Source organism: Oreochromis aureus, linkage group 11 (genome assembly GCF_013358895.1).
Source record: "Oreochromis aureus strain Israel breed Guangdong linkage group 11, ZZ_aureus, whole genome shotgun sequence".
In the NCBI taxonomy this organism is placed as follows: domain Eukaryota; kingdom Metazoa; phylum Chordata; class Actinopteri; order Cichliformes; family Cichlidae; genus Oreochromis; species Oreochromis aureus.
The window spans coordinates 16181210-16253298 of NC_052952.1; the positions used below are offsets into that span (position 1 = coordinate 16181210).

The following is a 72089-nucleotide window of genomic DNA, read 5'->3' on the forward strand; positions in this document are numbered from 1 at the left end:
TACTTATCAAGTGAAACAGCTTCACTTGTGTCAACAGGGGGAGAAAACAATATTTGTATCTGAAGTTTATTGTTTATTACAGTCAGTGGCCAGTAGGTGGCACTGTGTCAATGTGCAGATGGGTTTCAGATTTACAAAGTCTGGCTTTGCCCACACCACACCAGCACATTCAGCCTTTTACTGAAAGCCTCAGAACAAGTATCACTTCATAAAGGATTGCTCAGCATTGTGTGCTTATTTCATTGATTGGCTTACCTTGGAAATGTGTTGCTTAAAAACTGATGTGCATTGCATCCCAAAGAAGTTTACCAGACAGAGCAGCAGCTGATGGAGCAGTTTAACATCTATTGCAAAAGCAAAAGGGAATATGCAACAGTCTTTGCTCACTTGGTTAAGGACAAGCTAAAATATATCTTCAAAACGTGCATCCTATATTAACATTTCAAGATAATTGGCAAAGTTCATTTATTTATTTCATTCATTTAATTATTTGCCATATTGTCATATTTATTTTTCACTTGGTCATTATGAAACCTTTAAGTTGCACAATTATTCTACCCTATCCCTAGCATTCAGGGGTGGCTGTACCTCAGGAGGTAGAGCAGGTCATATTGAAAGCACAACTATATCTACAGAGCGTATTAAAACACATACATAGACCGAGAAAAAGAAAGACAACTGAAGGTCTATCTATCTATCTATCTATCTATCTATCTATCTATCTATTACATTTACTTATTTTTTTTTTTTTTAAATCTTGGGACATTATTGGGGACTTTTATAGTTTATTACTGGGTTTCCTCTCTTAACATTCTGATAATATTAGTATCTGGGATTGTGAAAAAGTCTTCAGCCCTCTCTGAAGAGGGTATTTATGTTTTTGGTAACAAAGAATAAAATCCAGTCTGCCAGTCCAGACAGGCAGAGGTGTCAAAAGTACAGACATTCTGTACTTAAAAAATACTCCAGTAAAAGTTAAAGTACTGATTCAACCTCTTTACTCAAGTAAAAGTGTAAAAGTCCAGACAGTGAAATGTACTTAAAGTAACAAAGTAAAAGTAGCTTTTTGAGGGTGTTTATTTTAAATTCAATTATTTATATACTGTCAAATCACAACAACAGTTGCCTCAAGGTGCCAGCTGTTTTTGTGCAAAGGTAACTGAAACCATGTGCTTTATTAATGTAATAATAAAATAATAAGTAGAAGAGAATATGAACTTTATTGTTGTCTAAATTTAATTCTAATAAATGTACTCAGCTTGAATCAGTTAAGTAGAACATCAGCAGAGAAAAAGAAGGAAAATAAAAACTAGCCCTATTTTCTGTTGATCACATTGTAGAGGATGACTTTGCCTCTAAACAAGAAAACTCAATTCAATTCAATTTTTTTTATGTGTATGTATATGTGTGTGTGTGTATATGTATGTATATATATATATATATATATATATATATATGTTAAAAAAAAAAAAAAAAACACCCAGCACGCCCCTGCGGGCGGTTTATCCTTCAAGCTCGGGTCCTCTACCAGAGGCCTGGGAGCTTGAGGGTCCCATGCAGTATCTTAGCTGTTCCCAGAACTGCGCTCTTCTGGACAGAGATCTCCGATGTTGTTCCCGGGATCTGCTGGAGCCACTCGCGCCTAGCTTGGGAGTCACCGCACCTAGTGCTCCGATTACCACGGGGACCACCGTCACCTTCACCCTCCACATCCTCTCGAGCTCTTCTCTGAGCCCTTGGTATTTCTCCAGCTTCTCGTGTTCCTTCTTCCTGATATTGCTGTCATTCGGAACCGCTACATCGATCACTACAGCCGTCTTCTTCTGTTTGTCTACCACCACTATGTCCGGTTGGTTAGCCACCACCATTTTGTCCGTCTGCATCTGGAAGTCCCACAGGATCTTAGCTCGGTCATTCTCCACCACCCTTTGGGGCATCTCCCATTTTGACCTCGGGACTTGAGGTTATACTCGGCACAGATGTTCCTGTACACTATGCCGGCCACTTGGTTATGGCGCCCATGTATGCCTTGCCTGCTAGCATCTTGCACCCTGCTGTTATGTGCTGGATTGTCTCTGGGGCATCTTTACACAGCCTGCACCTGGGGTCTTGCCTGGTGTGATAGACCCCAGCCTCTATGGATCTTGTACTCAGAGCTTGTTCTTGTGCTGCCATGATTAGTGCCTCTGTGCTGTCTTTCAGTCCAGCTTTGTCCAGCCACTGGTAGGATTTCTGGATATCAGCCACCTCCTCTATCTGCCGGTGGTACATACCGTGCAGGGGCCTGTCCTTCCATGATGGTTCCTCGCCTTCCTCCTCTTTCTTGGGTTTCTGCTGCCTGAGGTATTCACTGAGCACGCTGTCAGTTGGGGCCATCTTCGTGATGTATTCGTGGATGTTTCTTGTCTCATCCTGGACTGTGGTGCTGACACTCACCAGTCCCCGGCCCCCTTCCTTCCGCTTAGCATACAGCCTCAGGGTGCTGGACTTGGGGTGAAACCCTCCATGCATGGTAAGGAGCTTTCTTGTCTTTATGTCAGTGGCTTCTATCTCCTCCTTTGGCCAGCCTATTACCCCAGCAGGGTACCTGATCACGGGCAGGGCGAGGTGTTGATGGCCCGGATCTTGTTCTTACCGCTCAGCTGACTCCTCAGGACTTGCCTGACCCTCTGCAGGTACTTGGTGGTTGCAGCTTTCCTAGCGCCCTCTTCATGGTTCCCATTCGCCATGGGATCCCCAGGTACTTGTAACTGTCCTCTATGTCTGCAATTTTGCCTTCTGGTAGTTCAATCCCCTCAGTTCTGACTACCTTCCCTCTCTTTGTTACCATCCGACTACACTTCTCCAGTCCGAACGACATTCCAATGTCATTGCTGTATAGCCTGGTAGTGTGTATCAGTGAATCGATGTCTCGTTCACTCTTGGCATACAGCTTGATGTCATCCATGTACAGGAGGTGGCTGACAACCACCCGTTTCGTAGTCGGTATCCGTAGCCAGTCTTGTTAATGATCTCACTGAAGGGGTTCAGGCCTATGCAGAACAGCAGTGGGGACAGAGCATCTCCTTGGTAGATCCCGCACTTGATGGTGACTTGTGCTATGGGCTTGAGTTGGCCTCTAGTGTTGTACGCCACATCCCCATTGAGTTCCTGATGAAGGCTCTTAGGGTCCTGTTGATCTTGTACAATTCTAGGCATTCCAGTATCCAGCTGTGGGGCATTGAGTCATAGACCTTCTTGTAATCAATCCAGGCTGTGCACAGGTTGGTCAGTCTGGTCTTGCAGTCTCGGCTGACCGTTCTGTCTACCAGTAGCTGGTGTTTTGCGCCTCTGGTATTCTTGCCAATCCCTTTCTGTGCCCCGCTCATGTATTGACCCATGTGCCTGTTCATCTTAGCCGATATGATGCCTGACAGGAGCTTCCATGTAGTACTGAGGCAGGTTATTGGTCGGTAGTTGGATGGGACCGGTCCCTTCTTGGGGTCCTTGGGGATCAGGACCGTCCGACCTTCGGTTAGCCATTCCGGTGTCTCTCGTTAACTAGCAGCTGGTTCATTTGTGCTGCCAGACGCCGTGGAGTGCAGTCAGCTTCTTCAGCCAGTAGGCGTGAACCATGTCGGGCCCTGGTGCTGTCCAACTCTTCATACTGGAGACCCTTTCTTGGATATCTGCCACTGTGATGGTTACTGGACCCTGTTCAGGAGGTCGCTATGGTCTGCCCTCAGATCCACTAGCCACTGAGCATTGCCGTTATGGGTTGCGTCCTTCTCCCATATGCTCTTCCAGTATTGCTCCGTCTCCAGCCTTGGTGGTGCTGTTCTCTTATTGTTCCCTTGCCACTGAGAGTACACCTTTGCTGGTTCTGTGAAGAACAGCTGGTTTATTCTCCTGCCTCTCTCTCTCTGGTGTACCTCCTCAAGCGGGTGGCCAAGGCTGTGAGTCTTTGCTTGGCAGTTTCAAGGCCTCAGGTATGGACAGCTTGCTGTATTTCTTATGCACCTTCTTTGTCGCACCTTTCTGCAACTCCGTTAGTTGGCTAACCTCCTCCGTGCTACTTTGATCTTGCCCTCTAGCCTCCTTCTCCATGGAGGGTATTGCCCCTTGTGGCTGTTCAACTTGTAGCCAAACATCTCACTGATCACTGCTGCCGTAGTGTAGATCAGCTTGTTAGTGTCGGTATCGTCGTGGTTGTAGGTATCATCCGTAGTGCTGCGTTAACATCATCTAGCAGACCTTCTGAGGGTACTTCACGTAATCTTGGTAACTGGCTACGGGGATCCAGGTTTCAAGCTTGGCCATGATCCTATCCTTCAGGTCAGTTCCTCTGGCACTCAACGATCCTTCTCTTATCGCACTTGGGGCTATGTACCCAATCTTGGGTGGGGGTGATGATATCTCCCCTGACCTGGCGCCCTGACTCCTCCTTGCCGTAGCATTTATGTTGTACCGTCAATCTCTAGCTGTGAGAGCAGTCCCTTCTTTCGAATGTTGGAACACTGAGCTACTAGTTGTTTCGCCGTCATTGTGGATGTTGGGTATCGAAGAATCCATAGGTCCCTCATCCTATTCATGTAACCCCTTCCGCCAGGGTTACTTGCGTAGTAGCATTCCAACAACGCCCTGTTTTCGTCTCTTGCCCACCGATGCCTTCTTGTTCCAGTAGCCCACTTGTCATCAGGGTGCCCTGGTTCCTCAACACCTGACGCGGACCTTGTTGATCCGGGCGACGTATATATATATATAATATATATATAACAACAATAAAGGCAACTGTTGTTGTTGTGAATGGGGGAGAGGTTATGGTGGGATTCAGCAGGTGGGGGAAACCCTAAAATAGGTTGAAATGGCTCAGCGTGGGGAAAAGAATCACAGCTCACAATAATTTCTCTTGAGAGCTCCAGTAGATTTTCTTAGTGTACTAATGAACCTTTATTAGGTTCATTAGCTAGTATTTAAGTGAACTGCTTGTGGAACTAGGCTGGTTCTAGACAGGCATATATTAAGGGGTGGACAGAAATGTAAATGGGGCTCATGGTGGCAGTGGAGACAGGAAAGGGGTAGGGTGCTCTGGATAACTGTTTTTGTCATGTAATTGTATTGCACTTTGTACAGTCACGTTTGTTTTTCACTTTTTGCTTAAACTGTACAAGAAATGAAGCTTTCTTTAAGAACCACCATACAACAAACTGACATTTAAAAAAGGCTGTTTGGGGAAAAAATATAACAACAGTACTTTCATCAATGGAATAAAACAACCTTACAGAGGATTCTGTCAAATATAGGAAAGAAAAATAAATAAAACATTTTAATAAAATTAAATGAAACGAATGGAATTAAAACTTAATTAATTCAGGTCTTCAAGCTAGTTTTAACAGAGTCCTTCAGCAATATTTATACTAAAAGAATAACACAGAAAAGATGTTATACTATTTTAATGATAGACGGTTCTAATATGTATTTAGTAATCTAAACCCAGAAAGTGCAGAGTTGTGGGATAAACTACATGGAGCCAAGAGGTCACATGATCTTGTGTTAAAGAAGTAAAATATGGATCTGTTATAATGTCCACAGGGAAAATTCTGTAGAATGTAATTCTACTAATAGACTAGTAATACTAGTACAGTATATTTGCACAAGAGTTTTGTACATGGATTTTGAGTCATTAAATTCAGTGGCCTATCCAAAAGCTAGTCAGTCATTGAAGGTAACCAAAAGGACTAAAGCATTAACTGTGCTTTAATCTTTCCAGCTTTCACAAGATCTCAGAACCATTTCTAAAAAGGGGCTTCTACCCCTTAAATAACAGTCTGTATTTGTAAATGTATTTACAGCTGTTATATGCTGTGCATATAACAAAGGCAGAATTAAGGAGTGGTCAGAGAGAGAAGACCCCTCCCCACAATGAGAATTACTTATAATCTAAACAGAAACTAAACTAAAATCCACTTCTATCTGACAATCACAAAAGATGTTTGTGCTGATCCTTGGGATAGTGCGGCTCCCTTAAGGCAAGTTTTTGTTTAGTCATCTGTTCCTTAACATTTTTAAGAAGGTAAGTTCTGTAATATTCAGTGAAACATTTTCTTATTCAATGCTTCTACAACATTAAAACCCAGTAAAGTCTATCTTCCACAAACAATTGTACTATTTGTTGTACTGTTAACTCTCTATGATTGAACCTATTTATTTTAGTTAATGTTTTGGAATTTGTCCATCCTTTGTAGACAAGAAAAAATGTTTTAACTCATCTTTATCTTTAAATATTTTCTGTTTTCTCAGTCTGTGCGTTGAAATGTTACGAATGCATACCATCTGGAAGCTGCAATGCGAGAACAAGAGATTGTCCTTCCAACACTCAGTGTGGTTCAGCCAGAACGATTTCAAATATGGGTAAAATGGTATTTTATAGTTCTTATTCTATTCTTTTCTGATCTAACCGAGTTTACAATGGTTCTTTTCTGATTTCAGGTGGTTCAGAATATAAATTTATAGGGAGAACTTGTGTTCCATCTGATCAGTGCTTCAGTGGCTCAGTCAACTTTGGATTTGTCCAAACTGTATTTAACACCATGTGTTGCACCTCTGATCTTTGCAACTCTCAAGATTCCCCTGGTAATTTACACCATGTTTCTTGGTATTTTGAAATGGTATTTCCTTTTGTGGTAAATAAGTCTGATTTTATTAATTATGTGGAAAAAGTTACAAAGTGAGGTTTAGGAAAATCATTTTTTTCTCAATCACCATGTTCACTTGTTGACCTGAGGACAAAGTAATCCATCTGTGAAAAGTTATTGAACTTCTCAGTAACACAGTAAAAACTGTGAAATGTTTATTTTTTCAAAATTATGATGTTAGAGGCAGACAGTTTTAATAACCTAAATGTACATTTTTTGAGTATCTGATGTTTTTGGCACTTGGATAAAATAAACAATAAAACAAATATTACGTATATCTGTGTGCTTCATAGATTGGAGCATCTCCTCTCCAAATGGGAAAAAGTGCTTCCAATGTGATGGAAACGACTGCACCAAAACTCTAACCTGCAATGGAAATGAGGACTACTGCATCTCAGCAGCAGGTAATGGGCCCACAGCATTAGGTTTCTGCATGTTTGTTCTTTTCTGCTCAGTTGAAGGTTCAGAGATTCCTTTGTTCAAAGTTGCAGCACAATAAAATCCTTCTTGTTTTCTCAGTGCCTTTAGGAGGACAAACTACTAAATTAAAGGGCTGCACCTCCAAGATGATTTGCTCAGGTATACAAACTGCGCAAATCTCAGGATTCATTGGAGAAGAAATCAGCTGCTGCCGGGGTGACCTCTGCAACAGTGCCAGCAGTACAACTGCCCACCATCTGCTTTTTGTGGCACCGCTGATCTCTTTGATCTTGTTCTCTTAGCTGATGGAAAAAAAAAAAAAAGAACCCATCACAGCCCAGTTTTTCTTCAAACCTTCACAATGCTTCCAGTCATTTCCCCAGAGCTCACTAGAGATAGAAAGTTTCAGTTTTGTTACAATTACAAGTTACAATTTTGTAAAATAAGTAAATGCTTAAAAAGTCATAAAGTACAAAGTGTGTATACTCATTATTGTTACTTGTACTCTCCCAGCAGCTAGCTGCTTTCCATGAGTGACACACAGATGTATAGCCAGTATTCTTTTGAGTGTGACAGCTTCAGTTTTCTTTTAGATCTTGGCAAAGTGGTGACACATCAGAATAACCTGTACTTACATACAATTGATTTAGCTGATCTGTAGAACCTTCAGCACCACTAATTAAAAGATGAGTCTATGTAGCTGTTTGAGCCTGTATAATTTCGTTGCTGTGTGTATTAGAGAAAATCTAAAATAATATTATATTTATGAAAGAGGAAAACGATCAACTGCAACTGGATCTGCAACGCCTGACAGAATTAATCTCTAGCTCCCCTGTACTAGCTCCACAGCATGCCACATCACGGTCTGCAATTTTTGAGGATGGAATGTCAACCACACCTGCACACACTAGTAAGCTGGTGCCAATCAGAGGTCAAAAGGGCACACATCAGCCTGAAAATGCTCCACAGGTGCCAATCGGGGATGAGTCTCAATGTCCAAAGAAGAGCCAGCATGGCCTGACTGAGGAGCTCACTCACAGTCTAAATGAAGCAGATCTTGAAAAGCAGCGCAGCGCACAGTCAAAATCAATTTAAGTTGAATCGTCCCCTGATTCTCAAGATGTCCTTCCATCCTTGCTGACTCATTCAGTAACAGTCCATTCCCATTTGCTGACACCATGAGAGCACTTACAGAAGTGTACGGGCAACCTCAACATCTGCCCTTAAAAAGGATCACCAAACTGATGGATGGACCCAACATTAGAAGTGGTGACATCCGAGCCTTTTGCACTCTAAGTCCGTGCACCAGTGGGTATTTCTGCTACATGAAATACCATTATGTGGTGGCCTCGCTGGATCCACTGTCCACCCGCCGTATCATGACCCTCCTCCAGGATCCCCCCACCCAAGGGAAATACACCGCTCTCAAGGCAATGCTGCGGTGGTGCTACTCCTGCTCTCTGATGCAGAGCGGGCCGAGCAACTCCTCTCTCTCGTGCCTGGGTGATGGTACTGCTGTCGAGCTCACGCAGAGCACGCTGTCCTTGCTAGGAACACCAGCACTCTGTAGTGGCCACGACCACTGACGATAAGGAAAGGCTGCTCTTCATAGAGAACTCACGCTCAGGGAGACGTTTTCTGGTTGACTCCGACTCCCAGAAGAGCCTCGGGAACTCTCTTGCTGTCTTTGCATACCTCCACAATGGTATATTATTTACAGTGGCTTGCAAAAGTATTCGGCCCCCTTGAACTTTTCCACATTTTGTCACATTACAGCTACAAACATGAATCAATTTTATTGGAATTCCACGTGAAAGACCAATACAAAGTGGTGTACACGTGAGAAGTGGAACGAAAATCATTCATTCATCATACATCATTGAGTGCAATGATGAGTGCAGTCAGTTGCCCATAGACATTCCCTGATGAGTGCTAATGACTAAATAGAGTGCACCTGTGTGTAATCTAATGTCAGTACAAATACAGCTGCTCTGTGACGGCCTCAGAGGTTGTCTAAGAGAATATTGGGAGCAACAACACCATGAAAGAACACACCAGACAGGTCAGGGATAAAGTTATTGAGAAATTTAAAGCAGGCTTAGGCTACAAAAAGATTTCCCAAGCCTTGAACATCCCACGGAGCACTGTTCAAGCCATCATTCAGAAATGGAAGGAGATTGGCACAACTGTAAACCTACCAAGACAAGGCCGTCCACCTAAACTCACAGGCCAAACAAGGAGAGCGCTGATCAGAAATGCAGCCAAGAGGCCCATGGTGACTCTGGACGAGCTGCAGAGATCTACAGCTCAGGTGGGGTAATCTGTCCATAGGACAACTATTAGTCGTGCACTGCACAAAGTTGGCCTTTATGGAAGAGTGGCAAGAAGAAAGCCATTGTTAACAGAAAACCATAAGAAGTCCTGTTTGCAGTTTGCCACAAGCCATGTGGGGGACACAGCAAACATGTGGAAGAAGGTGTTCTGGTCAGATGAGACCAAATGGAACTTTTGGCCAAAATGCAAAACGCTATGTGTGGCGGAAAACTAACACTGCACATCACTCTGAACACACCATCCCCACTGTCAAATATGGTGGTGGCAGCATCATGCTCTGGGGGTGCTTCTCTTCAGCAGGGACAGGGAAGCTGGTCAGAGTTGATGGGACGATGGATGGAGCCAAATACAGGGCAATCTTGGAAGAAAACCTCTTGGAGTCTGCAAAAGACTTGAGACTGGGCCGGAGGTTCACCTTCCAGCAGGACAACGACCCTAAACATAAAGCCAGGGCAACAATGGAATGATTTACAACAAAACATATCCATGTGTTAGAATGGCCCAGTCAAAGTCCAGATCTAAATCCAATTGAGAATCTGTGGCAAGATCTGAAAACTGCTGTTCACAAACGCTGTCCATCTAATCTGACTGAGCTGGAGCTGTTTTGCAAAGAAGAATGGGAAAGAATTTCAGTCTCTAGATGTGCAAAGCTGGTAGAGACATACCCTAAAAGACTGGCAGTTGGAATTGCAGCAAAAGGTGGTTCTACAAAGTATTGACTCAGGGGGCTGAATAATTACACACACCCCACTTTTCAGTTATTGATTCATGCTTGTGGCTGTAATGTGACAAAATGTGGGAAAGTTCAAGGGGGCCGAATACTTTTGCAAGCCACTGTAATCTTAAAAATCTTTGAGATTTCCCACGTACCACCAGAGAGAGCCCAAGGACCACTCATAGTCCTCGTACCACAGTTTGAGAACCACTGTTTTAAGTCATTAAACATATATGCTGTGCAATCATTTCATTCTAGAAAAAGATACAATCAGCAAGATAATTAAAAGGCTCCAAACATCATCTGGTTACAGTTGCAGATATATATCACAGTTAAAGTGTGCTTAAACTCTACTAAAGTTTACTTTGAGAACCACTGTGCAAATAGTCTGCATAGTTAAAGCATACTCTGCTGAAATTTAAAAAAAAAAAAAAATACAGATCATAAAAATAAACAGATAAATAAATGGCCTGTATTTGTATAGCGCTTTTCTAGTCCCTAAGGACCCCAAAGCACTTTACACAACCAGTCATCCACCCATTCACACACTGGTGATGGCAAGCTACATTGTAGCCACAGCCTCCCTGGGGCGCACTGAAAGAGGCAAGGCTGCCGGACACTGGCGCCACCGGGCCCTCTGACCACCACCAGTAGGCAACGGGTGAAGTGTCTTGCCCAAGGACACAACGACCGAGACTATCCAAGCCGGGGCTCGAACCGGCAACCTTCCGATTACAAAGTGAACTCCCAACTCTTGAGCCTCCCAACTTTTGCAGCCTAATAAAACTTCACCAATGGAATAAAACAACCTTAAAGAGGATTCTGTAAACGAACTGATTCAAAAATAAAAAGAAAGTAACCATTTTAATAAAACTGAAATATCAATCAAATGAACTCAATTAAAACTACAACAAGTCAGGTCCTCAAAGTAGTTTTAACAGGGTCCCTCAGCAGCATCAGGATTAAAAAAATAATACAATATAGTTATAATTCTACATTAATGGTGGAGATTTCCCAATATTTCGAATTAATATGTATTTAATTATCTAGACACAGAAAGCATTATGGTCCCTTAGCCTTTCTTTGGCCAGTTGGTTGTTTATCTTTGCAAACAACAGATAAAAAACTACATTGCTACATTGAGCGCAGAGGTCACATTATGAGTGGTTTTGTCTTAAACAAGTAAAATAGAGATAATGTCCACATGAAGAATTTTGTAGAAAGCAATTCTTGTCATAGTAGTAGGCAAATATTTGTTTTTCTAGCTCATTAAATTTGGTTAGTGACTTGTCACTAACTCAGTCATTCAAGTTAACCAAATCATATTCAAAATATGCAAAGTTTTATTGGCGACCTATGCTTCGGTCTTACCAGCTTCCGCAGGCTCTCAAAGAAGCATTGCAGAGATGCACACAGACAGAAAAATCCCCCGAAGCACTTCTAATAACCTGAGTGTTGCCAAGATGACTTATCTACAAAGTTAGCAATAACTGCTGTTGCTCTCTTTAGGAGTTTTTCCCCATCTAACATGGTCCCCTTTGGTGGCATCTGGTGACCAAAAAAATGACGAGCAGCTTGAATCTGCAACTTGAAATGAACTGCTTCAATATGATTCCTGAGGTGACAGATTCTGTCTAATATTATTTCACAATTATGTGTCATATCAGGATACTTTTGTTGTGTTTTAGATATGTATGTTTTGGGGTGACAAAATAATGTTTGTTTTTCTGTTTGATTAATAAATAATTTTGTGAGGTTATGCCTCCACATGCTTATGTGAAACTAGTTGACAGGTACGTTTCTGTATAATATACACTACCAGTAAAAGTTTGGACACGCATTCTCATTTGATTGTTTTTTCTTTATTCTCATGACTATTTACATTGTAGTTCAAAACTATTAATAAACACATATGGAATTATGTATTAAATAAAAAAGTGTGAAATAACTCAAAATGTGTTTTATATTTTAGATTCTTCAAAACAGCCACCCTTTGCTTTGATTATTGTTTTTGCACACTCTTGGCATTCTCATTTCAGGTGACTACATCGTGAAACTCACTGAGAGAAAGCCAAGGGTTTGCAGTGATGTCAACAAAGCAAAGGGTGGCTACTTTGAGGAATTTAAACTATAAGACAGATTTAGACTCATTTATCATTTTATTTCTTAGCTACATAATTCCATGTATGCTCATTCATAGATTTGATGCCTTAATTGAAAATCTACAATGAAAATAGTCATAAAAATAAAGAAAAGCCATTAAGTGAGAAGGTGTGTCTGTTAGTGTCATATGTTATGTGTGGCAGGGAGGAATGGAGGACCCAAAATGCAAACTCACTGACAGGACTTAACTCAAAGCTCAGCTTTATTGCTGGACTCCAGAAGAACAAAGCAAACTGAAAAACACATGAACTAAACAGGCAACACCTTAGAAATAAGGATAACCAAAGCCAAGAATAACAATTAATCAAAGAGTATTAAATGAAAACCCAAACACTAAAATATTTTCTATAACAATTTTTTATTTTCACAGTTCTTTTATTGGAGGATGAAACCATCTGGGAGGAGTGCCAGATAAGTTTTGTATGCTGGAAAAACTCTGAAACAGTGGAAAGATTTTTAAAATATCTAAAAGAAACAGCCGGATATGAGTCAATTTTACTATAAATCTTACATGTCTGAAGCCACAGAGCAATGCTGTGTTGAAACCAAAATGTATACTCTGCACTGACCTCACAGGCTGAGTCCTGAAAAACTAAAAAGTTCAGTTAGACTAAAGGTTTGGCACTAAGCAATGTCCTTCAGGAGAACAACAGAATCAGGTTGGTCCTGATGTATGCACACATACATGTTTCAGATGGACTCTGGCTTAACACTGAACTTATTATTATGAAAGAAAAAAAGTTTTGCTGTGACAGCTTTCCAGGTATTTCACAGGAGTCAATCTGAGATTTATTAAGATCCCAAATACATTGATCTCTTTGTAGGAAATTATTAAACAAGCATATTAAACAGTATTATTGCACAGTTTTAGGAGTCAGGCCTTTTCTAAAGATTTTTATATTTCAGACATTATGATCAAGTACTACTGCTGACAACAACAACATCAATGGCAAAACTTTAGCGTAATAAGCAACTAGTCTCAGTCTGTCCCCATGCCTACAGCAGTCATTTTCAGAGGTGTAGGTGTGGAGAAAGGATAACACCTTTTATTTTCACAGCTACAACATGGACTCAAGTCTAACATTCATGGACATTTCTGGCTGTTGGCAAAATCTTATATTCAAAATAAATTAACTTTACAAATACATGGGCAATTATAAACCTCCAAGAGTCTCAAATGCAGGTCGATTATAATATTTCCTCTGCCAGATATTAGAAGAACTTTTATATTTGAAAGGTTTTTTACTTTTTTGCATCCTCTTACCAGACATTCATTCCTGATAGGCAATTATACTAAAAGGTCCTTAAGATCTGAAAGTACAGAAGCATGAACAAAAGAATAGAGAACCTGAAAATATTAATGGCCTATATACTATATGTAGCCCTGATACTCTATGATTATAGTTAAAATATCATAAATAAATAGACCAATTATCAGAAGAAGAAACAATGAGCCTTCAGATATCAAAAATACCAAAAGAAAGACCAAAAGAATCACAAGCCTTTAGCAAATGGTTCATCAAGGATTCCAGTTTTTCCTGAGCATGGGTTAGTGGAGCTGATTGATCTATAAACAGCAAGTCTCTGAGCAGAAAGTTACAATTTTCTGGATAATTGAAGAAGATACCAAAGACAGTAGGAGCTTGAAGACAGCCTTATTTGACACCACCGTTCAGAAGAAAAGCTGTTGAACTGGGCAGTCCCATTTATATCAGTGTGGATGGTTTCCAGTGTACTCTACAGCTGTGGTGGACAGCCAGTCTTTGGGATGTCTGTTTACTTTTCCCACTTTGACATTAGCCTACTCACTTTGTGCTCTGTGTGCACTGTGTTCAATAAAGAGATAAAAAGTAGAACTTGACTGTTTGCATAAACCTGCCACCTATGAGCGATTAAAATTTTAGCAGTCAAACTGCTGCATTGCTTATGCTATTTGTTTAACTATTCACACTGTTACACTTTACAATGGAATTACTTGTTGGCAAATGCAACTGGTTCTTACTGTGTTGTTTTAAAGTTGATTAGTAATAATGTTGGATATGTATTGAAAAGGCTTTGCACACTTCACAAGCAGGTATCCCACTAGCTAAGTGGCAATTTTCATATTAGAAGCATTGTTGGTGATAACCACCAGATTTTTGTCGACAATCCCCCATTCCTGTGCTGCATTTTGCAGGAGCTCGGCAATGTTCGCTCCGGTGTGACTTTTATGTAATGTTCGAGTTTGTAGAACGTAAGACAGCAGTCGCCAGTCCGCTGTGAGATAATGAGCTGTTATAGTCACATATGAATCCACAGCCCGTGAGGTCCATGCGTCGCAAGTTAATGCAACCCTTTCTGATGTGCTCAAACTTTCCTCAACTTTACGCTTCACATCTATGTAGAGATTGGGTATGGCTGTGTCCGCGAAAAAACGTTGTGATGGTATTACATACCTGGGTTCCAGCGTCTTGAGCATGTAAGAAAAGCCCTCTTTTTCCACAATGATATAAGGACGCAGGTCTTTGCAGATGAAGTATGTGATAGATTGTGTTATTTTCTTAGCTCGCTCTGAATTGGCAGATAGCTTTGTTAAGCTAAGAGTATCCAGCGTTGGCTGATTTTTCAGTTGAGCTGATTTAGAGCTAGCTTTGCCGTCCTTGATTAATGCTATTTTTGGATGGTGCCATGTAAGATGGGCCCTCATGTTCGTAGTATTCCCAGAGTACTTTATTTTCACACGACACACCTTGCAAATCCCATGTGTCATATCCATCTCATTTGTACCATCCTTGTTAAAAAAAATCCAAAATACATCCAGCTCAACCGCAGTTTATTTTCAGGAGGGGTAGATGTTATCAGAGTGAGAGTGTAATCAGCTGTTTGTGTGGATGGTTCAAAGTTGTTATAGCAGTGGCAAAACTTTGGTTCTGTCCTCAAGTGTTTACAGGAGGGCCCCACTTATTGTTCCTTATTGACAGTAACACTCTTTAATGAAACAGAACAGAATTTAACTGAAATTAGCTTCTTGTCCTTGGCACACTGAGCAACTTCAGCTTTATACTGTACAGGTCAGCTGTTCAACAATAAAAATCAGGTTCATATAATCAAATAGTTTGTGATCATGCAGCTCTCCTAATCCTTGAAACCCTTTGTACAGTGCTCGGCACTTTCTATCAGATGAGTTAATCCTTATATCAAAAGCATTTTGATTTTTATTCATCCTCTTCTCTTTCATCTTAATTGCCTTACAGTTTTTAGAGATAAACACTTCCATACACTTCATTATGTTGGTTAGCACACCTGCAGTGCTCTCCCTCACATTCCCTCCTCTTGATTTTTGACCCACTAATTCACATTCTCTCAGCTGATGGCTGGTTTTTAAAGAAGTGAACCTGTTGCATCTTTGTATATAAATTACAGTGCAGTTAGTAGATCACCCTGTGATTGTGACATCACATTAATTTGCCTCAGTAAATCTGTCGAATACTATATAAGACAGACATACTTTCAACATTTAAGTTTATGCTTTAAACTTCCCTTTTTGATACAGTTTATGGTTAAAGCTGGAACAGATAGCCATTAATACTCCCTTAACTAAGCTTCAAAAAGTCTAGGGTGCTGGTGGCTTCACACAAAGCACTGAGCACTTCTTCACTCACCTCTTTTCATTCTGTGTTTATGCACCACTTTGTATGTAATCATTAGTTATTAACTTCTAGCTTTCCTCCAGTGTGTCTTTTGTTCTTTCTACCTCCCCTCATGAGCAACCTGTTGTGAGAGATGGCTACCCCTCCTTGAGTCTGGTTCTGCTGGAGGCTTCTTCCTACCCAATGTCACCAAGTGCCTTAAGGGGACTGTTGTTGTCATTTGGTGCTCCATAATGTTAATGTTCGAATTGAATTGAATGTACCTAACAAACTGGCCAGTGAGTGCGTAAAAGTAATTTTCTGTTTCTGTTCTCTTGTTTTACTGAACACAACAGTTAGGGAGTGACATGACAGGAATCCAGATATATAGGGTGTTTAAGTAATACATGTTCTACAGAGCATACACAGGAATGTTGTTTTGTTGCCGGATGTTTCCTTAGAACTAAGAAAAGCTGTTGTATTGTGGTATTCATCAACCTGAAACAAACTGACTACCTCAAAATGTCTTGCTTCATTCACATCACACTGGTTGAGAACCACTGGTCCAACAAAGAAAAAAGCTTAATGCTACTGGCAGTTAGCGTTAGCTTTCTGCTTAAATTGTGATGGATACAAATTATTGCTTGGAATAACTTTCAGTTACAAATGCCAGGAAAAAAAAATGTAAAAACAGTAGAGTGAAAGGGCAAGAGAACAGTATAGCATCTTAAACCGGTATTTCTGATTTTCAGTGATACTGTATACTGTACCTTATTCATACACGTGATGATATTTTCTGCAACAACAAAACGTAATTATAATTTGTGTGTGCAGTAACTTTCATTACTCCTAAACCACAGTAAGTTTTAGTTTTTACTTTGTGCTTAACTGGGCAGCAACTTTTAATTATCTAGACTCAGAAAGCAGTGTTACAGGTCCTATGAAGTGTTTCTAATGTGAATGAATGAAGCCCTTATTTGTCGCTTGCAGTTGCCTGCAGCGAAATTGGACCCATTCCAACTGTACATACATTACACAAATGTCACATAGGGGAGACAGATCAGAACAGGTAGTGTAAAGAAAAACAATAAAATGTACAATACAAAAGTGCAGTGGAGGAGGAAAAAAAGAAACTCTACTCAGACTGAGCTCCTGATAGGGGATCAGTGTGAGAACAGAAAACAAAAACTCCTCAGCACAAAAGTTAATGAATCTTCAACGCCATGAAAACACATGGCAAGCAACAGGGTTCGATAAAGCGGTTAGTTAGAGTGTGTGCGTGTGTATGTGTGTCCTGTGTTCAGCCTGAGAGAGTGTCCTTTTACTCAGTTAAGCCAAAGTCAACAGTCCGCAGCCTACGCAGGTGGCCTTGAAGGATCTGGGCAAGAGAGTCAAACAGTCTTCGTTATCAAGGAGAATTTTGTTGTTCTCGTCAGCGTTGGCACTTAATCAGAAAAGTAACAAAAAACATCCAAAACAAACAAAACTACAGATATCAAATCACTCAGTCAACTCTTTAAATGTTAATTTAAAATTCAGCCATAGTGGAAAACCAAAAACAACAATATTCAATAAATAAAACCAGACCGCGGCTCTGCATTTTCATTAATTGTAACAAAACAAACAAAGCAAATAAGTCACGGTTGAGTGGATCGAGAGAGGGTATAAAGTTGAATGAATCAGCCGGATTATTGCACGCTGTCAATCGATATCCGTAATTTGTCAATATCTGACAAGCACATCAACCACAGGGATAGCAGCAGCCATAGGAGGAGGGGACATGCAGCTGATTGACCCGGAACTTATACAGAGTTCATTCCTGCCAACGGGATTCCCCTCCCCATCTCCAGCTGCCTCCCTCTTCCTGCTTCACCACAATCACCCACACATGCAGGGCCTTGGGGTGAATGTTGTATCTGTGTGTGCCCGTTTCTCTGTCTGTATGTCAGATCGGGTATTAGACGCCACCTCTCTTGGGACATCTCAGGCCCTCCAAGGTATGGAGGCCTATCTCCCCCCACCACTCCCCTTGCCAGTGGCTGACGCCCTCAGACATCAGTGCATTGGTGGTTCGTGGTGTCTGGGGCTGCGTGCTCAGGTATGCACCGGCTCATTCCCGGTGGCTGCTTGTCAGGGCCTAGCGCCTGTGGCTCGGTCGTGCCCCTTTTGGGGGGTGGGGTGCCTTCGGCCTCTGGGCCTGGGGCTTGGTCCACTCTGGCACAGCTGGCTGCCGGCGGAGCTCACGGGCACGTCACTGCAACCCCCTCTGGCTTCTGCTCTGCGGCTGCTGGGTGACCCATTATCTGGGGCTCTCCTCAGCTCTTTCTGGGAGAGTGGCACGGTTGCCCCTCCGTTGGTCTTCCTTGGTCTCTTGTGCCCTGAGGGTCTTCCCAGTACAACTGGTCTACTATATGAGCTCAGTTTGTGTCACATCTTGCACATTATCTGGAGAGGTATTTTCATTTCTGTCTGACAATTTTCATTAGATTCTCAGTGTTCCTCACATCTCTCTGCTTCTCTCTGCATCTGTCTGCTTTCTTGGACGTGTCCTGTCTCTCCCTGTCTTACGGTGTGGTAGAGTATTGTGTGAATTAATAAAAAAATCCATACATATGTTTATGATCAAAAGTTGGCCTTGTACTTCTAAGTGCGTTTAGCATACACAGGATATGTCAATGGAAAATTGTACTTAGTAGTCAGTATAAGCTTTTAATGATATAAGTTTCCATATATGCTTAGAGGTGTATAATCGATTGTGTAGTGTTAGGATGTGTGATCTGTAGAAGGCTGCAAGGACTTTTATGTGCATTCCAGAGTGTTCTGGTTTTCACACCCACATTTTGGGAGCATGGGAGAGGTCGTACCTTGTCTTATTGTTTTATGGTAGGATAAACGTATCTATGTCTGTTTTAGGCTAAGTGCCTTTTGTGTAGATGAACTGTTGGACTTCCAGACCAGCAGGTTTAGGGAAGTCGTTTATGGGGACACACACACACACACACACACACACGCACACACCTAAACATCCACATTCCAATGTAAGGAACAAACACCCACTGATGTATAAATAAAGACCAGGGCAGTCTCAGAGCGCGTGTCACAGAGCCCTGCTCTGTGCTGCCCTTGTATACAAGTAAAACTGTGTTTCTCCTCTCTGATTCTCAACTGAAGAAGTGTTTTAGAATAAATCTCCTGACAGGATAGTTTAGCCTTCCCCTTCATGTTCACATCAAAGCATCAGACCAACTACAATTATGGATAAGCGTATTGGTAGCAGATATTGAAAAAAATGAAAATATTAAACACACAGTATAGACTGAAAGTAACACAGCTGCAGACAAATCAGCAGTGTGAGTGCATGTGAGGAAAAACAGTGTAGGCCTACAGTAGTTCAGAATAAATGATGCTCTGTAAATGCACTAGCACTTCAGGTGCTTTGGTCAGTAAAGCAGTATTTGAGAAAATTGAAGGATTTTAAGTGTGCCTTATAGTGCAGAAAATCTGGTATACTTTCTGCATCCATAAGTCTGCTAGGGTCTGCTTGGTTCCCAGCAACGTCAGTTTTGACAGATGGTTAGCATGAGGTTATATGAGAACGTCTACACACCTACTTCTTTTTTTGTGACTGTCTACAGAGAATTTACATTACGATACGCCAACTACGCATGTTCTGTATCTGGCAGACCTGAAATGGATCTTAACAAAGTATAGTTAAAAGTGCAGAAGTGGTGAATGTGAACTGAAAGAGAGAATATCTCAATACATGTCCAATAAAAATGTATATTGACAAGCTGTCCGTGACTGTATTTCAGTTTTTATGTTCTGATAGCTTGTTTTATGGGATGAAAATAAAGACTGCTGTCTTTTTATGACCTTTGTACAAAGAGTTTAGTCAAAGTGTAAGTGAAAAGTATAGCAGCTTAAACCAGTATTTCTGGTTTGAAATGACATACTGTACCTATTTCAAACATATAGAATGTGTGGAACAACAAAACACAAGTCTAACTTGTGTGGCCAGTAACTTTCATTTCTCCTAAACCACAGCAAGCTTTGCTTTTGCTATTACTTTCTGCTTGACTGGGCAAGAAAAGAAACTTTCTTTGAGAACCACCACACAGTATGTTGGAATGGAATAAAACAACCTTATGGAGGTTTCTGTCTACTGTCTTATACAAAAATGAACAAAACATCGAGCACAGTCACATTATGATTGACTTTGTGTTAATCAGGTTAAATATGCATGTGTTATAATGTCAACATTATAACACATGCATAGAATTCAGTAAATTGAAATTTTTGTTATATTAGTACAGTTTATTTGCATGCCAGTTTTTGTACCGGATTTTAACTCATGAAATATCACTGCTCCAAAAACTAGTCAACCAACTTTTATTGTTGGACTAGCATGCTCTTTAAATTAAGATTGAGGCAACTATGCCAGCTTTCCAGGATCTCAGAAAAAGCATTACTGAGAAGCCCAAAGTCTAAAAAAGCACTTCTAATGACCTGTGTGTGTGTTCATAACTAAGATGATTTATTTACAAATGGCACCAGAAATCACTGTTACCACCCCAAATGCCGAATTGAGATGGAGGTTAAGTCATTATTAAATTTTAACTTTATTCTAATTCAGCCTTTTGGAAACTCTGAAAATGTGCAATTAAATAAATGGATAAATAAAGGAAATAGAGACAATTAAATTTAGTTTCAGAGGCTTTCTCTAAAGTCAGGTTTTATCACTGCCAAATGCAGAATAAAGGAGTGGTCTGAAAGAGAAGATCACTCCCCTCAAGTACTGCCATGTTCTCATGAGAACTACTTATTACCTGAACAGAAACTAAACTAAAATTCAGTTGTTTCTGACCATCACGCAATGCATATCCTTGTGTTGATCCTTGGCACTGTGCTGCTTCCTGCAGGCAAGTTTTTAGTTCAGTTATTTCTTGTTTAGCCTTTTCTTTTCAAAGAAAGCACATACTAATTTTCACTTACAGATTTTCCTTTTTAATGCTTTTACAATGTGTTGTTACACACCAGTACACATTTGCCTACATTTACAAATTCATGTACTATTTCTTATACTGTTGTCTTTCTTTAAAAAAAATCTTTTTTATTTATTCCATTGAATGTTTTAGAATTTGGCCATGCAGTGCTGGCAAGAAAAGTCTATTTAACTTATCTTTGTTTTGTCAGCCTATGCATTGAAATGTTACGAATGCATACCAGCATTATCTGGAAGCTGCACTGAGACAACAAAAGATTGTCCTTCCAATACTCAGTGTGGTTCACTGAGAACCATTACATCATATACAGGTAACATGGTACTTAGTTCTTAGTTCTTACTTTATTCTTTTTTGAACTGTTCTGTTTTCAATGGTTCCTCTTTGGTTGCAGATGGTTCAAAATCTGATGTTAAAATCAAAACGTGTGCTGGGGCTGAACAATGCTTCAATGGCTCAATCAACCTTGGATATCTCCAAACTGTAATTACCACCAAGTGTTGCACCTCTGATCTTTGCAACTCCCAAGATGCTCCCGGTAATTTGTATAATGTTTCTTGGTATTTTGAAATTGTACTTGGTTTTGTGGAAACTAAAATTTTGTATGATGAGCAAAAACTTAAGAAATTAAGTCAAATTTTACTGATTATGTGGAGAAATTTCTGGAGTGAGTCAGGAGGAAAATGTATTTTCCCTTAATCACTATGTTGATCTGAGGGTCTGAGGGTACAGTGACCCCATCTGTGTGAACTTTGTTAAAGAGTGTCTCATTGTCACAGACAGCAAAAGCAGTAAAACCTTTAAATATTTTAAAATGATCTCAATAAGTACAGAGAATAAGCATATTAATACCATAAATATATACTTTTTGTATATCTGATTTTTTTGGCACTTAGCTGCAATAAGCAGTGAAAAAAATATCACAAATATTTCTGTATTTAACAGCTGGAAGCATATCTTCTCCAAATGGGAAAAAGTGCTTCCAATGTGAAGGAAACAACTGCAATAAAACTCTATCCTGCAATGGAAATGAGGACTACTGCATCTCAGTAGCAGGTAACAGGCCTACTGTGTTTAGTGTCTGCATGTTTGTTCTTTCCTGCTCATAAGAACATTCAGTGATTCCTTGGTTCAAATTTGCAGCACAGTAAAATAATTTTTGTTTTCTCAGTTACTTCAGGAGATGTAACTCTTAAAGTAAAGGGCTGCGCCTCCAAGCTGATTTGCTCAAACACACAAAATCCAGAGATCACAGGAATCACTGGAGCAAAAATCAGCTGCTGCCAGGGTGACCTCTGCAACAGCTCCAGCAGTACAACTGCCAGTCTTCTGCTTTTTGTGACATCGCTGATCTTGTTGGTCTTGTTCTCTTAGCTGATGGAAACAACAGCATCATAGCCCAATTGTTCTTCTCTCCTTCAAAATGCTTTCACCCATTTATCACAAAGCTCTGAGAAAATAAAAATGTAAGGATTAAATCTAATTTTCACTTTTGAAACATAAATGAATAAATTTCTTAAAATTCTGTCTGTATTTTTGATTTTTGATAATTTCTAAAACTTTTTTGCACTGAATGAATTTGGAAAAGAATATCAACAAAATGCCTACATAGCACAGAGTTAGTGAAGGAAAATGTACTCATTATTCTTGTCTTGCAAACACATCTCATCAGAAGGTAACAGGCATACAGCGTTAAGTCAATCAGGTTCTGCAGGTTTGTTCAGTGATTCCTTTGTAAAAACTTACAGGTTCTCACCTTACAAATATGCCATAGAGACAATTTTATATAATCTTATTTTTTCACATAGGGACAGGACTGTGATTCAACTAATCTACACTTGGCTGACTTTTATCATAGGAATTAGATGCTGATTTATTGCTTTAGAGTATAGATCATTCTGTCCCTTAGACCTCATTCTGTTTATTTCGAGACAATTCTGAAGATATTATCTGAATCTCTAATGGACACATTTTGGTATACATGTCAGTTTAGACATAGATGTAGACTTTATTTATCCCACACTGGGGAAATTCAGAAATTCACGTTACAGCATCACAAATGTCAGGAAGAAAGAGTGATTCAAAGATATCTTAGAAAAAATAAAAATAGAAAAACAAATGAAAAATGGGAGTACTGGAAATTGTGCAGTGGGAGTGATAGAATATACGTGCGTATTTTAGCAGGTATCTATTGTATGTGTTTGTTATACAGTCTAATATGATCCTCCACATGCAGGTGATGAGTTTGAGTGTTGTCCATGATGGACATTTGCTTGGCTAACACCCTCCTCTCATTAACCTCCTCTATGGGGTCTAAGGGACTGGCCATGAGAGAGCTGGCCCCCTACAACAATTAAGTCGTTTCCTGTCCCTCTCTGTGCTGCTTCCAGCAGAAAATCGCAAACTCATATCAGCAGAGTTGTGATGATTGAATAAACTGCTAACCAGAGATGGGCAGTAACGCGTTACTTGTAATGCGTTACTGTAATCCGATTACTTTTTTCAAGTAACGAGTAATGTAAGGGATTACCATTACAAAAACGGTAATTAGATTACCGTTACTTTCCCGTAGGAACGCTGCGTTACTGCGTTACTAAAACCGTGAGTTTTTTGCGAGAATGTCTCATGATAGTGACGTAAGCGACTGCGACGTTCGTGACAACAGCTGTTCACAGATCAACAATGGATAATATATCGAGTGCGGGAGAGAGTATGAGCGTGCAGCGTTTAAAGCGTGGAAGTACTGACCTTATTTTGAGTTTGATTCCATAAAAAGTGACAAAAACATTAGCGTCCGTTGTGCGTGGGAAGAAAACTTCTTTTTACAGCGAAAAAAACCCATAAACTTCCAAGCAAGCACCGAGTGTACTACGACTGCAATGGGAAATTGACAGAGAAACTCGCGGAGTCTTCAACTGACCGCTGCGGCACACCTGCACCAGGGCAAACCTCCGCCTACCCCAGTCCTGCTTTACAGGTGAAAATAGAGCAACTAACCTTTGACTTTATTTATTTTCTGCTGTGTTTTACTTGCATCTATTTGAAAGAGTTAGTGTAAACACACAAAAAATTTTATTTTATGTGCTGGAATGTGCAGAAAATAGGTTTAAATGTTAAACAAATTTCTTCCAGTCAGAGAATGTTGCATATAATTTAATTTTTGCTTGATGCATAAAGTTAAAAGATTAAAACTAATAAAACAAGTTTTAAAAAGAGACTTTTCCATTTGATTACATTTTGTATGATGGATTACGCAGAAAAAGTAGAATTGGGCTGAAAGATCTATCGCTTTATCACCTATTCAGGTTGTAAATCGAGTTTTTAAAAAGTGACTAAGTAACTAAGTAATTAATTACTTTTGAAAATAAGTAATCAGTAAAGTAACGGGATTACTTTTTTGGGGAAGTAATCAGTAATTAGTTACTGATTACTTTTTTCAAGTAACTTGACCAACACTGCTGCTAACATCCAGAGTGGCTGCATTAACAACAGAACAAAGGCATGCAAGTTTAATGCAATTCAAACCTGTCAGCCAGACATCATATCCATGTCACAAGTGTCATCCACAGCAGTATAGATTACAAATAAAGTTTAGGAAAGGTTCTTTGTCTGCCACTGAGCAACTTGTGAAGTTTCTACCTCTAACAGCCAGCGTATAGAACAAACCTAATGACATTCACATAAAGCTTCAGTCAAGCAATTCTTTGAGGGTTGCAAAACTGGGCAGGTAACCTGCATAAAATGAAGCTGACTCAGTCCCCAATACAACTGAAAACCTGTGTGTTTATCACAACAACATAGCAGTGTTTGCTCAATATACTTTACGATTTGGCTTAGTGTGCATTCCAATAATTAACTCAGCAAGTGAAACAGCCTCACATGTGTTAACAGAGGGAGAAAATACTATTTTCTGAAGCACATTGTTTATTACAGTCAGTGGCCAGTAGGCGTCACTGTGGTGATCGGTTTAGGATTTCCAGTACAAGATTTCCAGGCTCTGAATAAACATGTGCATGATCACCTCACATAGTGAATCTGCACAGTTCCAGTGAAATCTGGAGCTGATGTGATCTGGGCTTGTTGCTTTTCTGGTCTTGAGCTTCTCCAGCTCCTTCCTCACATGATCAGGAGTCAAGGAGAGGATGGTATAAGGTGACAAAGGGGAAAGGCAATAATTAAAGCACAGAAAGATGAGAAGTGGAAGTGAGATATGGAATGATCAGGTTGAAGGTGGAGTGGTGTGACTGGTCATGGGGGCTATATGACGCAGATTCAAGTGGTGTGTAGAGGGTACATATTGACAGATGTGGTTGGGGGAGGGAGTGTTCTTTCATTATACACACTTTTTCAGTGTGCCAGTATAAAGATGGGAAGAAAAAAGAGAAGAACAGTGTGGGAGAATTAAATTCAGCTGATTTACTATAAAAAAAAATTCTCAAGAAAAGACTAAATGTAGCGTTTTACTTGTTACCCTACCTCTGGCCTGGATGGATGGATTGAGTTTTAGTGATTCTGTTAACAAATCAGTACTTCCATAGTGCTTCAACAGGTGGGCCACACGTTTAATCATCCAATGACATGTGATTTGTCTTCAGCAACATCATCCATGCTCAACTGCAGTATCTTCCCAGGCCAGAGACAGGACTATCCGGGAACCAAGGTCAACATGTTCCTGCTTTCTGTGCAGGAAAATGAGGTGGAGGATATATGTAAAGTTTATCCTCCACATAAAAGTTAACTTTAAATTAAAGAAGGGAATACAGTCAATACTCCCTCTGCAAAATCTGATGCACTCAGTAGTTATTTTGTGTTAATATTGGACATTTCTAACTAATCTATACATGACCCAGATAACACTGAGTTAAGTCAATCCAAGTCATTCAAGTTGTGAGAATGAATCAGACTCAAAGCATTCAAAGTTTTATTGTTGACCTAACCTGCTTTTTGAAAGAAAGATTGTTTTGATGTCCATTATACTTCGGTTTTATCAGCTTTCACAGAATCACAGAAGAAGCACTCCAGAGATGCACAAAACTAGAAAAATCCACAAAAGCATTTCTAATAGCGTGAGTATTCATCACTAAGACAAACTAAATATTGCTATCTGTAGCATCAACTGCTGCTGCTCTCTTTGGGAGTGGACATCCTGCAAAGATCACTCTTGACAACCCAATGATGCAATAATGAAAGATGGTTAAATAATTTTAAAACTTTACCACAAACTCTTCTTACAAATGTATTGAAACTTTAAACATTTGAAAATATTATAGAATAGAAAATTTAAATAACTTGACTTTGTTTTATAATTATTATTTGTCACTGTCAAACACAGAAGGAAGGAGTGCTCTGAAAAAAGAAGACAACCTTTTGTCACCAGAACTGCTTATAACCTAAACAGAAACTAAACTGAAACTCACTTGTATCCGACCATCACACATATACGCATATTTGCTGATCCCTGGGACTGTGCTGCTCCCCAATGTCAAGTTTTTTGTTCAGTTATCTGTTCTTTAACTTTTACATTTCTAAAAAAGTAAGTACTGTAATTTCCAGTTATTCATTTTTATTTTTTAATGCGTACATGCCGTATTGAACTGTTAGTTTTTTGTGTAAAGGTTTTAGAATGTGTCCATGCATTGCAGACAAGAAAAAATGATTTAACTTATCTTTACCTTGTAATATTTCTTGTTTTATCAGCCTGTGCATTGAAATGTTATGAATGCATAATGGGACCCTCTCTGGGAAGCTGGACTGAAACTGAAACTGTTTTAGATCCATTACACTCACAGAGCACTCTACAGGCTGCTAACATGGAAACTTTAAATAAAAACAGCAGCATGTTTCATAGACCTATCATTTGCTCTTTTGATTATCCACATTATTATCAACAGCTTCATCCATCCTGGGCGAAAACTGGTGAGAGAGACCATGCTGGGTTTCGTCGTTCCAGAGGTTTGGAGAAACTTGTTCCCTTTCTTTCATCACAGAAAGGTGTCACATGTTCTGTTAACCCACTGAGAGATGCACCATTTCAGAAACATCAGGAAGACTGAAGTTCATTGCAAGGATGAAGGAGGACTGATGATGTTCACCACCAGGTCTCTTACAGGGAAATCTTCTGAACAACACGATAGGCTTGCCCCAGAAGATGGATAAACCCAGCATTTCATGAACACTGTGATGGAGGCCGTTGCTTTGTGTAATGTTATAAATAGTTGGAAAATCCTCAGAGGCTCTGGACTTTTACATAAAGATATTATATTCAGTTCTGTAAAAAGTATATTTAAAAATATATGATCCTCTCTGGTTACTCTGGTATGAATGACTCTGAATCACTTTATGGTAAATAACACAGTATTGACAAAAAACGGTGAAAGATTTCCAGATTACTAATTTTTAGTTCAACATACAAGTGATGACCTTTGACCTTCATCAGGTTTTATTTAATTGTGTCAGAGAGAATCTCATGTGCTCTTCATGCAGCTGAGTACATCAAGTGTTTAAAACAGAAGCTGTACAGGGCCCTGTTTCAGAAAGCGGGTTTAGAAAACTCAGAGTTAAAAATGATACTCAGGGTTGAGTAACCCCGAACTGTCCAACTCGGAATATTCGGTTTCAGAAAGGCTGATAACAATTAGTTCAATCAACGCGGAGTTGCTTTAACCCCAAGTTAAGCGCGCGCACGAGGATACATAAAGCCCTGGGGCCTGTTCTTCGTACCTCGCTAAGTAAGTTAGCCGGATTTGAATGTTGACGATTTCGCGTGATCTTGGATCGTTCGGTTCTCCGAAGCTCATCTGGGACTTGCTGTCATAGCAACAGATCCGTAAGCGTAAACCTGCTCGGGAGCAGGTTTACTTTATGTAAACAGGATTAGATCGCGGCCACTCAGGTATGTCCGCTGCAGTTATATGAAAGCAACAGCGATATTTCGCCACTGTTTTACCATAAATAAATATTATCAATGTAACTAAAGATAATGCAGCATTTGATGCTTTTATTGATGTCATACAGATACATACAGGTCATTTCCGAAAAAAAGGGAAATGTACTATTAATCATTCTATTACATGTAGTAGATCATGTCAGATGTAATTCATATTTTAGAGTAGTAATAGTAAATTACTACGTGCAATCAAGATGAGAGACCACGGCTATAAAAGCGAAGGTGGATTTGGGAAGTCTGTCGCAGCCATGTCCTGTCCGTTTGTACGCGAGCAAGGAAGGTGCAAGATTGATAAGGAGAGTTTACAGAATTTAGCGTATATTGCGGGATAGACAGGATCCTTTAGCTCAGCGCGACGGTGTGCTCATAGAGAGATATCGATTCTCCCGTGAGGGTATTATTTACTTTCTTCTCTCTCTCTCTCTCTCTCTCTCTCTCTCTCTCTCTCTCTCTCTCTCTCTCTATATATATATATATATATATATATATATATATATATATATATATATATACTTACTGTACTGTATATACTTACTCCCGACTTACTGTGCATGCTTCAGTCACCCCTTGCATGGGAACAGGTAAAAGTGATGGAGTGTTATGTCAAACTACACACAAAAAAACCCACAATGTCAATAAATGTCACAGTACAAAAAGGGGTGTGACGAGTGGGTGCAGGACCACCACCTGTCTTTATTTGCTCTGCCCTTTTCTTGGTTGCTGTTATACACAAACAAACAGATTATTCCAGGGTCTCTTGTCATAGACTAAAAGCAATATAAGTGATAAATATTACCATTCTGTGGAATATTCTTATATTTCACTTTTACTTTTTCCCATGTTCTAGTGGGTCCTGTTGTGGCTCTAATGTCAAAGAGGATATGATGTGATATAATATAATATGGTATAATATAATATCACATGATATAATGTAATATCATGGATCACTTACGAGTTTAATTTGTCAGCAACTTTCTGCCAGCCCTCTCTCCTTGCTTTTGCAGCCTTTGCAGTGTTCCCTTGCGTTTTAATTAAACTCTGAAACTCCTGATATCCCTCAATCAAGAGTTCTTGGTCTGCTGCCGTGAAATACTGAGCGCGCTCCTTCGACATCTTCGCCGACCAATCACAGGGTTGCCGATCAATGTTTCTACTATCGATGCGTAGCCCCTTTTAAGCCACCCAGTGATCTCAGATTACTTCATCCAGCTATACTAATCGTCAACAACAGGTGTGTTCGGAGAACCGGATTAGCGAGCTTGGATGTGTCATTTGATCTTGGATGTAGTAAGCGAGGTACGAAGAACAGGCCCCTGATTAGTGGAGCACAGATTAAGCGAGGCACCATGGAGATGGAGGGAAAGAAGGCGCGGTCAATGTATTTTACAGCGCTTGAGGCCGAAATTCTGATGGCAGCATATGCCGATAACATGCATATTTTGCGGAAAAAAAGTAACACAGCCTCAGCTGCAAAAGAAAGGGAGCATGCATGGCAAAACATAGCCGACAGAGTCAATGCGTGAGTGTTAATTTAAACATTGATCTAGGGATTTCCACCCATGTAACACGTTATTGCATTATATTTCATTTTATTTTTTATTTTATACATTTTATTTTGTGATGTGATGTGAGCGCAGGTGCAACCCAACAGGCCCCAAATGTTCCTGGCAGCAAGTAAAAATTAAATATAAAAATATAGTCCAAACAGGTAAGGTGTAATTGTATTATGAGCCATAGTGCTTGGTCTGTTTGTCCTATGTAAATCAATTGCAGTTAGAGGCTACATTAATTTCCTTTCTGTAAGCACTTATTGAACTTATCTGAGCACAGTACAAGTACATATTTGCTTACTCTGTATGCTCAAATGTGACCCGTTATAGCCAACAGAAAAAAAGCAGAGGCCTGAAAAACAGGTGGGGGTCCTCCACCACCACCACTCACAGAGGCTGAGCAGTTGGCCCTCAGCCAAAACAGTGGGCGCCCTGTGGCTGAAGGCATCTCTGCGGGGACATCCTCTGAGTCAATAACCCCGCAAGACACAAGTGCCTACATAAGAGGTAAATTCAAAATAATACATGATGTGCATACATCCTTTCTTCACAGTCACCTTTGCAGTGCTACTCATTCATTTGATAAACTCTTTACCATAATGAATTATTTTGTAGTGAAGTTATTTTCCTACTGATTTTGCCTTCCCTCAGTCTTGGTTGTCTTTGAGAGCACAATGACAATGAAGTGTAAGGTGATTGGTATATGTTTGTTAATTGCCATTTGGTCCCTTGTAAGTTATAAGTGACCTGTGGAAACCTCATATTCCATCAGTTGATGGTGATGGTGTACTGCATCTGGTGCAGCCTCCTGTTGAGCCAGACCAACATGCAGTTGTGAGTACTCTTAATACTCCACAGATTATATGAGTTTACAGTAGAACAGCAATGTTGTTAATTTCATTACTACAGGAAATTGAAGAAATATTGACAGCTGTTACAGAGGAGGAAGCAACAGAGACACTTTATGAGGTTTACATCTTACAATGGAAAATATAACAATTGAATAAAATGTGGTACTATAATAAAACCATGGACTTTCTATGTCTCTAACAGAGTGATGATGGAAATGAAGAGGAAGAGGGTCCAGCCACTTCTCCAACAAACCTTTCCTCAGTAAGATGTTCAGCACTGATTTACAACCAACCTAAGTAGGCATGTACTATGAATGTCAATGCTATTTCCTGTGTTTCCATAGCTCCCTGTAAAGCAGCTGTATAAGAAATATTTGATCAAGAAAATAAAGAAATGCGACTTGGAAATGGAACACTTCAAGCAGCAGATCCAAAAGACCAAGATTGAGATTTTACTGCTGGAACATCAGTTAAGGGTGGGTGAAGTTGTCAGAGATGGACGAATTATTTCAGTGTTCGAACAACATAATAATATACTTATTAATACTTTGTGTACAGGAAATACAGGCGACCAATAAAGCCAGTTGAACAGAAAATCTGTTTATTCTTCTTTCAACATGTTGAGGTGATGGGTCAAAGGAAATGATTGTGACATATGGTGTCTCTGACTGCTCTTCCATCTTGTATGTCCGTGGGAGGGTCAGGATGTTCATGGTTTGGATCACTGCTGATGTTTGGTTCAGAAGGACAGTGTTCTCCTCTAATTGTGGCAATGTTGTGAAGAATCACACATGCCACAATAATGTCACATGCCCTTTCTGGGGTGACCCTGAGTCTTTGAAGGCACTGGAACCGGGGCTTAAGCATTCCGATAGTCATTTCAACTCTGGCTTTTGTCCTGCAATGAGCCAGATTATATCGCTGCTGTGGGCCCAGTTCAGGGTCAGGGTAAGGGTAAGCAAATAGGGTAAACATGGATACCCCTATCACCAAGCAAGTAGCCAGTGAACTCTCCTAAGACAGAAGGATACACTTCAGTTCAAATGTCCCTGTAGCAATTGGTCTTTATATATTTTAAAGTATTTTCAACTCACCATGTCCAAATTTTGTGCTCAGTGTACATTCACGAAAAATTCGTGAGTCATGAACAGAGCCTGGCCACTTGGCTTCCACATTTGTGATAATGTTGGCAGCATGACATATGATCTTCACAGTGCAGAGAACACAAATTAGCATCCATTACCATAATGAAATAATGTGTTAGTTTGAAATGCTACAGGGAACTATGTACCTGTACATTAATGCTGTGGAAAGACTTCCTGTTCACATAGTCTCCTTCATTTACTGAGGGAGCAATGATTGGCATGTGAGTGCCATCTATACAGCCAATCACGCCTGGGAACCCTGAAAATAAATGTAAAATTTAAGTAGTAGTTCAAGTATCACCACATCATGAATTAGGTTTTGTTCATCCTGATACCTGCAATTTTGTGGAATCCCTCTTTGATAAATCTTGTGGGTCTATGACCGGGGAACACCACAAACGAGTACAGGAGACGTTTCAGTGCAACTGTAACATTCCTGACTGCCCGACAGACGGTAGCCTTGGAAACGTGCTCAGCGTCACCAATATTATACAGAAAGCTCCCGTTTGCAAAAAAACGAAGTGCAATACACATAATATGTACAGAACTGAGAGAATGTCCGCGATGTGTCACATGAGCAATATAAGGCCTGAGGATGTTATTCAAATATATTATAGATTGTGCTGAAAAACGGTAACGTTCACACAGAAAATCATCAGGACATGATAAAATGTCCAAACGCGCTCTGATCACTCTCTCCCGGCGGAGAGCTCTGCGGAGAATTTGGGCTTCAACATCTACTGGCTCTTCAAGGAAGGGGCACGCCATGTCTGACACTTCCTACAGTCAGGTTTCCGACAAAGAGGCGGAGAAGGTCAGGGTTAGTTGAAGTAAACCTGCTAGGGGGCAGGTTAGCTTCACGGAGTGTGTCGTCATAGTAACTCACTCAGAATTAATCTAAACTCGCTTTGTGAAACCGAAAACCCAGAGTTTTCGTTAACTCAGGGTATACTTACTCAGAGTTTGCACTAAACCGGCTTTCTGAAACAGGGCCCAGGGGCCCGTTCTTCGTACCTCGCTTACTACATCCAAGATCAAATGACACATCCAAGATCAAATCATCGCGCTAACTTTGAGCTCGCTAATCCGGTTCTCCGAACACACCTGTTGTTGACGATTAGTATAGCTGGATGAAGTAATCTGAGATCACTGGGTGGCTTAAAAGGGGCTACGCATCGATAGTAGAAACATTGATCGGCAACCCTGTGATTGGTCGGCGAAGATGTCGAAGGAGCGCGCTCAGTATTTCACGGCAGCAGACCAAGAACTCTTGATTGAGGGATATCAGGAGTTTCAGAGTTTAATTAAAACGCAGGGGAACACTGCAAAGGCTGCAAAAGCAAGGAGAGAGGGCTGGCAGAAAGTTGCTGGGACAAATTAAACTCGTAAGTGATCCATGATATTACATTATATCATGTGATATTATATTATACCATATTATATTATATCACATCATATCCTCTTTCACATTAGAGCCACAACAGGACCCACTAGAACATGGGAAAAAGTAAAAGTGAAATATAAGAATATTCCACAGAATGGTAATATTTATCACTTATATTGCTTTTAGTCTATGACAAGAGACCCTGGAATAATCTGTTTGTTTGTGTATAACAGCAACCAAGAAAAGGGCAGAGCAAATAAAGACAGGTGGTGGTCCTGCACCCCTCGTCACACACCCTTTTGTACTGTGACATTTATTGACATTGTGGGTTTTTTTGTGTGTAGTTTGACATAACACTCCATCACTTTTACCTGTTCCCATGCAAGGGGTGACTGAAGCATGCACAGTAAGTCGGGAGTAAGTATATACAGTACAGTAAGTATATATATATATCTATATATATATATATATATATATATATACAGTTAAGCCCATAATTATTCATACCCCTGGCAAATTTTGACTTAAAGTTACTTTTATTCAACTAGCAAGTTATTTTTTGACTGGAAATGACACAGGCGTCTCACAAAAGATAATAAGATGATGTACAAGACGCATCATTGTGGAAAAAAATATTTCTCAGCTTTTATTTACATTTGAGCAAAAAGTATCATGTCCAGAATTATTCATACCCTTTACAAACTGTCACAGTCTCTGGGAAAATCCAAAGTTCCATACCATTCCAAATAGTCAAAGCTGTTCTAAAGCATCCTAATTACCCTGATTAATTGGAAATAGCTGTTTTGATCAACTCAACAGGTGAAAAACAGCAGCTCTCTGCAGGTGGTCTGTGGACATTCATGGCTAAGACAAAGGAACTCAGTGAGGACCTGCAGCTGTGCATTGTGGCTGCTCACAAGTGAGGAATGGGCTACAAGGCCATATCCAAATGTTTTCAAGTTCCAGTGGCTACAGTGCAAAGTATTATTAAAAATACAAGATGTTCCGCACTGTGGAAAATCTCAGAGGATGTTGTCGGAAGCCAAAAGTGAAACCTGTGCTGGCCAGGAGAATAGTGAGAGAGGTGAAAAAGAATCCAAGGATCACCACCAAGGCCATTCTGGTGAATCTGGGCTCTGCTGGTGGCAATGTCTCAAGGCAGACAGTCCAACGGACACTGTTGGGTTCCACGGATGCAGACCAAGGAAAACGCCACTTCTCCAGGCACTTCTAAGGCATGCAAAAGCTCATTTGGCCTTTGCAAATGCTCATCTGGACAAAGAAGAAGATCTCTGGTCTTCAGTATTATGGTCAGATGAAACAAAAATTGAATTATTTGGTCATAATGATGTTGCCTTCATTTGGCACAAAAATGGAGAAGCCTTCAACCCAAAGAACACCATCCCCACTGTCAAACATGGTGGTGGGAACCTAATGCTTTGGGGGTGTTTTTAGCCAATGGACCAGGGAACCTAATCACAGTAAACAGCACCATGAAAAAGAGCAATACATGAAAATTCTCAACAACAACATCAGGCAGTCTGCAGAAAAACTTGGCCTTGGGAACCAGTGGACATTTTAGCACGACAATAACCCAAAACATACAGCAAACGTGGTGAAGAAATGGTTAGCAGACAACAACATTAACGTTTTGCAGTGGCCTAGCCAGAGTCCTGACTTGAATCCAATTGAGAATCTGTGGAGGGAGCTAAAGATCAGGGTGATGGCAAGAAGACCCTCCAACCTGAAAGATTTGGAGCTCATTGCTAAAGATGAATGGGCAAAATGCCTGTGGAGACATGCAAAAGCTGGTCTGCAATTATAGGAAGCGTTTGATTGCTGTAATAGCCAATAAAGGCTTTTTTTCTATTGATTATTGAGAAGGGTATGAATAATTCTGGACATGATACTTTTTGCTAAAATATAAATAAAACCTGAGAAATATTTTTTTCCACAATGATGCCTCTTGTACATCGTCTTATTATCTTTGGGGAGACACCTGTGTCATTTCTGCTCAAAAAAGAACTTGCTTGTTGAACAAAAGTAACTTTAAGTCAAAATTCGGCAGGGGTATGAATAATTATGGGCTTAACTGTATATATGTAGAGAGAGAGAGAGAGAGAGAAAGTAAATAATACCCTCACGGGAGAATCGATATCTCTCTATGAGCACACCGTCGCGCTGAGCTAAAGGATCCTGTCTATCCCGCAATATACGCTAAATTCTGTAAACTCTCCTTATCAATCTTGCACCTTCCTTGCTCGCGTACAAACGGACAGGACATGGCTGCGACAGACTTCCCAAATCCACCTTCGCTTTTATAGCCGTGGTCTCATCTTGATTGCACGTAGTAATTTACTATTACTACTCTAAAATATGAATTACATCTGACATGATCTACTACATGTAATAGAATGATTAATAGTACATTTCCCTTTTTTTCGGAAATGACCTGTATGTATCTGTATGAAATCAATACAAGAATCAAATGCTGCATTATCTTTAGTTACATTGATAATATTTATTTATGGTAAAACAGTGGAGAAATATCGCTGTTGCTTTCATATAACTGCAGCGGACATACCTGAGTGGCCGCGATCTAATCCTGTTTACATAAAGTAAACCTGCTCCCGAGCAGGTTTACGCTTACGGATCTGTTGCTATGACAGCAAGTCCCAGATGAGCTTCGGAGAACCGAACGATCCAAGATCACGCGAAATCGTCAACATTCAAATCCGGCTAACTTACTTAGCGAGGTACGAAGAACGGGCCCCAGGTCTGAGATCAGCAGCTTTCTGAAACATCAAACTGAGGTCCTGTTAATGCTGTTACTGTTAATCCCTGTTACTACTGTTAATTCCTTTGACTTTTGTCTTTAACTTTATCAATAAAACAGCTGCAGCTTTCACTGACAGCACATGTGGTACTTTAACCTTTTTACTGCAGTTAACATGTGAATATGTTGGATGATCTGTCTGTTGTCACTGGGTGGTGCTGAGGTCCGAATCTGAGGGCAGCTCCTGTAATCACAAAGAGAACAGAATCATCACAAACTGAAATATAAAGTTTTTCTCTCAAATATGAAATATTTGAGAGAAATATATAAAGCTGATCCATCTCTATCCTCACACACTCAGTATCTGAAGTTCTGCTCTTACATTTTTTCAGTTCTACAGTTCTGCTGACAGCTGACATCTGAGCTGTTTATTAAAAAAAGGCCAAAGCCTTATATACTAACATGGAGGAGGCGGGGTTTATGACCTATACTGCAGCCAGATACCAGGGGGCAATCGAGATGTTTTAACTTCATTTTTGGGGAGCTATTAGGTGGTCGGTATTTTATACAGGCATTGGTGTTGTCTTGTCTCCTCCTCTTGTCTCCCCAGCGTAATGGTAGTTTGTATAACAAAAGCTACCCGCAGGGGGTGCAAGGGGATTAAAAAAGATCACAGAGGAAGACAGGGCAAGTCTACAAATAAAAAGCTAGCTGAAGCTAGCACAAAGAGCAATTCTTCATGTTTATTCATAAAGAATAACATTATTAAACCTAGTCCATCTAGTTCCCATGTGCATTCCTTCCCCCCACCTCCTAGGTCAAGCTGCACGAATTAGTCTGCATCTTAGTGTTTCCTGTTTTACACTGACAATTTCACATCCTGTGTTCAGTGTTAGTTTATTCATCCCAGCTGTGTGCCCATGTGTTTCCACTCTCCCCAATCATCATCTTGTGCATATATTGTGTCTGTTTCCCTTTATCTTTTGTCAGGTTGTGTGCATCTCACTCCATGGTCCAAGTTCCTCGTCCAGGTCTCATGTTCTGTCTTCTCTGTGCTCAGGTTTAAGTTTTAGTTTTAGTTTGCCAGGCTTAGTTTGCAAGTTCTTGTTTTGCCTTTCATTTTTAAGTTCTTCCAGCCTTTAATAAATGGCTTACCTTTTGTTTAAAACTACTCTCGCCTTTACGCGTCTGGATTTGGGTCCACCTCTCACGTTACGTTACGATCTGCCATCTCAGATCATGACAGATAATCTCTCAACTTGTTTTAAGAGATGAAAATACAGACTGCTGTCTTTTTATTTCCCTGTAAAAAAGAAAAAGAAAAAAAAGAGTAGAGTGCAAGTGAGCAGTATAGCAGTTTAAACAGCTGTTTTTACCGGTTTATGGTTTTCAATGATGTACTGTACCTCATTCATACGCGTGATGATATCATGTGTGCAGCAATTAAACAGGAGTATAATCTGTGTGGGCAATAAGCACACAAATTGAAAAAAAAAACAAGTCTGCTCCTGGAAACAATTATTTGCAATCTAAAAGTCCTTCAGCAATGGAATAAAACAACCTTACAGAAGTTTCTATCTACTATCCGAAATAAAAAGAAATAAAGCATTTTAATAAAACTGACATTTAGAGCAAATAAGCACACTTGAAACTAAAACAATTCCCAAACAAGTTCCTCAGTAAATTCAGGACTAAAAAAATAACACAGCATAGATGTTAATACAATTTAATGACAAAGACTTAATTATCTAGACTCAAGAAAGCACTGAGTCACAGGTCCTATGAAGCCTTTTCCCTGTTGGTTGCTTTAACTTTGAATAGAAAAAACTACATCAAGCACAAAGGTCACATTATGAGAAACTTTGTGTTAAACAGAGACACATGGATATGGATATGTTATAATGTGCACATGAAGACGTTATTTAAAAAAGGCTATTTTTACCATATTAGTACAGTATATTTGCAAGACAGATTCTGTACTTTTTTAACTAGTTAAATCTGGTCAGTCTGGTCACCTGTCTAAAAACTAGTCAGTCATTCAAGTTAACCAAATGAAATTGAAAGTACGCAGAGTTTAACTATTTGAGATTGAAACTGAAAGGCTGACCGCAATTATGATTACCTGCTTTCATAGGATCTCAGAAAAAGCATTACAGAGAAGCACAATGCTTAAAAAAGCACTTCTAATGACCTGCGTGTTCATCACTGAGACAATTTATTTACAAATGGAGCAAAAGATCACTGTTACCACCCCAAAATCGTGTTAAGTCATTTTTAAACTTTAACTTTATTCTTCTTCAGCCATTTGGAAACTCTAAAAATGTGCTAATAAATAAATGGATACATAAAGTATAAAGCAAAGAAAGGAAAAAGAGAAACTTACATTTCGTCAACTTTTATCACTTCTGAAAGCAGAAGGAAGGAGTGGTTTGAAGGAGAAGATCAACCCCTCAAGTCCCGCCCCTTCTTATCAGGACTACTTGTAACCTGAGTAGAAACCAAACTAAAACTCATTGGTTTCTGACCATCACACAATGCATATCCTTGCGTTGATCCTTGGTACTGTGCTGCTTCCTGCAGGCGAGTTTTTTGTTCCGGTTTTTGTTCTTTAGTTTTTTGTTTCTAAGAAAGTACATATTAATTTTCTGTTCCATTTTTATTCTTAATGCTTTTACAATGCGTTGTTACACTCTTGTAAACACCAGTCTACATCTTACAAATAAATGTACTACTTCTATATAGTACATTTATTTGTGAACATAGAAAAAAAACTTTTAAAATTCATTTCAGTGAATGTATTAGAATTTGTCCATGCTTTGTAGACAAAAAAAGTTGATTTAACTTTTCTTTATCTTTGAATATTTCTTGTTTAATCAGCCTGTGCATTGCAGTGTTATGAATGCATACCAGGACTATCTCTAAACTGCACTGAGACAACAAAAGAATGTCCTTCCAATACTCAGTGTGGTTCATTCAGAATAATTTCATATGCAGGTATGATATTTTATAGTTACTTATTTTATTCTGTTTTGAACTTGTTCAGTTTTCAATGTTCCTCTTCAATGGTTACAGGTGGTACAGCTCTCGCTGATGTTAAAATGAAAATGTGCGCTCTGGCTGAAGAGTGCAGTGAGGCCTCAGTCAACCTTGGAGTTGCCCAAGCTGTAATTACTAGCAAGTGCTGCACCTCTGATCTTTGCAACACTCAAGATGCCCCTGGTAATTTACACCATGATTCTTGGTATTTTAAAATGGTACTTGATGTTGTTGAAACTCAAATTTTGTTTTATGAGCAAAAACTGTAAAAAAAAAAACATTTAACATGATTTTACTGATTTTAGTGATTATGTGAATTAAGTTCTTGAGTGAGTCAGTTTTAGGAAATATATTTTCCCTCAATCAACGTATACACTCGAGGGGCTGAGGGCACAGTGACCCCATCTGTGAAAATTTGTTATTGAGCGACTCATCGTCACAGTAAAAACAGTAAAAACTTTTAATCTTGTATCTCATTAAATACAGGAAATAAACATACCAATAACATAAATATACACTTTTTGTATATCTGAGTTTTGGAACTTAGCTAAAATGAGCAGGGAGACAAATATTAGAAATATTTCTGTTTTTAACAGGTGGCACCATACCCTCTCCAAATGGGAAAAAGTGCTACCAATGCGATGGAATCGATTGCACCAAAACTCTAACCTGCAATGGAAATGAGGACCACTGCATCTCAGTAGCAGGTAACAGGCGTTGAGTTTGTTCTTTCCTGCTCAGAGCAACGTTCAGTGATTCATTTGTTCAAACTTGCAGCACAGTAAAATCATTTTTGTTTCCTCAATGAATGCAGAAGGGGAAACTACTAAAGTAAAGGGCTGCACCTCCAAGATGATTTGCTCAAACACACAAATTGCACAGATCTCAGCAATCATTGGAGCAGAAATCAGCTGCTGTCAGGGTGACCTCTGCAACAGTCCCAGCACTGCTGTAACAACAACATCACAGCCCAGCAGTACAACTGCTAGCACTACAACAAGCCTCATGATGCTGCTCTTTGTGACACTGCTGATTTCTTTGGTCTTATTCTCTTAGCCAATGGAAACAACAGTATCATAGCCCAATTGTTCTTCTCACCTTCACAATGCTTTCACCCATTTATCTCAGAGCTCAGAGAAATAAAATTGTAAAATAAAATTGGCTGTATTTTTGTTTTCTTTCTCATTTCTCAAACATTTTGCTCTCAGTAGATTTTGACATATAAAATGTCTGCATAGAATAGCACAGAGTTAGTGAAGGGGTACATAAACTACTAATTGTACTCATTATTCTTGTCTTGTAAACTTAGACACTAATTGCCTACATTTGGCTCATAAAACTCCATAGTTCCCAGAAAGAATTGACTTCCTATCATAGGTGTTAGAGTCTGATTTATTTAGAGCATAGATCATTCTGTCCCCATATTTAACTTTGCATTTGTTAGTCACTGCCACCCCTATGAAAAAATTCTGGAGGCACCACTGTCGGGAGGTAATGTGCATAAAATGAAACCAGCTCAGCCCCCAAACAGCTGAAAACCTGTATGTTTATCAAACCAAAGATAGCAGAGTTTGCTCTGTATAATAATTTGGTTTAATGTGCACTGCACTGAATTACTCTGCTGAGGAAAAACTCAATAATTGTCCTCTTGTGCATTTTGTGAAAAGTAAATGAATCTTTGCGTGCTGTTTACGGTCAGGATTATTTACCACTATTAAAAACTGTGTACACTGTGACAAATTATTAAAAATTTAAATTGATTTGGTTACAAAAATTGTCATAAACATCTTTAGTGACTCTTCAAGATCCCACAGAAGTTGCTTCTCGTCCCTGTGGCTCAAGTGCAAAATTTCTATTGGAGAGCAAGGGCTCTTTCTGCTCCCCTGTGCTTTCATAAAGTTCAGTGACAGCAGTGACCGCAACCTGTTACCTACAAGAGCGAATGAAGAGAACAATAAGAATAAGAAACATTCTCTGCTACACTTGATGTAACCTAACTATGACCATGAGCATCACTTTCTTTCTCTCTCAGTGAGGTTCGGTATCTCTCTTTTCTCTCCCTGTAAAATACAGTAGCTGGAGCTTTAGCTTGTAACCCACTATGTGACAAACTGCACACAAAGAGTTTGTGTGTTTGCTTATGTTAGCTAAACGCTATAAATGAAACTAAAGCACTGAGTCTGTTTTGAAAATGTAATTAGGGGAAGTGCAGATATTTGTGTTAAAATGTAGGGAGTGAAAGTAAAAAGGTATCACAGAAATAAACACTCACGTAAACTACAAACACTTGAAAATTCTACATCGTTATTGTTAGAATTTGTTTTTTTTTCTCTAATGCTCATATACCCCCTTTATTTTATACTACACAATTACCTCTTAATTTGTATCACACATTTATGTTTTATTCTTTATTGCACACAGATACATATTGTAGAATAGTTTAGGATTTAGATTGTTACACCCAGATTCTGACAGACATAAACAGAGAGAAGCCTTCTTTTCTGAGTAATGTGTGAGGGGAATAGTCTCTCTGGATGAGTGATGGCATCAGAAGGTACAAAACTTTAAAGCTGACTCTCCTAGAGAAAAACAGGGCTATAAATTGTGGTGTTAGGGAATGTTATCTTTCCCCCTGCTCTACGTCAACTGGCTGGACACCAACCTGGGATGGTTCCCATGGTAATGTCAGAAGCAACGTCTCCAAATAGGGAGATGTCCAAAAGGTGTAGAAGATGAAATGTGAGCTGAATAGTGGATTCAAGCCAAATAAAAGGAAACTGTGGCTTTCCCCTAACTTTTGACCAGTCATGTTAACATTCTGTTTTTACCACATGCAATTAAAGTGTTTACTGCCTGGGTGCAGCAGCCCTTGTCTCTCAAAGCTGTGTGGAAAGACATAGGTCCATGGCCCCATGTAAAACTAATTTGAAATTCTAATCGTTTGATAATAAATTGTGAGAATGTATAATCTGAGCATATTTTTCTTCTGTCATAAAAAACAAAAAACAAAAAAGACTTCGACATTACCTCTCACCACTGGTTGTTTTTACAGGTTTCACTACGCCTTTACATTTACTGCTGGGGTGTGGCGCTCTTTTGTTCATTTGGGTCTCGTGAGTGAGGAAAGAGACACGGCAGCAGTTTTTACCTTGAACCTTAAACTTGAACCTACCTATTTAAAAAACGTTTAAAAAAGTTGAGTAATAAGAGAAATCGATCATGATAATAATAACAAGTTAAAGATGAAGTTTAAATAAATAACAAAAACTTAAAAGCAGGAAATGAATCCATAAACTATACAATAAAAAGGTTTAATTAGATAGGACACATTTAAAAAATAAAAGCAGAGATTTTGAACTACAAGAGTGAAACATAAGTAAGAAATGGCAACGCCCATCTTTGCACCGTTTAAAGAAGAAGAACCAGCACCTTCCAGCATTATGAGATAGCTCAAAGATTTTCTAAAGAACTTTTGCCTTGATTTTTAAAAAATCAAGGCAAAAGGTAAATGGATGCACATAACTTTGTTGTTTGCAAAACTTGTGCATAGGATTTTAAAATTGACAATTTATATTTGCGTTTAAAGTTATGAAATATGATTCATTAAACATGTTTGTGGTTGTTACAGTAAAAAAAAATAACTTTTTCTACTCTGATTTTATGTTTTTTGTCTGATTTTAGATCAATTGTGTTAATACAGTATATCAAAATAAAAACATAACTGTAAATTCAGACACGTGAGGTTGTGCCGAAAAGGATGATACCAAACAAGGCAAAGTAAATAGTTTTTAAAGGTAAAATGTAGAGGGAAAATCAAAAGTAGTTAAAAATGGCCAATTATACCCTGGACCCCAGAGGTTTAAACGTTTTTTAAAAGTAACGCAATAGTTACTTTTCAAGTAATTAATTACTTTTAGAATATTGTAACTCAGTTACTAACTCAGTTACTTTTTTGAAGAAGTAACTAGTAAATATAATTAATTACTTTTTCAAAGTAACTTGCCCAACACTGATCAGCACTAAGAGAGTAGCTTTGTGATTCCTTGGAATTCATACGGACAGCAAGGCATGAACAAAAATGGAAAGATTTAAAAACCACACTGACAACTCGCCCAGTGCTTGCATATTATGATCCAACAAAAGTTTGAAAATCTCAACAGATGCCTCAAAGGATGGGCTTGGAGCTGTCTTACTTCAAGCTGAGGAGGGGAGCTGAAAACCAGTTGCTTATGCTTCTAGATCCATGACTTAGGCTGGGTTCACACTCAGTTCGGATTGTTTGATCAAATCCGATTTTTTTGTCTGCTTGTTCACACTACAAATAAAATGTGACAGCAAACGCGCTCTAGTGTGAACCCTCAAAGCGGCCCGCATGTGCAAAAGAAGACGTCACACACAACGCGCTCTGTTTAGATTCAGACCAAACAGTATTGTTTGACTGATGGCCTTAATATAAAGACTTGTTTCGGACTTTGTTTCCCAATTTTGCTTTAAGTTATAAAGATATTTTGTTATTTACAAATGGCCAAATAATTATCCTTATTGCTGTTTTAGAGAGGAGCGGTGCTTCAAAGGATAGTTGCAGATTTCCGTCAGATTATAAGGTACAAATAAAATGTTCACGTTTCTCCAATGTTGTCTTCCAAACAGTTACACTGGACGGCCAGGAAGCTTTCACGATGTCTTATCGGGTGCTTCTCCAGTGCTGATAATTGGCGTCTGTCTTGTGTCAGTGACGTAAAAGACGGATTTAATGGGACATGACCGTTCAAACAGCAGTCGCTTTCTAAAACATCAGATATGTATCGGATTCAGTACCACATACAAAAGTGACCCAGATCGGATTTGAAAATATCGGATTTGTGCCGTTCACACTGTCATAGCATGATCGGATATGGGTTGCATAGGGTCAAAAAAGTCGGATTTGATGCGCTTTCGCCTGCAGTGTGAACGTAGCCTAAGGCTCAAACCAAATATGCTCAGATTGAGAAAGAATGTCTTGAGCTGGCATACAGACTGGATATTTTTCACCACTGTGTTTATGGTCTTCCTACCTTTACAGTTGGCACAGGTCATTGTCCTCTTGTGTCAATCATTAAAAACATTTGAATGAGATGTCCCCGAGGATTCAGCGTCTCATCATGAAACTGCAGAGGTATAGTTTTGACTTGATATACACACCAGGCAAGCATTTAGCTCCGCTGAAAGATTTCAATTTCAGTTTCAGTTTTATTCATTTATACAGAGCCAAATCACAACAGCAGTCACCTCAAGGTGCTTTGAATTGTAAGGCAGACCCTATAATAATACATACAGAGAAAAACCCAACAATCATATGACACCCTATGAGCAAGCACTTTGGTGACAGTGGGAAGGAAAAACTCCCTTTTAGCAGGAAGAAACCTCCGGCAGAACCAGGCTCAGGGAGGGGTGGCCATCTGCTGCAACTGGTTGGCATGAGAGAAGGATAAAAAGACATGCTGTGGAAGAGAGACAGAGAGCAGGATTTTGAATTCAATTCTGAATTTAACAGGGAGCCAATGAAGGGAAGCATATATAGGAGAAACATGCCCTCTCGCTCTAGACCTTGTCAGTACTCTTGCGGCAGCATTTTGGATTAACTGAAGGTTTTTCAGGGAGTTTTTAGGACTTCTCGATAATAATGAATTACAGTAGTCCAGCCTAAAAGTAATAAATGCATGAACTACCGTATTTTTCAGACCATAACGTGCACCGGATCATAAGGCAGATTAAGCGAAACCAAACAGTCAGATAAGTCAAACTTTACTCAACTGTGCTGTGATGAGCTCTGAAACCTGACTGAAAATCTTCAAATAAGTCATTCCTCTGCAGATAATCTGTTAGCTGTTTGACAACTACTCTTTCAAGACTTTTTCATATGAAAGGAATTTTAGAGATTGGCATATAATTAGAAGTAGATGATCATGTTAATATTATAGTGAAGTCTCTGCCAGTGTCTGATGCAAAGATAAAACAGAGTATGCTGCATCTAAAGTATCTGAGGAGGCAGCTGCAAACAAGGAGCTACAAACAGTGATGGAACATATGCAAGGAGACTGGCCCAAAGGGTCCTGTTCAAAGTATTATCATGTTAGATCAGAACTTAGTGTGGCAAATGGACTGCTGTTTGAGAGCCAATGGCTTTGTGATATCACGTAGTCTGAGACAGGTGATACTATAAAGGATAAATGAGGGGCACCCGGGAATAGAAAAGTGTAAAAGAAGGGCTAGAGACACTGTGTGCTGCCCTGGTATAAATAGGGATATGGACAACAAGATAGGAAAGTGTGAAACATGTAAGAAGTTTCAGCACAGACACGCAAGGGAACCCATGACGATTCCTGAACTTCCTACAGAACCATGGAGGAAAGTAGTGACAGATTTGTTTCATTCTAATTGGAAGGACTATCTCTTGGTAATAGATTATTATTCCAACTTTCCTGAGATTGCTGTGCTTACAAGTACAACTACTAATAATCTAATCACACATGTGAAGTCCCTTTGCCAGGCATGGAATATCAGAAACAGTCCTTGCTGCCAGTCCTTGCTATAACTGCAAGGAATGGCCCCACTTTGCAAGAGAATATGGTTAAGTCCTCAACATCCAAAGGCAAATGGCAAGGGTGAAAAAGGAGTGCATATCATCAAGCAGCTTCTGAAGAAGACTACAGACAGTCAGTCAGATGCTTATTTAGCTCTGTTGAGTTACAGAACTGCTACTCTTGACTGTAGTTTATCCCCTGCAGAACTGCTGATGAGTCAAAAGCTACGCACAACTTTGCCCTGCTGTACAGAGAGCAAGCAGAGTGAAGAAATTCTGAAAAAACAAGAGAGTCTAAAATGGAAACAAAAACAGCAATACGAAAAGGGAACTAGAGCACTTGGATTGATTGCAAAGGATGATGTAGTGAAAATCCAAGATCAGAATACATGGAACAGAAAAACCATTGCTCTTCAGGAAGCAGGATCAAGATCATATGACGTAAGAACCGAAGAAGGTCATGTGCTCAGAAGGAGCGACGGTTCCTTCTGAAAACTTCCTGAAAACTAAAGAGACATTTCAAGAGGAACAATGTGGTAAGGAAGATGAAAATGTTGATGTGTCACATACAGAGACAGTATCTGACTTGAAACTACCAGATGGACATGAGAAAGTGGAGAAAAGTGAAGTTGTTTCAGGACCTGTACTGAGGAGGTCAGAGCATAAGACAGTTAGGCTTAATCTCTAAAACTGGCGAACTGGATTTTATATTCTAATAGTGGGTTTTTTTAAAGAGAGAAAAAAAAAACTAATGAGAAATTATTGTGTGTATATAATGGTTTATAAGGCCCATGCTATTTTTAATTCAGAGAAAAGGGGATGTGTTGGGCTTTGTTGGGCTTTCTTCAACAGGTGTGATGTGTTCAGAATAGACAGAGGAAATACCATGGTTGTGGATCACTCTGGATGACCTGATAATGCAAGTAATGTGGAATAACACTTTAATGTTAACCTTACCATTCTCTAATAACAGCAGGCTAATGTTAATTTTACTGTAAAGAATAATCCTGAACATGTCTGTGTAGGTTCTCAGACATCCAGCTCACAGTAGTCTACTATGACCTGCATGACTGAGAACCTACACAGACATATTACCTTGCACTATGGGAGAAACACACTTTAACTGAAGAACCTTGAATATTTCAGGATGTAGCAGACTACTGTGCGGTGTCTGTAAGCAGAGGGCTTACAAGCTGCTCTGTTTGTTTAGAAAAGAAATGAAAAACAAAAACAAAAAACAAAACGCAGGTATACAGTTGAAGCCCAGATGCCCCAGTTTCACACTGGACAGTGTTTCATGCAGGTCTGCTTCAACAGAGTAAAACAGGCTTTGGTGGGTTTGTTTCTGCTATTGAACAAATAATACTGAAAGTATGTGGACAAAATATATATGTAGCATAAGTATTTATAATTATAAAAGAAATATTTAGGCAAGCCATGTTAGTGCGCACTGATATTGTTTATTTTTTTTTGCCATTAATTGGTCGGAAAAGCATTTTATATTATTCTCTCAGTTCTACCGTACTTAAATTGGCTTAAGTAAGGCTTAACTCTCTTGTCACTGTTGTCATATTAAAGAAGAATCTGAATGTAGACTCTAGAGATGAAGGACATTATAGTAAAAAGGCACCGTCTAAAACAGCATGCTGAGAGCTGACTATCATGTAAAAGCAGCTCACCTCTAATCACCACAACTATCTAACACATCACATCTATCTATCTATCCATCCATCCATCCATCCATCCATCCATCCATCCATCCATCCATCCATCCATCGTGTGATGCAGGGGTGGCTGTAGATGGAGGGGTGTGTGCAACGCAGGGGTGGCTGTAGAGAGGCTCAGGTATAGATAACAGAAGAAAAATACAAAAATACAGATAAAATACAAACAAATACAAAATAAGTATGTAATTATGGATAGATGGTTGTCGAAATATGCAAGACATAAATTTTACTATTCTACCACTACTATTACTATGTAAGTAATAGATATCTATAAGTATCTATAAGTATAGACATGCACACGCACACACACAAGTACACACTAAATATACCTGCACACGTACATACATATAAAATGCGCATTATGCATGAAGTGGTGACCATGGATGTCCATGTCCATGTCTCATGCCATCGTGATTGAGGAATTATAAAGTCTAACTGCTGTCGGAATGAGTGATCAGCAAAAGCGCTCCTTCCTGCAGCGAGAGTGTTTCAGTCTCTGACCAAAGGAGCTGCTCAGCACACTCACAGACTCATGCAGAGGGTGATGTGGGCTGTTCATGAAGGATGTCAGCTTTACTAACATCCTCCTCGGTCCCACCACCTCCATGGACTCCAGAGGACACCCCAGCACAGAGCTAGACCTCCGCACCAGTTTGGCAGTCCTGCTCCTGTGCCTGTCTGTGCATCCGCTCCCCCAGCAGGACACTGCACAGAAAAAGGCAGATGCTACCACAGTGTCATAGAACGTACCTAACAGAGTCCTACAGACTCCAAAGGACGTCAGTCTCCTCGGCAGGTGGAGTCGACTTTGGCCCTTCTTTGACTGGACGTCTGTATTTGTAGTCCAGTTCACTTTATTGTTGAGGTGAACATCCAGGTACTTGTAAGCAGTGTTGGGTAAGTTACTTTAAATTAGTAACTTAGTTACATTACTAGTTACTTCTATCAAAAGTAAATCAGTTACTTCAAGTTACTCGTGACTTTCAAAGTAACTAGTTACTAGGGAAAGTAACTTTGGTTTTACTCAGAATTCTCTTGTTAATGTGTTGCTTCCTTAACTGGATACCCAGCAAGATTGCCAGTCTTCTAGCTTGCTTACTTGCCACAACTGCACTGTGCCACCTACCAATAGAAAGGAAAAAATAATGTGCATATTTCTATGAGATAAATCTCACACCTGGACCGTCGTTGACCACCGGCATGATTCTAGCCTACGTCACAGCGTCATGTGCGCTTTTTATATCCAACACAAAAACTGCAGTTGTGGTGCTTTCGATTGTACTCAGAACTCGGAAATTCTGCCTTCCGAATAGGAAGATGTAGGTAATGTGGTCGCAAATTTTGAAGCCATCCTGATAACCTTCTTCCACCAACGATGTGGAGATCCAAATCCAATTAAAACCAAGACACTAAAAAAGATGCTCTGTAAAAGAGTAGAATTCTTGGAACAGAGTTTAATACGCTGAATCATATGAACAGCAGGAAAAATACATACAGACATTTAGCAAGAGAATTACATAGCAGAAAGCAACCAAAGCAAAACCCCGGGGTGTACAGCCTTAAGCACAGACAGTAGAGCAACACAGAGACGGACAGGTAGCAGCAGCAGGAGGAAAAGAGCCCTGGGGGCGTCCTCTGGTCCCCTAATATAGGGACCAGTGTCGCCGTCCCCTGCTGCTGGGTAACTTTCCCACACGCCCAGCACAGCTGCTGGGGTCAGGTAGCGGCCAAGGTCTTGGCCAAAGGCCAGTCAGGACTCTGAGTACCCCTTGCTCTGGCTTATCACAATAGGTCATGACACGGTCAAAGGTCACACATTAATCCTAAATATTAAATCTTATACAGCAAGTGGCACAATCTTATAACATATAATACATAGGTTACATGCTTAAAAACACTTCAGTGTGGGTTCAGAGTGTGTGTGTGTGTGTGTGTGTGTGTGTGTGTGTGTGTGTGTGTGTGTGTATTTTGTATGATATTTTATCGTGATGTGTTCAGGATCTCTATTACAATGTTACTGTTTTGGTTGTGCTGCATTAAAGACGTTAAATTAATTAATTATTAAGTAAATTATTCAAGAGAACTCTCACCCTACATTAACTGCCCTGTTACAGTACCAACTTAATAAACCTCGGTGAAGCAAAATGTCTTGTGCTTAAGACTCTACATGAAAGTTAAAATATATATGTTCAGTGCACATAGATATATAGAGTATATAGTTACATAGTTATACATATCATACAAAAATCCACCACATTCCCCCCTGTGGTACCTAGAGGTACCACCTAAAAAGACCCCATAACTAAAGAAGAACAAAAATTGTGAAAACTAATGCGTGTGCTGTTTTTTTGCTAACATACTTTAAAGCAAGCTGTAAATAGAACATAAGAATTTGTATAAAGATCCCACACAGTTGTTGCTCAAATGAATAAGCCCTTCCTTCCACCAAAACCCTCATAGTCATCAACATAACATTCTCCCAACATTCATTTCTCTTAGTCAATTAATTTAAGACAAATTGATTCACCTTCATTTGCAAATCATACTACACAGTATCCTAAACAGAATACTCAAGAAACTTAAAAATCAGCCTAATTACAGGAAAATGAAAGTAAGGCATAAAACACATCAGTAGAGACACATATACATACATGGATTACACAACACCATTAGTGACATTAAAAATAACACAATTAAACAATAATTCCCAATTTTGGATTTCATCTTGGTCAGGTGCAACTTCTTCTGAACAGACTTCTCAGTGTGGGCTTTGAAATGTCCTTTGGTAGCTTCAAGGTTGACATTTCTCTGCAGTCAGCTTCAACCTTTACTCAACTTGTGTCCCTTTTTCAGTCCATATTTCAACCAATTTATGAGTCCGAGAAAAGTCTCTCTTGGTACTTCTTGACTGCTGGATCTTGCATAGCTTCTAAGAATACTCGAGAGGACTTGGTCCTACTCTTGATTAAAGTCAGGGTCGGCGATGGGTAGTAGTTGATCTTGCACATCCATCATTCGGAAGCTGGTTTGGGCACTGTACAGCTCCACCTGGGCTGTAGGCTCTGCAGCAGGTTCAACAGCTACTGGATGGGTCATGGCTCAGCTGTCTGGAGCAGCCTGTTTCACTCCGTTGTCCCCTCACACTTGTCATCAGATCGCCAGCACCTGCTCCAGGACCTCTGCATCTCCGTCTGTTATCCAGAAGCCATCTCCATCTGCAGAAAGATAACTTTGCAGAGTGCATTAGTTTTGTTCACAGTTAGCAATACAGGCCCTTTATGAGGACTTATCTATGGACATTTGTGAGTATGCCATGCAGTGTTAGTTGTTGTAGTCTTGTTAGTTCACAACTGCATGCACCTTAGTACTAGAGTTAATATTTGTACCCAGTTGACCTCTTCCTTAACAAATTCCAATTCATTGCTTTATTTTGTGGAGTACTTTGAAATGTTTGTCTCAAATGCTGTTATAAAGAGAAAGCTATCAATTTAGGAAGTGCATAGTAAAGCTGCCACAAGTTGTTTCATTTAGCCATTCATGTGTCTGTTTTCTGGTGATCAAGACACCTAATCACAGCCACAGGACTAGTGAGCTTTAGGGCGACTACTAGCTGGGTTATTGCCTCTTCATATTTATAAGCTGAATTTGGATAAACATTAACTCTGTTACCGGCTGCCAATTCACAATTCATCATTAGCACTGTTAGCCCAAAACTTAGCGTTGCTGGCTATATGGCTGATCAAACTTCCCACACCTCTATAGCCGCCGAATTGGAATTTTCAAAGCTAAGTTAGACAATGCAATATTAACCACACAGTTCTTCATATTGGCAGTAGTTAAACCATCACTCAAAAACCATCACTTGACCTAACTGTCCTAGCCAATTATAGGCCCCCAACTTTCCTTTATGTCAAAAATCCCCACAAGAGATGCTGTAAAATAGCCACAGAGGAATGCCTTATTTAAAGAGTTTCAGTCCGGTTTCAGAGCACATCACAGTATAGAAACAGCTTTGATGAAAGTTAAAAATGATCTTCTTAAGGCCTCTGACAGTGGATTGATCTCTATGTTCGACACTTGTGACCATAACATGTTATTCTAAGAATCCTCCCACATACACAAGACTAACCATTGAGCTTCACAAGGTTTCACACCAGGATCTATTTCTATTTACATAACACATGCCTCCTTCAGGTAACACCACAAAAGACACAACATACCTCTGCCGTGCTGATTACACCCTCTCTCTCATCCATCCATGAAGCCAGGCAACATACACCTGTCAGTCAACCTAAAGGAATGCTCTGAATGGCATTACCTTGGTCTCCATTAACACTGTGAGGTTTCTTGGAGTCATTTTTTAAAATCCCAATATGTGCTAATATGCGAATATTAAGGACTGCTTTCTTCAATTTCTGCAATATCTCTAAAGTGCTGTCCTAGAGTGATGCTGGAAGACAAATTCATGCATTCATTACTTCTAGGCTGAGCTATTATTATTATCAGGTTGTGGTAAAAACTCCTTAAAAAGCATTCAACTACATCAAAATGTTGCACATGAATACTGAAAGGGACTAGAACGACAGAGTATATTTCTTTTATTGACTTCTCTTCATAGGCTCCTTGTTAAATCTGTTTTTTTAATTACCATCCTGCTCCTATAGTACTGTATCTCCCCACTTCACTCTCAAACTTTAAGCTTACTAGAATATTTAAAAGTAGAATGGGAAGCCAGGCCTCCAATTTTTTTAGGTCCCTCTTTGAAGTTATTATTAGTTATTATCAATCTCTGGCTCTCCTACACAGCATGTTTTTAGTCCTGTCTCCTTTTCCTCACCCCAGCTGGTCACAGCAGATGACCACTCCCCCCTGTGCCCAGTTCTACTGGGCGTTTATTCCTGTTAAAAAGAGAGTTCCTCCTCTCCAAATTTCTTGCTAAAAGGGGGTCAGATAAATAATAGTTTTGTAATGTTTTATGTTTGCAGTTTATCCTTAGATACTGAAGTGCCCTTAGATGACTGGCATCATAATTCCATGCCTGTTCAACCTTGAGTTGAATACTATACAGCTTGACAGTCTTTGTTCTTATAGAAAAATAGCCATTGAAAAGCTAAAACAGCTGTATTAGACTATTCATACAAATTTTCATGCATGGGTTGTTCATAGACAGTAATCATAAGAAATTCCCTAATTGGACCTTGTTACACATTTTGGTGGTGGACTCTGAGGCAGACAATTACTTCACACCCCATTTTCCTTAACTTGAGTGATAGTAAATTTTGGACCGTAAATAATACATGTAATTGGCATTATATTTACAATACACCTGGATGGCCATGATGAACACTGAGACCTGAAAAACAAACAGTTTTAATTGCAGGGTTAAAGGTCTACTTCAACTTTTGTAAATTTGGATTGTACTAGGTCAATAGTTGCTTACCTATAGAGGTTTAATCATGCTGACTCAACTCTGCCTTACCCTAATCTTCCCAGTTTGTCCCATACCAATGGAATGTTCTTCTCTTTCATTTTGGTTGCCAAGTGCCCGGTCAGACTGCATGTCCCTCCTCAGTGCTTCAAACTCTACCTCTGTACACTGTAACTAAAATAGAACTAGAATAGAGTCATTTAGTTCTGCAGTTTTTGCTAGAGTATGCATTTGAGTAATTTAAATATGTCAATCCACAGACAACTGGACCCTGCCACACACAGGAAAGATAATATATGCCCCATTTTTCTAATTTGAGGTTTGCTCATTTTTATAGGGGATCAGGCTTTAGCCTCTTTCCCTCCAAAATATCTGATAATTTAGATTTTCTCTTTTTTGGGGGGGTTCATTCTTTGGGAGAGTTAACAACTTAGCTCTGCTAAGCTATATGTTCCCCCCTTTTCCCAATGCAGTTAAGATTATGACAGAATCCTTCGCTGCTTTCTCCTCCACACTGCATTCATTTTTATTTTTCTTCCGTTTGAAAGGAACTACAAATTGCACACACACAGAATTATAGCACTGTGGATGGTTTAGTGCTGCACGTTTAGAGCTAGCATCTTACTATTAGCTTCAACACATGAACAGAAGTAGCTGCCACTGGTCTATATGTAGCCGCACTGAAAAAGATAAAAGACAGATTATTTGTCATATCTGCATACAGATTCACACATATTTGCACCCACACAGTTACATACATGTCAGGAGGATACCCAAGAGCAGTGTACCAGGGTCAGAAACAGCAGATGTTTAAATTTCTTATTCCATGTTACCAGGGATTCTGAGTTTCATCATTACCCCAACTTTTAGTAAATCCCCATGTGTACGTTTCATCCCTTCAATAATGCAATGCTCATAAGGTGATTAATAACTTCTCTAAGTTTACTTATCTGTCCCCTGCCCTACTGGGGTTCTAATGCTCTGTGTGTATTCTAGTGTCAATGGGAGTCATGTCTGCGCCCTTTATGTATTCAAATTTCCTAATCTTAAATAATATTCTAATGTAAGAGTGTTAGTAATGAATATATTTCTAATAATCTCCCATCTAATGCTTTCATGTGGCCTAGTTCTTATTATATGTGTTCTTTTTCTACTGGGAGAGTAACACAAGGAGTGGAGCCCAGGGCTTTAAACTTATTAGTTTGTTGGGAGCATTACTGATGCAGCTGCTTCATGTTGTTCACTGCAGATATTATGCATAGTTAGTACTCTGGTATCAGTCACAGTCCATGTACTGAGGATTTCTCTTGGCAGTAAATTCCTTGTTGTTACGGTGCTGCCCACAATCCTCTTGGCGTTCTCCAGGAACATCCACACAGAGAACATCCCAGATGCAGACAATGTTGGTTCTTAGAGGCCACTCAGCAGATTGATGAGTATGTCAGCTGACTAAAAGTGTGTTTTAATACACTTTTCCAGCCCTCTGCAGATACAGTCTTTCATTGGACTCGAGGAGACTCAGTTTCATGAATTGTGGATCTTCACTTGGACACTCCTCTCTGGAGTTCCTGGGCTTTCACCTGTGCCAGCCATTGGATGTCGTCATACAGCTGACTCCTCCTCTCCACCTTTGTGCAGGCCTCATCAGTGACGTAGGCCTTCGCAGTGCCAGTGTTGCTCTTCTCCACAGACTCATGGCCTGCTGTCTTTCACTGGTGCTCTGTGTTTCTCCCCCTCAGTTGGTGAGCTCCTTCATCTGTAAGGAGGTATTTCTTTTTCCCATAGCAGGAGAGTCGTTGTTTGAAGTATGTGCATACATCAGTTAGTAACTGTTTTCATTTGCTCCACCTTTTTTTTTTTTCTTTTGCCTGTGAGCTCGACCTCATGTTACTCTCCATTATCTTACTCCTGGTCTTTGAATTCTCCTATTTAGCTTCCTTTCCTCTGACTCACAACTTTCTTTGTCCCACCTGTCTAATCACTCTTCACTCTTCGGTTCCTTTATCTTATTTCCTACATCTCAAACTTTCTCGTGTTTACTTCTCCTCTTCTAAGCCATAATCACTTTTGTCATGGATTTTTGTTTTTGTTTTGTTTTTTTTTTAATACAAAGGCTCAACTTTTGATTTCTCCTTATTGCATTTTAGGTCAATGTGTTTTCTTTCTAATTACCAGCTTTTGCTGGAACAAAGGCTATGTCATCCCCTCCAAACCCTGCTCCTGTGTATTTCCCCCCTGCACGATGCACACTGCTTATTTAGGGAGCTTTCTGTTTCCTATTGGCAGCAGAGATTTATCTATATTTGCTTTTATTTTCCTTGTAAAACTAAAACAAGATCATAGGGGCTTTGTTATCATATACAACAGTTTTATGTTTTTCTGCTCAACTTTCCTGTAAGTGACAAGAATCAGCTGTGGGATCAACCCCGTCACTATTCAAAACCCTGATTCCTGAAACAGTTACCCCCAAATTTTGTCACAATACTTATTAAACTTGACAAATTAAAAGCAATAGTAATTCTGCATATGTAAGAGTTACCATATAGCATTTACTAAAGACAGCATTTTGCAAGTTATTCCTTAAACTCATAAAGTGCAATTTATTTATTTATTTACTTTCTTGGGTGTTAAAAATCACTCTGATGTTTTGGGACTCTTAAAACTTAAATATTTCCTGATTCAAGCCTGACACTCGAGGCCTTAAAGGGTTAAAGCCCTCTTATGTCACACACCTCTGAAGCTCTTCTAAATATTATTTCTCTTATAGCTATAGAAGAAGGATTACACACAGTCTGACCAGCATCAAGGCGAGTGTTTTAGATACCAAAGATCTCTTTAATAATCCCTTCCCCCATACAATATCTAATCATGCTTTTATTTTATTGATCAGCATTTCTAATGATCCACAGCTGCAGGTTAACCAGCCATGCATCCCACAAATTTATTTCTGTTGTTTCTTTTCCCAGCCAAATATTCTTTTCCTTTAAATTTACACTTTAATTTTTTCCTCTACAGCGCTCGAGTGTAATCACTTCTCATTCATACCCACTCTTTCTCTTACTTTACTATTACACTTAATGGCATTATTTATTACATCTTTCTAATTACTGTCTTGTTATTGTTACCATTACACTCTAATCAGCTGTCATTGTATTTAGGCTTTTTGTTTACTCACTGAATTATATTATTCTCAATTCTTTCCACTGCTTCTCTACTGTTATGTCTTTTGCCCCTCTGTCATTCAGTTCTGTCTTACTTCCCTGTTCTTATTTTAATAGTTTATTATATTTATTTTAATTTACCTGAGAACCAGTTTACTGGCCTTATTATTTTCCTCCCAGGTGTTTCTTCTAATATTTTATTCTAAAATTTAGGGCTTCTTTCTTCCTGTTCCTCACTCTGATGGGCACTATTCCTTTATACATTTTTTTGTTCATAGTACTCAGCATTTGATCACTTGTTTAAGCATCTTCACTGATGTGGGCCGCAGACTTTACAAACAAGTTACATCTCTTTTTTTTTTTCTCTTTTTCTTTTTTTTTAAGCAAACAATTTTGCTTCCTGTCTCAGGTGACTCCTCTGAGCTTGCACAAGCTCACCATAACAATAACCTCTTTGAGACATGCAGGTCAATCTTTTACTCTTCTTCTCACACACTTGCATTTGGCTTAGATCACTTGAAAGCCTGTGCACTGGTCAAGGACACTCTTGGCAGGATGTCGGGGCCCACCCCACACACTCCATAGTCAGAGCAACTTGAGCCAGCTACACCCTGTGACGCTGTTTACAGGCCGCCTCCTGCAGCCGTGGCTCAGCTGATGTGAGCTCTCTCAGTACAACACTTTTCCTTTTTTTCTCTCTACTGTCTCCCTCTGCCACACTCAACAGGCGCTAAACTTTACTTGAAATTGTTAAGTCACAATCTCTGACTTATTAAACCACCATTTCCAACAAAACTCCTCTATTTCACTTCACCATTTTCCATCCAGTGATTTTAGCTCTTATGCTCTGGGTTTAATACATCAGTTAGTTGCATTTAAACCCTCTCTACCTTCTTTTCTCTTCCCAACTACTTATTTGTGATGGCAGCATTTTAAACAGATCTCTAGCAGGTGTCTCTTTATGTTAATTTGTTCATTATTTGTCCTCATTACCAACATGTCAGCCTGTTTATTCTGAACTCCTCTAAGCTTCACACAATTTATTTCCAACAATCATTCATTTCACATCATAATACTCAGGTATCTTTTCCACTCTCTGTATGCTTTTGGGTGAGTTTATGACCCCTCGGCAGAACTTTCTACAACATTATTTACTATTTCTTTGGTGAGTGATAACAAACCCTCATATACATTTCACATGCAAACTCTGAGACATTATTAGATTATTTTACAACTCCTGCATTTTACTGACATTGATTTATGGAAGCTCTTTTGACTCTCTTATCTCCGTTGTAGCCCAAACATGTTCTTTTTATTTAGTCTCTATCTCTTCCTCTTTACTAAGATGTTCAGATGGTCTTAGATCATCACCACTACCGTCTATATTTCTCCAAACACATCACAAATCTCCCTATTTCATTTATTATTAGTTTGTGTGATTTATTTACTTTCCCTCTAATTATTTTAGGCCTGGGTTTTATCCCAGCTATGTTTTATTATTAGAATTAGTTTATAGTTCTCATTCTTACTGTTATTAGTTTGGATATGTTACAATTTAGCTTTAGGTTAGGTTATCCTTTTTTTTTTTTTTACTTTAGTCAAGCAGCTCTATTTCCAATTTATTTAACTTTTGGTCATACTTTTATTAAGCTAATAATCCAAAAAAGTGCCTGCAATCCCTATTTACTCATTATCCCTATTTTGGTAATTAAGATCTTCTTTTACTCAATTTTACCCACAAATTTTCCCCCTTACTTCATATTGCTGCTTGACAAATATTATTTCTACAGATCTTTCTGTTTAAATTCCTTAAACAACAGCATTATTTTTCAGCAGCAGTGTCTATTTTCCTCTTTATATTCAACAACTCTTAATTTTTGCAGACTTATCTCTTTTAACTGCTCTGATGCTCCTCTCACTCCTCCACATACCGTAGGGATGATTCACAAACTGCCTGCAGACACAGCGTACTGCAGCACAGAGAGCTCAGTTTTTTTAAGTCTCTCAAATCAGTCCCTCTACAACTTTTTACTCATCTACCTACTAACTTCCCTTTTCCGTATTTATTTATCAAAACCCACCCCTTACGCGTATTCCTCTAACTCTTATTTACGGCAAGAGTTATTTTAAGCAATATTTACAGCAATACATTGTTATACTCTAGACTACTACTTAGCAATATTTACAGCAGCGATTATACTTAAGGGTTAGTAACAGCTATTTACATATTTACACTTTGGCCGAAGGTGTCGCCTTTCATACAGCGACGCGCGCAGTTACCCAGCGTGTCCAGACCGGTGGACTCGAAGGCCCTCAGAATCCCACTGCGAGCCCCAAGCCCCCGCGTTACGTGCTGAGTTCTTATCTCCAAAATTCCCCCAAAGCCCGAGCAGTCCTGACTACCTAGCAATTCACTTGGGTTAACCAGGTTAACCAATTAAATGGTTAACCTAGTTAGCCTGTGTCACCTTATCTACCTAAATGGATAACTAGGTTTCCAGCGGTAACCACCTTGGGGGTGCCGACATATATTTCACTTTTATCACTTTTCATCACTTTTCATCACTTCAACTTTTTACTTCTGCGCAACTTACGCCTATTCTTCAGATGCACTAAAGAATAGCGGAAAAATAAACCCAAACTCCCCCAACACAGCCCTGGAGTCATACTCCAGCACAGGGCAGAGCAGCCTCTCACACACAAAAACCCCAAATACGCACACACACATACAGCGCTCACTCACACTACCCCCCGCGGGTCACACAAGTTACAGGAATAACACACACACATATGATGCAGTATTAAACTCCACTCCTTCAGCATCCGCAACATTATTTTTACAGTGTAATACTTTATCACTTAGAATAACAGCGACCATTTGATTAAAGTCCTTTCCAAGGTTAGGTGAAATCTACTTGGAGCCAAGGTGGAACCCCCCTTCTGCACTCAGACAACACCAACACTGAGCAGAAAAAAACTCTGCTTACCTTATTGTAGCGGCCGCTTGGTGTTCTCTGATGTGCAAGGCTTTGGCATTCCCCAAGGCTCCCAGCAATCACCTTAATTCCTTGTCCCTTCGTACGTCGCCAATTGTGGTCGCAAATTTTGAAGCCATCCTGATAACCTTCTTCCACCAACGATGTGGAGATCCAAACCAATTAAAACCAAGACACTAAAAAGATGCTCTGTAAAAGAGTAGAATTCTTGGAACAGAGTTTAATACGCTGAATCATATGAACAGCAGGAAAAATACATACAGACATTTAGCAAGAAAATTACATAGCAGAAAGCAAGCAAAGCAAAACCCCGGGGTGTACAGCCTTAAGCACAGACAGTAGAGCAACACAGAGGCGGACAGGTAGCAGCAGCAGGAGGAAAGAGCCCTGGGGCGTCCTCTGGTCCCCTAATATAGGGACCAGTGTCGCCGCCCCTGCTGCTGGGTAACTTTCCACACGCCCAGCACAGCTGCTGGGGTCAGGTAGCAGCCAAGGTCTTGGCCAAAGGCCAGTCAGGACTCTGAGTACCCCTTGCTCTGGCTTATCACAATAGGTCATGACACGGTCAAAGGTCACACATTAATCCTAATTATTAAATCTTATACAGCAAGTGGCACAATCTTATAACATATAATACACAGGTTACATGCTTAAAAACACTTCAGTGTGGGTTCAGAGTGTGTGTGTGTGTGTGTGTGTGTGTGTGTGTATTTTGTATGATATTTTATCGTGATGTGTTCAGGATCTCTATTACAATGTTACTGTTTTGGTTGTGCTGCATTAAAGACGTTAAATTAATTAATTATTAAGTAAATTATTCAAGAGAACTCTCACCCTACATTAACTGCCCTGTTACAGTACCAACTTAATAAACCTCGGTGAAGCAAAATGTCTTGTGCTTAAGACTCTACATGAAAGTTAAAATATATATGTTCAGTGCACATAGATATATAGAGTATATAGTTACATAGTTATACATATCATACAAAAATCCACCACAGTAACACCAGACTGCAGATGAGCTTCATACAGGGCTGGACTGGGACAAAAAAATCGGCCCGGGCATTTTGACTAGAGACCGGCCCGTCATTGTAGGAAAAATCATAAAGCCTTTGAATGAAAACAAACACTGTTGTGACAGTGATGTGCACTGTTTTGATGGTATATATGCATCAACCTATCAATCGTTTGTTGTAAGATTCAGATAATTATTTTTTAAAAGCTAGATATTTTAAATGACAATAAGAATGAAAAGTATTTCTTTGTGCCCCCCTCTCCCTGTTAATGCCCTACCTGGCCCCCCTGGCAAAAATTTGCTAGACCCGCCCCTGCACAGTTACCAGCTGTCAGCTACATAGAAAAGGATCCTGGTGTTATTTGTCTCTCAGAAACAGTTCATAACTTCCCTTCAACTCATTCATGTCACCTAAAAGGTAAACCTGTTTCTCCATCACCTGTTCAGCTCTGATGATTCAGTAAGGACATCTCTAGTTTCATCTTCATGTTTCCCTCTCACCGCATATCCAAACCGATATCATGACCAGCAGCCTTTACAGCTGTGGCTCCAGCAAACATCAGCTGATACTAGAAAGTAATATTAAATAAATTCTAACAACAGTTGACTAGCTGTTGTTTAACGTGACCTCCGCTGGTTTCTTCTTTCTGGCGCAAAGTGGGCGATAAACAAACAAGAGAGACGGGACTTGCGACAGAAAAGCCGATCAGCAGATCATTGATCAGTTTCATGATTGAAGTAGAGAAGAAGAGGCAGCTGTGCAGCTCCAGCTTTGTGTCTTTTTCATTGTAGCTGAAGTACGGGACAAACTGCGTTCCTTTTCACCTCAATACGAAACGCGTAATATTTTCTCTGAATACGAGATGATTCCGTTTTTTAGGGGACGGTAACAATTAACCTTATGAACAAAATAAAGTTCATCATAGCACCCACCCAGCTGTATAGAAACTCCGCCATGCTAACTAGTACCCAGCACGAAAAAGTCAGCATAACGAAAATAAACTCCACCTAAACTTGGTTTATATCTGACCCAGATAGACTGCAGGTCATAACTTCTTGCCTGAAGTTCACTTCACCTGACACTCGGACTGGCGGCTGCCTCGGGTCTCTGCTCCTCCTGCCTCCCCTTTCCCTCATCCACCTGCTGGCTTGAACCACTTGCTAATGTCACTGAATCTGTGGAAGCTCCGCAATAGCCACCACACGAAGTAACGACTAACGACCCTATCTAAATCCCAGTAACGATTAACGTGTTCCTGATTTTGGCATAATAACTAGTTACCGTGCTCGTTACCACAATAATAACGTAGTTACTGTAACGTGTTACTTAATAACGCGTTAGTCCCTACACTGCTCGTAAGAGTCCACTATCTCAATGATGTGATGAGGGTTGGCTGTAGGGAGGTGTGCGATGAGGGGTTGATGTAGAGAGTGTCAGCACCACAGTACAGGATGAGGCAACGGACATCCATGAATACATCAGGAAGATGGCCGTTGCCGACTGTGTACTCAGTGAATAGTTTAGGCAGCAGAAACTCAAGAAAGAGGAGGAACCATCATCATTGTTGGGAAGTTTATTTTATAAAATGTATTCCATACAGATTACAGAATACATGGCCAAACATGTATTTTGTAATTCCGTTAAGTTACTCTATGAGAGTAAAGCATTCTGAATACTTTGGAATACTTAATATACTGTAATGCTTTTTACAACTACACGAATGGACTATCTGAAGTGTTTTGAGAATGGCATTAAAAATGGCATTAAAATAATGAGGACATTCCAAATGTAAGCATTGTAGCACCAGTTTGCATTCTTCCCTTAGATTTAACAAGTTTTGATGTATCACTGATGTCATCAAAAGAAGCCATGAATTCCCTAGAGCTTTAAAAGTCCTTTGTACAAAATTTTCCAACAGGTAACCTTCACAATGTTTACCAAGGTAGTGTAAACATGTGAGAACAAGAATGAAATATGGTATTCCTTCGCCACATTGTGGTTCACCTTTCGACCATTGGACCATTAGCGAATGCCGTAATGCTTCACTTGTGAAAGCAAATTTGTTTGGTATTTTTGGCCATTTAGACAACAATTCTGATTGCTACACTGTCGGACAGGACAGGAAGAAAAGAAAGCAATCGACACTAATGATTGGTTGGAATAATTTCTCTTTTATCACTATACGAGCTATCTAATTCCTTAGAATGAAAAGTTGCAAACAAAAAATATAGTCATTTGAGATTGGTAAGAGCAAGCGGAATAGCAGTATAGTCAGTATCACTTTCCTCCCCATTACAATGCCCCTGTCAAATGTGTGAGAATATTAGTAGTCTGTAATTATCACACAATTCTCTCTGTTGTCAGAGACTGTAAGTTTACCTAAATTTTAAGTCAGACTACTGTTACGTTTTCTACACAAGACAAGACACAAATGTGGATTAAAAAGACAGTTTAAAAATCAGAAAGACCACAGTACAGGTCATTATCTAAACAAGTGAAATGATTAAAAATAGCAGTATTTTGTTCAATTTATATTGTTGCTTTCAATGCAAATTAAGTGATAATTTTCTTGTACACTATTTGCTATCATCCCAGGACATTACTAAGAGATTTCACTAGGTGGGGTAAAGCACCCATGACCAACATAAAACATAAAGCAAGCAACAGGTTTCACAGACATCACAACAAATGACAAAGGGAAGACAGCAGGGTGTTCAGGTAAGCGAACTCAGCACAGGAAATCACAGCCGATAAAGTTAAACAAACATGACTGAAAGTTGAGGTTGTACATCTTCACTTTTCTGTCAGACTCTACTGTAAAGGTATACAGATATGAACAAAGCAAACAAAGCATTTCTAATGATACAACTATTCATCAGAAATAAAGAAAGATAATGAAATAGGAGGACATCACATAGGGAAACTCTGCTCATAGGAAAATTCTACAACGTTTCAAGTTTGGAAAAAGAAAAGCTAAATATTTAAAAGTAGAAAGCTTATTAGATGTAGATCTTATGTTTGTCGAATTTCCAAATTTCACTCATGGTAACCCCTTAAGTCCCATTAGAATAAATGTTTCTAAGAGTTATTATTTGGAGAAAAAGTGAAAAGTCAGTCACTAGCTGCCTGGCAAATGTGGATCACTGGCTGTCAGGGCCGTAAGGTCGGTAGGTGGGAGTAGACCAAAGTGCAGACACGACACGGAGCAACAATAAGATTCCACAAGTTTTGTTGAGGAGACACTGAAACAGAGGGAGAATATCATTAAATCTAAATGAAGGAGAGCAGAAGTAGAGAGATACTGGTTACTGATTTGTGGCTTGCTTGCAGGTGGAGGTCACAGGGCTCTGGATGTGAGTAGATGGATTTAAATCATTCATGTTTGATAGATTATTGACCAACAAGTAATAATTATCCATTTAAATATGGGCAGACATTTTTTGACAGAGACTGGAAACCACTTGGCAGACAATCAGCAGAATAAAAAGGAAGTATAAAAAAAAAAGAAGAAAATGTTAACCACATATGGAAAGTAGCACAGGCCCTATAGACAGTTTAACAGCGAGAGAATGTGTGAGAGAAAAAACATGATAGAACTTCAGTGTTAAATGCACTGTGTGAGTGCTTGAGCATTTGGGTGCTTTGACCAATCAGTATGACTTGCATTGAGCTGCTATGATAAAAGACCAAAAGCAAAGAAAATCCAGCAAAGATGCTGACTATAGAAATTCAGACTTATCAGTATCACAACTCTACCATTAAGAAACGAGAAAATCTGATGTTTATAATTCAGTATTTAATTAAAGAAATGCTTAAAATTGCTTGGCTTTGTCTGTAAATTTTAAATAAGGTCACTAAGAACAAACATGTGCTTTGTTTTAGGATGATATAAAAGTCAATAAACTAAGTCACATCTAATAGTCTATTTTTAATATTGATACTGATGCAGGGAAACAAAAAAAACCACAAGGAAGGTATCTCCAACTGCAGAGGTAAACTCACTTAAAGTCACTTAAAATAAGAACAGCTTTTGGAATTTGATTGACCCAATCCTCAAAAATGAAAAATGTTCATATATTTAACACAATTATTTTCAAATAATTGTGTTATTTGAAATAGTTAGGGTATCATATACTAATGTGTTTGTATTTGTGGTACAACTTGTCGTTGTTGTACCGCATTGGCTTTACAAGACAGCTTAATTAAAAAAACAAACAAAAAAACAACCACACAAAACACAAAACAAATATTTTAACTAGACATTTTTTGATATCGTTTCCAAATTACAAATCCTAATTCTTTTTGATGGTGAAAAAAAAGTAAGAAGTGAAATTTCCTGGCTTATATCTTTAATAGTTTTTGAGATATCCATGTTGAGATTTCAGTGTGAGACAAAATGGCCAGAAGTGTGTCAATGGACCATTTAGCAGGGAAGTGATCTAAAAATTTGCTGATTTGAGACTGAATGACCCACTTTCAAAGAAATGACAGTGTTTAATATTTAAGGTAGTTTCATTTTGATGGATAGCGAAAGAATATGAACTCCATATTTTATATGAAATCCATTTTTTGTATAAAAGTTAAACTGATTTAAACATCATTGAGTGTTATTCAGTGAAATTAGCATTTAATCCCCTACAACACAACCAGAACGTCATGGCGGGGTGCGCCGGTGTGATTGTTGGAGCGGACCCAAAAGCAGACACTGGAGGCAAGGAGCTGGTTTGCAAACTGAAGGTGAGCCTTTATTTCGGCTGAAAACACGAAACTATGAAACACCAAGCATAACTATGATAAACTATGACGAACCTATGACTGACTATGATAACAAAAGGTGAAACGATGACTGTGACAGGAACTATGACTGTGACTAGACGACACGAGGGAAATTGGCAGATGTCCTGACAATGAACAGTAAGAGACAAAGGACTTAAATACACACATGAGGTGATCAGGGGAAGTGGAGACACATGAGGAAACAGCTGACTAGGATGAACATAATGATGCACAGGAAATGTAAACTAAAACACAATGACATGAAAACTGGACTTTCAAACTAAACAGGAAAACATGGCAAGACACAGGCATGACAGCATTTACCAGGCAGACCAGAAACATGACACATAAGACACAATAAAGAACAATGGGAACTTTAACACATGGGAACACTGCTGACACACATGAACCTAATGACAGGGCAGAGGAAGGGAAACTAAATACGATGAACAAAGAACATACTGGACTCTTTCAAAGTAAAACAGGAAACATGGAGACGTAGACATGACACACAGGGGAACCTAATAAACCATGAACTAAACATGGCTGAATAACTAGATAACTGAAAAGAAACTGGAATACAGATGAAATAACAAAACAACATGAAACTCAGAAACATTGGGTTGCATGATCCAGGACCATGACACAGAATTCGTTGTCCAAGAGATTGATTGATGACAATCTCTTTGGCACATAGATTGGCTGTATGCCATGCTATCACAGATACTCCTGATCTGAACTTTAATCATCATGAAGTATTTTGAGAAACTGATCAGAGATTATTCAAGGGCTTTCACCTTTCCCTCAGTCCTTTGTCACGTCCTCCCTCATGGTTGTGTGTAATTCTCCATGTGTTTCCTTGTGTGTTTAGTTAATTAGGTTTCCCAGTTTAGATTCCTTCATTCAGCAATAAAGCTGTATTTTGAATTTAAGTTTGGTTTCCATGAGTTTGCGTTTGGGTCCTTTTCTGCCTGTACACAACCGATTCATGACAGTAGTGAATAAAGGCATAAAATGTTATTCCGAGTCAATCAAACATCATTATATGTTAATAGTATGCAGAATATCTTTTGTTCTCCAGAGCATGATTATATTGTTTTTTACCCCCCACCCCCCAGGTAAAAGTATGGAATCTGGACCTTTTCACAGAATCCTGCAGCGACATTTTCTGCTCAGTGCTTTTATACTGGGAAGCTCTGTGACTCTGTTATTTTTGTATTTTAAACTAACTACTAGCTGGCTAAGGGGTCCCCTAGACTCAACAATATTAACAGAATCTGACCTGAACCTTTTCTCCAACAAGATCAATAAAAATGTGACCATTGTGCTGATCTGGATGTGGCCCTTTGGAAGAACATTCGACCTGAACATTTGTAGCTCACTCTTTAATATTGATGGCTGCTTCATCACAGCAGACAAGAATTTCTACAGTAAAGCAAATGGGGTCATCATACATCACCGAGACATTAGAACTGACCTTTCCAATCTCCCACAGTACAAGCGGCCATCATTCCAGAAGTGGATATGGATGAACTCAGAGTCACCTTCACACTCATCCCAGCTGCCTGGGTTAGCGAACCTGTTCAACCTGACTCTCAATTATCGTCAGGATGCTGACATTCAAGTGCCTTATGGGTACATCGTACCAGCAGAGAGTCAAGAAAATTTTATACCACCAAGAAAAACAAGCTGATCTGCTGGATTGTGAGCAACTGGAACCAGAACCACAAGCGGGTGAAATATTACAATGAGTTGAGCAAACATGTGGAGATTCAAACATATGGACGAGCCTTTGGGAAGTACATCTCTGACCAAGACTATTTCCCCACCATCACCAGCTGCAAGTTCTATTTGGCGTTTGAGAACTCCATTCACAAGGACTACATTACTGAGAAACTGTACAACCCACTCTTAGTGGGGACAGTGCCAGTGGTTCTTGGCCCACCCAGGCAGAATTACGAGAATTTCCTCCAGGGAGATGCTTTCATTCATGTGGAAGACTTCACCTCGCCCCAGACACTGGCAGATTACCTGCTGCTCCTGGACAAGGATGAGGAGATGTACCTCAGGTACTTTGAGTGGAGGCGGGACTTTAAAATAAAAAAGGCCTATTTTTGGGCTGAGCATATATGCCTGAGCTGTGATTATTTGCGTAGGCACAAGGAGTACAAAGCATTCAACAACCTTAACAAGTGGTATTGGGGTGGCTAGTGCTTTTTAGTAGAAGGAGGGGCTAGGGTGCATGTGATAGAGCAGGATGATGATTAAAATAAATAAATAAATAATAATAATAATAATAATAAAGTATTGTAAATACTAGTAATACTTATACTTATGAAATAGAGTACCATGTTACAATAAGACTCCCCTTCTACATGGCTAATAAGCAGTTTATAAATATGTTATTATTTACTCTGTATACACTTTATAAATCATTTATAACTGTTTATTATGCATGAATTAAGGTTGAGAAAGAGAAAATCCTGACCAGTTTCTTGCCAAATCTGTTAAGATATATATTTCATCAAGAGTTCCTATATTAAACATTTCAGACACTTGTAAACATTTTTAGCATATAATATAGCACTTTGTCAATGCATTACAAATATCCACAGTTATCAAAGGGAGCCTTGTTGTAAAGTGTAAAACATGTCACTATTTATTATACCTAGACCTAAATTACAATCAGTGCTTGAAATAACATGTAATTACCGTCAAAAATGGTAATGTTCTACTGTTCACTGGTTTCACCATGCTTAAGCTATTGTGCAGAGGTCTGGGGCAACAACTATAAAACCACATTACATTCACTTTTTACTCTTCAAAAACAGCAATTTGAATCATCCACAATGCAGCTTATAGGGATCATACAAACTCACTATTTTTGCAGTCTGAAATATTGAAAATTGACGATCTAGTGAAATTCCAAACAGCACAAACTCTATTCAAAGCAAAAAATAAAAAAAACTGCCAGGTAATATTCAGAGTATGTTTTTATTTTTGAAAGAAGGAAGTTATAATTTAAGGGGTTTTTGTAACTTCAAAACAGGGAAGGTACGTACTACAAGAAAAAACTTTTGTGTTTCTGTGCATGGAGTGAAACTGTGGAACAGTTTGAATATGGAATTAAAGCAATGTCCAAACATAAAACAGTTCAAAAAGAGTTATAAAAATATGATCTTCTCGAACTATAAAGAAAGGGAAAATATTGAAATTAAGTGAATGTCTCTATTTAAAAAAAAATTCATGATGTGATATTATAGTATATAGTATATCAGAAATCTGTTCACTATTTTTATTACAAATTATATCAGTAAGGAAGCTGACTAAATATTAACTGATAATTTATGGCAAAAGGGTGGGATTAAATAAGTGTTTACTTCTTCCCACTCCCTTTCAACATGTAAATTAATCAGAATGGTAGCAATATTGAAATGTATTGATTTTTGTATAGTATTTTTTTCTCTCTTATTTTCTTTTCTAAATGTACCTGCATATTGTTTACATGTTTGAAATAAATTAACAATTAACAATTATATTCTTGAATAAGCGTCCCAGTGGTCCATCAGCGTGTTGTGATTCGTCAACCAAGACAAGATAACCATTCAAAAACCATGAGGTGTTCCTCCAACAACATCTCAGTACGATTGCCAGTCTATGGACATGTCCTTTGTTGGTCATCCAAGCTCTTTCGATATGTTGTCTATGACTGCCAGATTGAGGATCTACAAACCACCTCCTGTGATTTACCATGTAATGTCTGTACCCCATGTCAGTCAAAACATTCTTGTAGGCTCTCCACTCATCACTGATAATAGCACTGTTGGTGGAATACCTGTTTTCTGGGATTTAATTTCCTTTTGGGATTAAAGTAACTACTAAAAGTTTTAATTGAATTATTTGAATTCTGACTCAAATATTAAAATAATTATAGTAATTAATTACTATAATTAATATATATTTATCAACTGATTGTACTGATTTGTAACAAGAACAATGTAGTTACTACACTGAAAACAAATTTCTTACTTGTAATGTTAAAGGCTTCCATGTTCAGATCTGGATTGTTTAAAAAAAAAAAAACTTCTATCCCTCTTGCTACCATCGACTTAGCACACATGGGATTTGCCAGGAGGTTTTTTTGCCTTTAAAATTTTATTGCAGTGTAAAAACTACACAGTAATAGGTAATTACTGCCAAGTACTGAAACCTGATGCTGCATTGGACAAAAGCACTCACTTGTTATACTATTTTTTGATGACTGTTATAGCCTTAAATCATCATCAGAATTGAGATGCATCATTCAGGCTGTGGAATGACAGGCTATGACAAGAGAGGCAGGTTAAGGAGTGAAATTGGGGGAGCCATTCCATCTTCAGTGTCAAAACTTTCCTCATCCCCAGCGAGAGGCATCTCTGCAGTAGCCATGGAAGCAGAAGCATCACCTCACTTTGGAAGAGAAAGTCTGGCTGAACTTAAGTGATCACTCAGGTGGTGATGCACAGAACAGCATCCACATTTTCCATTGGGTCAAATTTGTTTGTTAGCTTAATCATTAATGGCTTTGGTAGATGGCGTAAGCATCTGGTATGTCCCTTGCTACCCTTTACCAGAACCCACCTCTTCCATTTGCAGGGTGTAGAGCAGACTTGGGACTTTGGCTTTCCCCTGAGGACAGGTCACATCTCATCAGCCAGAGCCAGGGGATTGGCTGAGATGACTGGCTCTCCTCCAGAAGTTGCCAAACCGAACTGGGGGACTGTGGTATCGCAGTGAGCACCTGGGAATGAGCACTGAGTAGAAAGGCAGCTGGTGATGTTGCCAAGGCAGGAGACATGTAGGAAAGCCAGGTGCCTTCTTGCGTGGTTGCATAGATGAAAACTCCACTCTTTCCACTAGTACCTAATGCTTGTCACAGTTTTCAGGGTTTTCTATTAGGTTTTAATACCTGGTAGCAGGTACTTTCTTAGTACCTACTCTACCTAGAATCCAAGCAATCCAAGGCAATCCGAAATGTGATGTCAAAAGATTGCATGCCATTGACTGGCTTGTCAGTGGCATCACTCAGTCATGAAACCATGACGAAAATCAAAACCGTCATTTTTGAAATCCAGCAACGAGGGAATTGGCTGCACAAAAAAACAACACTGTGGCCCCTGATTCTCACAAAAAGCAGCAAACTGAACAGCAAGTATATCATTTTAATTTCTCTGTAGTCTGAATCCTCATGTCAATTCAATACAGATTTGTAAGTTCTGACAGTAGTTAACATTTGAGTTTAGAAACTTACAAAAAAACTTGGTCTGTAAGTCTAAAGCCATCAACGTGTTGAAAAGCTGTAGTTTTAATTTGGGTTCGTGCAAATGCAGTTCATTTACTTATCTAATTTTGAAGCAGGGATGACATGAAAAAGTCTTCGCCCTGTCCCCGACCCTCAAGAAAATTTAATGTTTTTACATCCTGTGCTGAAAACTAAGGGTGACTAGTAAGTGAGAACCTTTTCGTAACACTCTAAGAAAAATGTAAGAATATTTAAGTCCTTTTTGATTGTGTAGTTGTAGTTGTGATGGCTAACATTTCTGAGATAAAACAAAATTGTGCTCCTGTTTTTTTAAGGTCTTTGCAAAAGAAGAAGGGTAATTCTGCAAATGAACAGTTTAACAGTAGAAACTGACATTTCAGTAACAGCGAAACCAGATGTGCACTGGGGAAGCTTTCAGTTCCTTAAAAGAAAACAGTTTTGTTTTACATTGACTTTATATTGACATATTTGCTGTGAGTTTAAACAGGCCAAGGAATTAAACCTTGGTATAGGTTTTAAATAATGGTTATCATCAAGTCTGTTTATGAAAATAATTATTTGATGGAACTGTGAAATTAAAATAATAATAAAAGTTAAGTTTTATTCAAATGCATGGTTGTTTAACATTGCAAATTTAGTGTATTGAGTCATAAACTGTTGAACTAATTGTAAGCTGTAAATGATTTAATTCAGTTTACAGTGGCTTCATATTCAGTTTCTTTTTTAAGACGCTTAAAAAAAATCTTTCATCAAAGGAGGAATGGAGGAGTGGTCTGAGGAAAAAGACAACCCCCTCTCATAAGAACTGCTTACAATCTTAACAGAAACTAAAAGAAAAGAGCTAAATTGTATGTCACCATCTCAAAATGCATCTCCTTATGCTGACCATTGGGGTTGTGCTGTTCCCTAAATGTAAGTAAATTTTAATTAAATCTTGAACAAAAACGCTTTTCTTACAAATAAATGAATAAATAAATAATCCTTATAGAAATCTAGACCAGGTGGCATCACTTCCTCTTCCCCTTACAACACAGCGTGGTATTTTGTGTAACTTAATATGTGTAGCTCAATTAATTTCAAGCTAATTTCATTTACTTATGTCATACTGCAACCTCCATGCGCTTTATTAGAGCACACCTGCTCTGTAAGACACCTGTAAATTATGTTTACAGAGGGCTATTAATTTGTTGTGTCACTAGCAGTATGACCTGCGGTTCTTCAGTTCTTATCCAGTGTGCAAAATTTTTGGTTAGCACCTCGTTTAGCACCTAGATGCAATTAATACGTGTAATTAATGTAGCTTGTTTGTAGCTTTGCAGGAAGAGAAGGCCATTACATTTGTATAAATGACCTCCCCACACATTAGAACTGTGTGCAGGTCACTTTGAGCAGAGAATCTTATCACAATATCTTTCCATCCATTTCACAATTTTTGATAATAGCATGTTCAAAGGTTAGCTGTTAGCAGAGACGGGTCTTCCAGCGGAATCTGCATGAATACTGAAGATACTTATTATCTAGATGGAGGAATAATCACACGTGCGGCATCGGTTTGTACCGGAACATTCACACCAATGTGACTTTGTTTATTGAACTCTCAAGTATACTCCACATCATAACAGGAAGCATCCTTTCAAAATAAAATCACAACAGATGACAATGAGGGCATACCTATTAACTAGCTCAACACCCCCACTTGAAACAGTTTTTTTTTCTTTACTATTTGTTTACACTCCAAACATATATTTCTCAAACTTCAATAACTTCCCCTTTGTTGCTGGCTTTGTCATAACATCGGCCACCATCAGACCTGTCGAACAATATTCCAACATCAAATTTCCAGCATTAACTGTTGATCTTACAAAATGATACTTGATATTGATATGCTTACACCTCTGTCTGTTAACAGGATTCTTTGCCAATGCAATAGTCCCTTGATTGTCCTCAAAAAGCTTTGGTGGTCCCTTTTGATGCTCATACATGCTTTGCAACAGTTGTGTCAAGTACAAATATTCTTGTGTTGTTGCTGCCAAAGCTATGTACTCTGCTTCACAAGTTGACAAGGCAACAGTTGGCTGCTTCTTTGTTCGCCATGACACCAAAGTACCTTTTTCATTCAGGCTTATGCAGTAACCTGTAGTTACTCCTGTCAGTCACATCTGCAGCCCAGTCTGAGTCACTGTGACCATGTACTCTCAGATCTTTGTCACTTTTCCTATAGCACAATGTCTTGTCTTTTGATTGTTTCAAATACCTTAGAGCATGTTTCACAGTTGTCCAATGTTCCAGAGTTGGTTCTTTGAAGTGCTGTGACAGCTTACTTACAACAAAACTCAAATCTGGTCGTGTGCAAGAGGTCAAGTAATAAGGCTGCCTACTGCCTCTCTGTACATTCTGACATTGTTCATTTTCTCAGCATCATCATTGTTGTTCAACTTTTGTTCAGAAGGAGTTGATCTTGGTTTACAGTCTTGCATTTGAAATCTTTCCAGTATGTTTTCTACATATCTCTCTTGTGA

At 39.2% G+C, this 72089-nt stretch overlaps 3 protein-coding genes, 3 long non-coding RNA genes and 1 pseudogene across 8 annotated transcripts in view; 5 read left to right on the plus strand and 2 right to left on the minus strand.

Annotated features, from left to right (window-relative positions):
- LOC116324383 (urokinase plasminogen activator surface receptor-like) overlaps nt 1-7793 on the plus strand; it is an 8548-nt gene extending 755 nt beyond the window's left edge. Inside the window, exons 2-5 of the mRNA XM_039619209.1 lie at nt 6280-6390; nt 6469-6612; nt 6968-7078; nt 7194-7793. Coding sequence (XP_039475143.1) covers nt 6280-6390; nt 6469-6612; nt 6968-7078; nt 7194-7396 — 569 coding nt within the window. The 3' untranslated portion in view covers nt 7397-7793. The remainder of the gene's footprint in view (nt 1-6279; nt 6391-6468; nt 6613-6967; nt 7079-7193) is intronic.
- Nucleotides 7794-20728: 12935 nt separating this feature from the next.
- LOC116324380 (urokinase plasminogen activator surface receptor-like) lies at nt 20729-22439 on the plus strand. The gene is made up of 5 exons (XM_039620018.1): nt 20729-20833; nt 21108-21227; nt 21309-21452; nt 21860-21970; nt 22086-22439. Exons 1-5 carry the CDS (start codon nt 20788-20790, stop codon nt 22286-22288), a joined length of 624 nt encoding a protein of 207 aa, XP_039475952.1. The 5' UTR covers nt 20729-20787; the 3' UTR covers nt 22289-22439.
- A 7021-nt stretch (nt 22440-29460) lies between these two features.
- LOC120442760 lies at nt 29461-31208 on the plus strand. Of its 2 annotated transcripts, none has more exons than XR_005614901.1 (3): nt 29461-29917; nt 30183-30737; nt 30820-31208. It is a non-coding gene; the product is annotated as an uncharacterized LOC120442760 (long non-coding RNA). The 2 variants fall into 2 exon arrangements; XR_005614902.1 differs by lacking the exon at nt 30820-31208 and having other exon boundaries at nt 30183-30379; nt 30464-30479.
- A 33-nt stretch (nt 31209-31241) lies between these two features.
- Nucleotides 31242-37999, minus strand: LOC120442584. 2 transcript variants are annotated; one of them, XR_005614785.1, is made up of 7 exons: nt 37950-37998; nt 36973-37026; nt 36722-36869; nt 35724-35810; nt 31553-31665; nt 31356-31467; nt 31242-31275 (listed from the first exon to the last, which is right to left on the minus strand). It is a non-coding gene; the product is annotated as an uncharacterized LOC120442584 (long non-coding RNA). The 2 variants fall into 2 exon arrangements; XR_005614784.1 differs by having other exon boundaries at nt 31248-31467; nt 37950-37999.
- Nucleotides 38000-38050: 51 nt separating this feature from the next.
- LOC116324381 (urokinase plasminogen activator surface receptor-like) lies at nt 38051-40462 on the plus strand. Its single transcript, XM_039619285.1, has 5 exons — nt 38051-38146; nt 38444-38560; nt 38639-38785; nt 39199-39309; nt 39417-40462. Exons 1-5 carry the CDS (start codon nt 38101-38103, stop codon nt 39656-39658), a joined length of 663 nt encoding a protein of 220 aa, XP_039475219.1. The 5' UTR covers nt 38051-38100; the 3' UTR covers nt 39659-40462.
- Nucleotides 40463-49193: 8731 nt separating this feature from the next.
- On the minus strand, nt 49194-58652 carry LOC120442614. The gene is made up of 2 exons (XR_005614821.1): nt 58468-58652; nt 49194-50120 (listed from the first exon to the last, which is right to left on the minus strand). It is a non-coding gene; the product is annotated as an uncharacterized LOC120442614 (long non-coding RNA).
- Nucleotides 58653-65394: 6742 nt separating this feature from the next.
- LOC116324384 lies at nt 65395-67678 on the plus strand (annotated as a pseudogene).
- Nucleotides 67679-72089: the final 4411 nt, after the last annotated feature.

Excerpts from the sequence above, each read along its gene's own strand:
- LOC116324381 (XM_039619285.1), top strand. The coding sequence starts at position 38,101 with ATGCATATCCTTGCGTTGATCCTTGGTACTGTGCTGCTTCCTGCAG. Across the intron at positions 38,786-39,198 it reads CAACACTCAAGATGCCCCTG|GTGGCACCATACCCTCTCCA; the intron begins GTAATTTACACC and ends TGTTTTTAACAG. Across the intron at positions 39,310-39,416 it reads CCACTGCATCTCAGTAGCAG|AAGGGGAAACTACTAAAGTA; the intron begins GTAACAGGCGTT and ends CAATGAATGCAG.
- LOC116324380 (XM_039620018.1), top strand. The coding sequence starts at position 20,788 with ATGCATATCCTTGTGTTGATCCTTGGCACTGTGCTGCTTCCTGCAG. Across the intron at positions 21,453-21,859 it reads CAACTCCCAAGATGCTCCCG|CTGGAAGCATATCTTCTCCA; the intron begins GTAATTTGTATA and ends TGTATTTAACAG. Across the intron at positions 21,971-22,085 it reads CTACTGCATCTCAGTAGCAG|TTACTTCAGGAGATGTAACT; the intron begins GTAACAGGCCTA and ends TTGTTTTCTCAG.